At 45.4% G+C, this 70171-nt stretch overlaps 6 protein-coding genes and 2 pseudogenes across 11 annotated transcripts in view; all 8 read left to right on the top strand.

The window, feature by feature from the left end:
* Nucleotides 1-26941: 26941 nt before the first annotated feature.
* On the top strand, nt 26942-29258 carry LOC136504179 (actin-7-like). 2 transcript variants are annotated; one of them, XM_066499037.1, is made up of 5 exons: nt 26942-27113; nt 27511-27570; nt 27661-28054; nt 28151-28764; nt 28868-29258. In XM_066499037.1, the coding sequence occupies exons 2-5, from the start codon at nt 27511-27513 to the stop codon at nt 28931-28933; spliced, it is 1134 nt and encodes a 377-aa protein (XP_066355134.1). In that variant the 5' UTR covers nt 26942-27113; the 3' UTR covers nt 28934-29258. The 2 variants fall into 2 exon arrangements, with proteins under 2 accessions (XP_066355134.1, XP_066355133.1); XM_066499036.1 differs by having other exon boundaries at nt 26974-27113; nt 27498-27570.
* A 914-nt stretch (nt 29259-30172) lies between these two features.
* On the top strand, nt 30173-33726 carry LOC136505995 (pentatricopeptide repeat-containing protein At4g15720-like). Its single transcript, XM_066501118.1, has one exon. The coding sequence runs from the start codon at nt 31098-31100 to the stop codon at nt 32919-32921; it is 1824 nt and encodes a 607-aa protein (XP_066357215.1). The 5' UTR covers nt 30173-31097; the 3' UTR covers nt 32922-33726.
* An 879-nt stretch (nt 33727-34605) lies between these two features.
* LOC136504798 (uncharacterized) lies at nt 34606-37519 on the top strand. Of its 2 annotated transcripts, none has more exons than XM_066499803.1 (2): nt 34606-34958; nt 35298-37519. In XM_066499803.1, exon 2 carries the CDS (start codon nt 35468-35470, stop codon nt 36803-36805), a length of 1338 nt encoding a protein of 445 aa, XP_066355900.1. In that variant the 5' UTR covers nt 34606-34958; nt 35298-35467; the 3' UTR covers nt 36806-37519. The 2 variants fall into 2 exon arrangements, with proteins under 2 accessions (XP_066355900.1, XP_066355899.1); XM_066499802.1 differs by having other exon boundaries at nt 35258-37519.
* A 4680-nt stretch (nt 37520-42199) lies between these two features.
* LOC136504312 (actin-7-like) lies at nt 42200-44486 on the top strand. 2 transcript variants are annotated; one of them, XM_066499185.1, is made up of 5 exons: nt 42200-42341; nt 42726-42798; nt 42889-43282; nt 43379-43992; nt 44096-44486. In XM_066499185.1, exons 2-5 carry the CDS (start codon nt 42739-42741, stop codon nt 44159-44161), a joined length of 1134 nt encoding a protein of 377 aa, XP_066355282.1. In that variant the 5' UTR covers nt 42200-42341; nt 42726-42738; the 3' UTR covers nt 44162-44486. The 2 variants fall into 2 exon arrangements, with proteins under 2 accessions (XP_066355282.1, XP_066355283.1); XM_066499186.1 differs by having other exon boundaries at nt 42255-42341; nt 42739-42798.
* A 914-nt stretch (nt 44487-45400) lies between these two features.
* On the top strand, nt 45401-48167 carry LOC136505996 (pentatricopeptide repeat-containing protein At4g15720-like; annotated as a pseudogene).
* A 1993-nt stretch (nt 48168-50160) lies between these two features.
* On the top strand, nt 50161-54857 carry LOC136504583 (uncharacterized; annotated as a pseudogene).
* Nucleotides 54858-62371: 7514 nt separating this feature from the next.
* Nucleotides 62372-68348, top strand: LOC136504431 (tubby-like F-box protein 14). Of its 3 annotated transcripts, none has more exons than XM_066499362.1 (5): nt 62372-62565; nt 63728-64138; nt 64334-64421; nt 66971-67103; nt 67201-68348. In XM_066499362.1, exons 2-5 carry the CDS (start codon nt 63791-63793, stop codon nt 67940-67942), a joined length of 1311 nt encoding a protein of 436 aa, XP_066355459.1. In that variant the 5' UTR covers nt 62372-62565; nt 63728-63790; the 3' UTR covers nt 67943-68348. The 3 variants fall into 3 exon arrangements, with proteins under 3 accessions (XP_066355459.1, XP_066355458.1, XP_066355460.1); XM_066499361.1 differs by having other exon boundaries at nt 62373-62565; nt 63732-64138; XM_066499363.1 differs by lacking the exon at nt 62372-62565 and adding an exon at nt 62816-63202.
* Nucleotides 68349-70117: 1769 nt separating this feature from the next.
* LOC136504712 (uncharacterized) overlaps nt 70118-70171 on the top strand; it is a 5934-nt gene continuing 5880 nt past the window's right edge. The window contains exon 1 of the mRNA XM_066499685.1: nt 70118-70171. This exon is cut by the window's right edge and continues 381 nt beyond it. The gene's annotated coding sequence lies outside the window, so the exon portion shown is untranslated.

The following is a 70171-nucleotide window of genomic DNA, read 5'->3' as shown; positions in this document are numbered from 1 at the left end:
GGAGGCGCTCGGCGCGGCGATTCTCGCCGGCGGTGAGGTCACCACCGGAGCTTCCCCGTGGACAAGGCGGACCTAATGGTACATCTACCGTGGCAGTGGAGCTCGGGAGCAAGCTATCGGCATCAATGGCGTCGTGGTGCGCGGTCCGATGTCGGCTAGCCATCTCCAGCAGAGATGTGGCACGGGGGAATGGCTGGCGAGCCTCCACCGTGTTAGTGTGGGCTGGTGCGCGCGAAAGAGCGAGAAAGGAGGACGGAGGGGCGAGTCCCGGAGCGGAGAACTCGGCGAGCTCGACCATGACTCCAGCGAGGGTTCCCGGGGAAGGGGAGCTTCCCATGCTTACCGAGGCGAGCACGGTGCGCGAGGTGGAGGCGGAGCTTTGGGCGAGACAGCTCTGTCGACGGTGAGCTGGGGTGCCTGGGCGAGCAACTCGGTGAGGCGCTGGTGCGGTGGCGGAGCTGCCTGCGCGCGGGAGCTGCTACTGAGCTGTCCGAGCGAGAGGCAGGGGGGACAAGGCAGAAGTGAGAGGAGCGTGGGGTGGAGCGCGCGTCTGGTCGCTCTTGGCCGAGCGATGGTCGGAGCACCGCCCTCGCCACCGGTGTACGAAGACGCCGCGTGGCGGCCGGGCAGGTGGGGAAGGCTGGAGCAGCGCGGCGCGTCGCGTGGGAGCGTGAGCGTGGCGTGGGCCTGGGCAGCGAAGCGCGTGGTGCGGGAGCGGGGGCGGGAGCACGAGCGCGGGCGCTCGGGCCCTCATTGCGGAGGGGCCAGAAGCAGAGCGGCTGCCCAACTAAGGTAAAAACCGTTTTTCATTTTCTTTTCTTTTTATTTCTATTCCTATTACATTCAAATGCAAATTTTGAGCAATTTCAATTAGTTTCAAACTTGGCCCAAAGATAAAAGTTGCTCTAAAATTTATTATCTACAACTTTGTCAAAAGGAGCTAGGGCTAATCCCACTAGATTTTGAATTCAAATTAAGGTCAATTTATTTCAAAACCGTATTTTGGAAGATTATTTTCAAAGCAAAATTTGAGAAAACTTTGAGTATACATTTTGCTCCAAATTGCATTCAATTACTTCTATGGTCTAAGTGATCAAACCAAGGTAACACACATGGCAAAACAAACATAGCATCCAATCTATTAAAACAAAACTATGCACATACATGTTTCATTAGTATGTTTCAATTCTATATTTCATGTCATGCTTATGAATGCATATAATGATTATGCTATGATTTGTAAAATGTTAATGCATGCTCAACACTGAGGTTTACAGTAGCGACCTAAGAGGACAACATCCATGTTGAAGTTCTTGAGCTCTCCTAGGCCCCCGACACCTAGCAATGATAGTGTCTGCTCGGGGGGCCTAAGACGAGGTTGTGGCTCTGAGGACTCCGCCGAGGTCGACACGGTCAAGCACAGGTTTGTCCCGACTATGACCGCCTCCACCTTCACCTTCTCTGCCTCCACCTAGAGCTTGAAGTCCTCGAACTGCGCCTGGGTCCACCGACGATAGTCCTGCAAAACTAGGTGGTCACCAATGATTACAGCAGCATCAGCTCCAATAACACCGACTTACGCTCGTTTTTTTCGCCGCTCGATCGTTCGCTGCCTTCTTTTCCTCTTAGAGCTATGCAGTGGCGTCGGTGTGATAGGCCGAGCGCCTCCTCCAAGTCTGTGCATGGCTAAGAGTTATTGACATCATGATGACACATGTTTGAAACCAGGGCATATACGTTCTCTTCTGGTCGAAGACTGTCTTTAGCCGCTCGGCTAAGAAAGCTATCAGATCTCCAAATCCGCAACATTCGTCTCCCCAGATCTAGGTCATCTTGGGCCTTCTTGATCCGTTCTCTAGGTCGATAACAGTCGCCTTTAGCGCCTTGTTCTCCTTCAACAAGGGACTCATCCTATCGATGAGCCGATGGTGATGCTCCGACGTTCAGTATACTCTGCAGCAAAGACAACATAGGAAAACGCCACAAGGAGACACACAATCCTATTTACCTCAGCTCACCTCAATCTTTTTCATGGCATGTGAGGGTGAGCAAAGGCGTCTGACCTCCAGCGTGGTCTTCTCTTCTTCGACACCACACCTCCTTTCCCCCCCATGCGGAAGATGCGCACCGGTCTGCGACGGTGCTTCCTCGCGCTCGATGACCTCCATCCCCTCCTCGATAGCCAGCGCAAGGTGTCGTTGGTCCGGTTTGTCTTTTCGGTTCGCCGTCTCAATGGCGGGCACCAGAATGGTCGGCATAGGAGTGGCCACTGGGCTCATAGGCACAGGCTAGGAGCAGCCTCTCTCCGAGTTGGTGTCCAGTGTCTTTTCGGCCGACGCCTCTATGGTGGGCGCTTGGGGCAGCCGTGAAGGAGCGGTGGGAGCGCCATCGTCATCCGACCACTCATTATCACCGCCCTCCATGGCGGGAGGAAGCCCCCGTCTTCCTTTTGTTGGCAGGGTGGCTCCCCCTCGACCACCTTTTTTCCCCTTGGCCTTCATCATCGAGACCAAGGAGATCGTTTCCTCCGACCCTAGCCACATCACTCACTGGAGGTAGCCGAGCTACTTATCAAACTCCCCTGTGGCTGGGGACTGCCGGCCACATATCTACAGCGGCAGCCACTCCTCCATTGGGACGTCGGAGAAGTACATCGCCTGATCCTATCATGGATCTTAATGGCACACGTCAGATTGCCAAAACATACATTAATGGGAATTTCTGAAGATAAGTCACATCCTTACCACATGTGGAGGGTTTGCGTAGCTGTAAGCCTTCTGCTGTCCTAGGAATGAGTCGGCGATCTGGGTGAAGAGGTCTCCGGCACACCTAAAAGGTCTAATGGCTAGAGGGGGGGTGAATAGGCCTAATAAAAATTTCTACAACAACACTTAACCAAATGGTTAGACAATTATGAGGCGAAGCAAGTGTTGCGCTAGCCTACTCAAAATGCAAGCCACCTACCACAATTCTAGTTTAGGATAGTGTCAATTTCACACAAGAGCAATGACACTACCCTATGTTAGTGTGCTCCTCAAAGGCTAACTAAAGAGCCACACCAACCAAGCATGCAAGCTCTCACAACTAGCTACACTAAAGAGCTTGTAACTAGTTTGCGGTAAAGTAAAGAGAGTGATCAAGAGGGTTATACCGCCGTGTAGATGAAAGAACCAATCAATCACAAAGTGAATAACAATGAAGACCAATCGCCTTGAATCAATGATGAACACAATGATTTTTACCAAGGTTCACTTGCTTGCCGGCAAGCTAGTCCTCGTTGTGGCGATTCACTCACTTGGAGGTTCACGCACTAATTGGCTTCACACGCCAAACCCCTCAATAGGGTGCCACACAACCAACACAAGATGAGGATCACACAAGCCACGAGCAATCCACTAGAGTACCTTTAGCGCTCCCACCGGGGAAAAGGTCAAAACCCCTCACAATCACCATGATCGGGAGCCGGAGACAATCACCACCCTCCGCTCAACGATCCTCGCTGCTCCAAGCCATCTAGGTGGTGGCAACCACCAAGAGTAACAGCGAAATCCGTAGCGAAACACGAACACCAAGTGCCTCTAGATGCAATACTCAAGCAATGCACTTGGATCACTCCCAATCTCACTATGATGATGAATCAATGATGGAGATGAGTGGGAGGACTTTGGCTAGGCTCACAAGGTTGCTATGTCAATGAAATGGCCAAAGATGTAAGCCATAGCCGGCCATGGGGCTTAAATAGAAGCCCCCACAAATAGAGCCATTAACCCCTCACTGGGCACACTGCGCTCTACGACAGCTCCGGTCCAACTGACCTATCGTGGACCAGCGTCTGGTCCACTGATGGATGCCACATGTCAATGCTTCAAACGCATGTCGTCAGATTTCAAACGCTACGAAGCTGATCGGACGCTCCGAAAACATGACCGGACGAGGAGCGCTCCTCAAAACTGACCGGACGCTGGAGCCTCAGCGTCCGGTCGAGTACAGTAAGGGTCAAAAACCGTTTTCCTCGACCGGACGCGTCCGGTCCACCTCGACCGGACACAGCCCAGCGTCGGTGGTAAACCCTAGCCACTGTACCGCCAAGTCAGCACGACCGGACGCAGGCAGTCAGCGTCCGTGCTTTTGGATCCAGCGTCCGGTCACTTGACCGACGCTGGCATCTCCTCCGTTCTCTTCACCCTTGCTCAAGTGTGCTAACCATCAAGTGTATCACCTTGTGCACATGTGTTAGCATATTTTCACAAATGTTTCAAGGATGTTAGCACTCCACTAGATCCTAAATACATATGCAATGAGTTAGAGCATCTAGTGGCACTTTGATAACCGCATTCCGATACGAGTTTCACCCCTCTTAATAGTACGGCTATCAAACCTAAATGTGATCACACTCTCTAAGTGTCTTGATCACCAAAACAAAATAGCTCCTATGGATTATACCTTTGCCTTGAGCATTTTGTTTTTCTCTTTCTTCTTTTCAAGTTTAAGCCCTTGATCATCGCCATGTCATCACCATTGTCATGTTATGATCTTCATTGCTTCTCCACTTGAAGTGTGCTACCTATCTCATGATCACTTGATAAACTAGGTTAGCACTTAGGGTTTCATCAATTCACCAAAACCAAACTAGAGCTTTCAATCTCCCCCTTTTTGGTAATTGATGACAACCCTTATATAAAGATATGAATTGAAATTCAATTGAATCCATGTTGCTTGCCCAAGCATATTTACCATGTGTAAAAGAATATGGACAAGTTTCATGAACCCCAAATGGTAGCAATTGCTCCCCCTACATATGTGCTAAGAGTTTGGATTGAAGCTTGCACATATGCTTAGATAGGAAATATAGGAGTCAATGTCTACCAAATGATGCTAAGGTATAAAAGATGGACCTTTGAAGCGTGATACCAATCAGAGTGCACCAATATATCATCCTTAGCACCATTGTTAGCTTAATACCACTTGGAAACATACTTTAGAAAGATACCACTTGTAAAGACTTACTTGGAAATGAAAGTTATCTAGTGATTTCATTTCATCATTCAATCTTACAACTAGCATATATCACACAAGCATGGATATTTTGAATTTTAGAACTTGTGCCATGCAAGCAAACATATGAAATGCACATTCAAATGCATCATACAAGTTCATGAGCTTGCTCCCCCTACTTGTGTGCTCAAACTTTTAGTTGATCCCTTTCCTTTGTTCATTTCTCTCATATATCAAGATATCTTTATGTTTCTCTCCCTTTATGATATTTCTCCCCCTTTTTCACTATTTTTTACTACTATCTTTGTTCTCTCCCCCTTTGTCATCAATGACCACAAAGGTTCTTAATATAGATAGTATTACTTGTAGGGTCGAGATTATCAATGTCAATCAATGGGGTGAGGATCATTTTCCCAAATTTGGTCTAAGTCTAGAATCATTTACCTAAGATATTTAACTCGGTTGATCCAAGGACAAGCTTCTTCACACCTCCAAATAAGGGTTATCTTGTACCATGTTGAGTTAAATACTTATAGCTCATTTTATAGATTAAACACTAGGTTTACAAGCCCATAACATTGTCATATGCTATCACTAGATCATGTCAAGCATAGAAGCAATAGTGATACCATATAACATCAAAATTCATTTGATTTTCATGAATGAGCCTAATAAAATAGAACCACTTGAAAGGTCCTAATAAGATTGAAAATATGACTAGATGCACTAAACATGTCCTTAGCAAGGATGTATGCCATGCCAATCAACTTTTACCTTGGATTGCTCGAAGGAGAGGCATGTCATATGAGTGAGGGGTGCATCAACACATATTTGAGAAATCCAATATGTTCAACTCATTTCTTAGCTTGCAAAACCTTTTCTCATCCAATGGCTTGGTGAATATGTCGGCAAGTTGATCTTCGGTGCCTACACTCTCAATACAAATGTCCCCTTTTTGTTGGTGATCTCTTATGAAATGGTGGCGGAACATCAATGTGCTTTGTTCTTGCATGTTGCACCGGATTGTTGGTTAGCTTGATTGCACTCTCATTGTCACATAGCAATGCACTTTCTTGAACTTGATTCCAAATCACTCAAAGTGGCCTTCATCCAAAGTATTTGTGCACAACAACTACCGGCGGATATTATTCGGCTTCGGCGGTTGATAATGCAACACTATTTTGCTTCTTGATGACCATGAAACAAGTGATCTTCCCAATAATTGACATGTGCCCAATGTGCTTTTTCTTTCAACCTTGCATCCTGCATAATCTGAGTCGGAGTAACTAACTAGCTCAAACTTTGCTCCTTTGGGATACCACAAACTAACATTTGGTGTATGCTTTAAGTACCCTCAATATTCTCTTTGTAGCCTTCAAATGACTTTCTCTTGGTGAGGCTTAAAAATCTTGCACACATGCATACACTAAACATGACATCCGGCCTTGATGCGGTCACATAGAGTAGGCTTCCAATCATGGACCGATACAACTTTTGATCCACCATATTTCCACTTGCATCACTATCCAAGTTGCCATCGGTTCCCATTGGTGTGCTAATGACTTTGCTATTAATCAAGCCAAACTTCTTGATCATGTCCTTGATGTACTTTCCTTGACTCACAAATGTACCATTCTTTAATTGCTTAATTTGAAGACTAAGTAAGTAACTCAATTCTCCAATCATGGACATTTCAAACTCATTAGCCATCATCTTTTCCAAACTCATCACAAAATTCTTGATTTGTTGATCCAAATATGATGTCATCTACATAGATTTGCAAAAACAAATAGATCTTTTCCAATCTTTTTGATGAAAAGAGTGGTGTCAACCTTGCCCATTGTGAACCCTTTAGAGAGGAGGAAGTCCCTCAATCTCTCATACCATGCTCTAGGGGTGCTTGTTTCAAGTCATACAATGCCTTCTTCAACTTGTACACATGGTTGGGCTTCTTGTCATCTTCAAACCAGGAGGTTGCTCAACATATACTTCTTCATTGATATAACCATTGAGAAATGCACTCTTGACATCCATTTGATAGAGCTTGATGTTGTGGGCACAAGCATAGGCTAGCAAGATTCGTATTGCTTTCCAATCTAGCAATCGGGGCATATGTTTCTCCAAAGTCAAGACCTTCAACTTGTGTATAGCCTTGTGCTACCCATCTTGCTTTGTTCCTTACTACTATCCCTTCTTGATCTTGCTTGTTTCTAAAGACCCATTTGGTTCCAATCACATTATGTCCCTTTGGTCTTTCCACCAACTCCCATACTTGATTTCTTGTGAAGTTTGTTCAATTCTTCATGCATAGCATTTACCCAATCAACATCCCTCAAAGCTTCATCTATCTTTTTTGGTTCAATGGATGACACAAATGAGAAGTGTTCACAAAATGATGCCAATCTTGATCTTGTTTGTACACCTCTTGAAATATCACCAATGATTGTGTCCAAAGGATGATCTCTTGCAATACTTGTTGGTTGGAGCAATGGAACTTGATTGCTTGCACTTGCTAGATCATTGGGTTGAGATGATGTACTAGCCACTTGATCTTGATCAATGTCATGAGAGTCACTTGCACTAGCTTGATTTGTATCATCTTGCACATTTGAGTTGGAGAGCACTTGCACTTGATCATCTTCATCATCATTTACTTGCCTAGGTCTCAATTCACCAATATCCATGTTCTTCATGGCATTTGAAAGTTGAATGCCTCTAACATCTTCCAAGTTTTCATTCTCTACTTGTGAACCCTTGGTTTCATCAAATTCAACATCATGAACTTCCTCAAGAGTACCACTATCCAAATTCCAAACTCTATATGCTTTGCTTGTAGTGGAATAACCAAGTAAGAATCCTTCATCACATTTCTTATCAAACTTGCCCAATCTAGTGCCTTTCTTCAAGATATAGCATTTACAACCAAAGACCCGAAAATATGCAATGTTGGGCTTTCTACCATTCAAGAGCTCATATGGTGTCTTCTCTTTCAATGGGTGACAATAGAGGTGGTTGCTACAATAGTAAGCCATGTTGATAGCTTCGGCCCAAAAAGATTGACTCACATTGTACTCACTAAGCATAGACCTTGCCATATCAATGAGTGTTCTATTCTTTCTCTCGACAAGACCATTAGATTGAGGTGTGTACTTGGCCGAGAATTGATGTCTAATTCTAAATTCATCACACAACTCATCAATTCTAGTGTTCTTGAACTCACTACCATTGTCACTTCTAACTCTCTTGATGGTTGTTTCAAACTCATTGTGAATGCCTTTGACAAATGATTTGAATGTTGCAAATACGTCACTTTTGTCCACTAGAAAGAATACCCATGTGTATCTAGTGTAGTCATCCACTATCACAAATCCATATTTGTTACCACCGATACTAGTGTATTGTGTTGGCCCAAACAAATCCATGTGCAATAACTCAAATGCTTTACTAGTGCTCATCATGCTTTTCTTAGGATGGGTGTTTCCAACTTGTTTGCTAGCTTGATAAGAGCTACAAAGCTTATCCTTTTTAAACACAACATCTTTTAAGCCTTTAACTAAGTCATGCTTAATCAATCTATTCCAATTGTTTCATTCCAACATGACCAAGCCTTCTATGCCATAACCGACCCATGCTAGACTTAGTGAACAAGCATGTAGATAATTTAGCTTCACTAGCATTGAAATCAACCAAGTATAGATTCTCATATCTAAAGCCTTTGAAGATCAAGTTAGAGCCATCTACACTTATGATCTCTACATCATCTACCCCAAATATGCATTTGAATCCAAGATCACACAATTGAGCCATGGATAGCAAATTAAAGTTCAAGCTCTCTACTAGCAATACATTGGATATGCTCAAGTCATTGGATATTGCAATCTTACCAAGCCCTTTAACCTTGCCTTTGCCATTGTCACCAAATGTGATACTATCATAACCATCATTGCCATTGGTGTTGATTGAGTTGAACATTCTTGCATCACCGGTCATGTGTTGAGTGCACCCACTATCAAGAACCCAATGCCTTCCTCCGACTTTGTAATTAACCTACAAAAGAAGATCAATTCCTTTTAGGTACCCAAACTTGATTGGGTCCTTGAAGGTTAGTAACCAAGCTCTTTGGCACCCAAATGGCTTTCTTCTTTGAGCCCATCCATGGTTTGCCAATGAACTTAGCCTTCACACCATTTGTACCCTTAACAAGCATATAGGAAGAATTAAGCTCAATGGAGGATACATTAGTATTTTTGCTTTTGTTGGTGCATTCATGCTCTCCATGACCAACTTGCTTGCAACTAGTGCAAAACCGACCATTGTTCTTCACAAAAACTTGTCTTGTGAGGAGCAAAGGCCGCCTTGCCTTTCTTGGGGGTATAGCTCAATCCCTCTTTGTAGAGAGAAGCTCTTTGGCTACCTAAGGCCATAAGCAAGCGGTCCTCACCACCATAAGCCTTAGCCAAGGTGTGAGTGAGCTTAGTTACCTCCTTCTTGAGGTTCTTATTCTCAACCACTAGTGAGGTATCACAAGTGAGACCATCACTACTAGATGAGGTGGAAGTGGAAGTGCTAAAAGAAGGGTTAGTAGGAGTAACAATGATAGGCATAGATAGTGATGTATCAATTAGATCACAAGTTAAACCTACATTGCAAGTTTCAACATGCTTCTTTTTATTTTGCTCATCAAGTAGAGAGGAATGAGCCTTTTCAAGCTTTTTGTGAGCCTTGCAAAGCTTCTCATGGGCATCCTCTTGCCTCTCATGAGATGTATTAAGCTCGTCAAATGCTTGCTTAAGGGCTTTTAGTTCTTTTCGCAAGCTTTTGCATTCCCTTCTTGAGATATCAAAGTGTTCTCTAGCATCTTCTAGCATGTCAATTAATTCATCTTTAGTAGGTTCATCATCATTATCACTATCACTATCATGTTCATTTTCACTTCCATCATCACAAGTTTGTACCTTAGTGGCCTTAGCCATGAAGCATGATAGAGAGTCGAAGAGAGAAGGCTTCTCATTGATTGCTATACTTGCAAGAACCTTCTTCTTGGTGGTCTTGTGATCATCACTATCATCATCATCATCACTTGAGGAAGCATCACTATCCCAAGTGACCACATATGATCCACCCTTCTTCTTCTTGAAGAATGTCTTGTCCTTCTTCTCCTTCATTTCTTTCTTGTCCTTCTTCTTGTTCTTCTTGTCATCATCATTGTCGCTATTATATGGGCATTGAGCAACAAGATGATCTTTACTTCCACACTTGAAGCATCTTCTTGACTCATCTTTATTTTTGGATGAAGATTTCTTTCTTCTTACACGGTAGCCTTTCTTCACCATGAACTTGACAAAGAGAGCCATCTTCTCATCATCACTATCATCCCATGAATCATCATCCTCACTTGATGTTTCTTGCTTTGCTTTGCCCTTGGATGATGTGGCCTTGAATGCCACACTCTTCTTCTTGTCTTTCTTCTTCTCATCTTTCTTCTCCCTCTTTTCTTCCTTTTCATCATCATCTCTATAGGCATCATTGGTCATGATATCTCCCAAGACTTGGTTTGGTGTCATGGTATCCAAATCACTCCTTATTAGAATAGTGACCAATGTACCAAATCTTGAGGGTAGGCATCTCAAGAACTTGTTTGAGAACTCCTTGTCCTCTATCTTTTCACCAAGTGCCTTGAGATCATTTACAATCACTTCATTGCGATGGAACATGTCCGGCACACTCTCATCTTCCTTCATCTTGAAACTAGCAAATTTATCCTTGAGAATATATGCCTTTGCACCCTTGATTGCCTTGGTGCCCTCAAATGATTCTTCCAATTTCTTCCATGCCTCATGAGCTCTCTCAATGTTCTTGATTTGCTCAAATGTTCTCTCATCCAAAGCATCATGGATGGCACTAAGAGCAATGTCATTGTTTTGGAGTAGTAATTCTTCAGCGGCCGTGGGAGCCTCTTCATTTTCTATCTTAATTTTAGTTTCTACCACCTTCCAAATCTTCCTATTGATTGACTTGATATATGTTGTCATCTTAGCCTTCCAATAAGGATAGTTGGAGCCATCGAATTAGGGTGGCTTCTTGGTGTTGTTGATTTGAGCCATTTTAACACCGAAGGTTGTTAAGCCTCAAATAACGGTGACCTCGGCTCCGATACCACTTGAAAGGTCCTAATGGCTAGAGGGGGGTGAATAGCCTAATAAAAATTTCTACAACAATACTTAACCAAATGGTTAGACAATTATGAGGCGAAGCAAGTATTGCGCTAGCCTACTCAAAATGCAAGCCACCTACCATAATTCTAGTTTAGATAGTGTCAATTCACACAAGAGCAATGACACTACCCTATGTTAGTGTGCTCTCAAAGGCTAACTAAAGAGCCACACCAACCAAGAATGCAAGCTCTCACAACGAGCTACACTAAAGAGCTTGTCAACTAGTTTGTGGTAAAGTAAAGAGAGTGATCAAGAAGGTTATACCACCGTGTAGATGAAAGAACCAATCAATCACAAAGATGAATAACAATGAAGACCAATTGCCTCGAAATCAATGATGAACACAATGATTTTTACTGAGGTTCACTTGCTTACCGGTAAGCTAGTCCTCGTGGCGATTCACTCACTTGGAGGTTCACACGCTAATTGGCTTCACACGCCAAACCCTCAATAGGGTGCCGCACAACCAACACAAGATGAGGATCACATAAGCCACGAACAATCCACTAGAGTACCTTTTAGCGCTCCGCCGGGGAAAAGGTCAAGAACCCCTCACAATCACCACGATCGGAGCCGGAGATAATCACCCCCCTCCGCTCAATGATCATCGCTGCTCCAAGCCATCTAGGTGGCGGCAACGACTAAGAGTAACAAGCGAAATCCACAGCGAAACACGAACACCAAGTGCCTCTAGATGCAATCACTCAAGCAATGCACTTGGATCACTCCCAATCTCACTATGATGATGAATCAATGATGGAGATGAGTGGGAGGACTTTGGCTAAGCTCACAAGGTTGCTATGTCAATGAAAATGGCCAAAGATGTGAGCCATAGCCGGCCATGGGGCTTAAATAGAAGCCCCCACAAAATAGAGCCGTTATACCCCTTCACTGGGCACACTGCGCTCTGACCGGACGCACCAGTTCAACTGACCGGACCCTGGACTCAGCGTCCGGTCCACTGATGGATGCCACATGTCACTGGCTTCAAATGCTATTTGTCAGATTTCAACGGCTATGAAGCTGACCGGACGCTCTGGCAAAACTGACCGGACGCTGGAGCCTCAGCGTCCGATCGAGTACAGTAAGGGTCTAAAACCGGTTTTCTTCGATCGGACGCGTCCGGTCCACCTCGACCGGACACAGCCCAGTGTCCGGTGGTAAACTCTAGCCACTGTACTGCCAAGTCAGCGTGACCAGACGTAGGCAATCAGCGTCTGGTGCTTTTGGATCTAGTGCCCGATCACTTGACCGACGCTGGCATCTCCTCCGTTCTCTTCACCCTTGCTCAAGTGTGCTAACCATCAAGTGTATCACCTTGTGCACATGTGTTAGCATATTTTCACAAATGTTTTCAAGGATGTTAGCACTCCACTAGATCCTAAATACATATGCAATGAGTTGGAGCATCTAGTGGCACTTTGATAACCGCATTCTGATACGAGTTTCACCCCTCTTAATAGTACGGCTATCAAACCTAAATGTGATCACACTCTCTAAGTGTCTTGATCACCAAAACAAAATAGCTCCTATGGATTATACCTTTGCCTTGAGCATTTTGTTTTTCTCTTTCTTCTTCCATGTTTAAGCCCTTGATCATCACCATGTCATCACCATTGTCATGTTATGATCTTCATTGGCTTCTCCACTTGAAGTGTGCTACCCATCTCATGATCACTTGATAAACTAGGTTAGCACTTAGGGTTTCATCAATTCACCAAAACCAAACTAGAGCTTTCAGCACCGCACCACCTCATCTCTTGATAGTACTTCACTCCTCTCGCGAGTAAAGTCCGTCTAACCCTTGAAGTCATAGCTAGGGTGGGCCCTTTCCTTACAAGGGTGGGTGCGATGGAAAAGAAAGTTCATCGCCATAGCCACCCCATTGATTTTGACCCTCTTCATGAGGGCGACCAGCTCTCTCACCTGAACCATGTTGCTGCTCCCCAGCTTTGCCGACCAGTTTTTGTTGGTCACAGGGACCTGGTCGACGTCATAGCGGGCGAACAGCTCATCCTAACAGATGTAGAACCAATTGGCGTACCACCTCTTTAGCGAGGTGCTAAGGGGAACCGAGATGTACTCCTCGACCATCCCATCACGTAGTTGTAGACACACACTATCGACCACCTTCAAGCTAGCACCTCCCCTCTGTTTGAGCCAGAAGAAATGATGGAAGAGATTGAAATGGGGGAGGATGCCAAGGTAGCACTCACAGAAATTGATGAAAATTTAAAGGTGGAGGATGGAGTTCAGGTGCAGATTGCAAAGACTAATCCCATAATACACAAGGAGGTCCCTAACAAAGGGGTGGACTAGGATGCCAAATCCACACCAAAGAAAATCTTCGGAAATCACCAATTCGTTGGTGTGAGGCATAGGGAAGGGCTCACCGATGGCCGGGCGCCATCCGGCAGTCTCACGGTCTGGGAGAACTCCCGCCTCCACCAGGCGGTTGAGCTTGACCTAACCCATGGTGGAGGGCACCCATGCCTTGTCGTGGCTCGACTCCTCTAGCACCTTCTTGCTGACGGCGGCGCTCTTCCTCGGCGCCATGGCTTTTCTCCTCGGATCTACCTTTCGCTCGGGCGTGTGCGATTGGATCTAGGAGCATAACAGTTGCGAGGGTGACGGGCTCGAGAGAAAGGAGGAAAATGATGTGTCGCGGCGGATTGTGTTCAACAACTGACGGAGTGGCAAATTTATAGAAAGCCGAAACCGTCGCTTCATATCTCTAGGTTTTTGGAAAACCGCGCCCCCATCGCACTCGTGTCTCTCTGAATTCTCTGCTCCGGTTTCCTTATGCTGCGCCTGGGCCTAACACAATAGTATCACCTAGGCCCAGGTTGGACCATTTTTTATCTCCGTATTATCCTGCATTGGGCCTTACGGATCTCTTCTACATGGCCCAAGAGGTGGACTGTCAAGTGGATTAGTTATCAGCCTTTTTACTCTAGGAAATACAGCGTGCTCATGTCGCCACGCCCAGGGACTAGTCGCCTGCTCGGTTGGTCAGAATTTGTCTCCAGTTTTTTACCCTGGCACCACATGTCATCCCCACCTACTGCTAGGCTCAGGGACTAAGTGGGCACACTTCACCTAGCGGTGAATGTGCGTTCTTTGACTCTGGGCTACTCTAGGGGGCAGGCCGCTTGCTCGGCCTGGTTCTTTTCATCATACAGTATCTAAGTGGGCACACTTAGTCGAGTTTGAAGAATTTCAAAATTTTGAATTTGAGCTCCTTACATTCATCTGATAAACCTTACTTGAGTTAAGCCGAGCTCGGCTGATCGGATCATGGCCCGCAGTGCTCGGCGCCGCGACCAACAACTGCTTGGCTAGTCGAATCTTAGCTCTCAGCGCTCGGCTTCCCCGCCTTCGACTGCTCGGTCGCTAGAAGAACTGCTCGGCTCTGCTCAAGATGGTGTTGTTTAATGGATACAAGACGCTAGGGGACTAGCAGTGGGGGGTCTGACCCTGGATACCCATGGCAAGGTATATGGGCCGCGCCTCTAGGGACGGCCTAGCCCACAAGATGGTGCCTTGCGGGGCACAACGCTCTTCGGCAAAGATCCACGGGACTCCAGAAGCATATCCTGAAGATACGACGTGATCTATTAGATATGTAAGGATTCCGTGATCTTTATAATCTGTTATTACTTGTCGGTTATTTTCTAGATCTAACCAACCTATAACCCTACCCCAGCTATATAAAACAGGTAGGGGACCCCCTCAAAACACAACATCTTTATACGATAGTCAATACAGAACAACAGACCACAGCATTAGGGTATTACATCGCGCTAGTGGCCCGAACATGTCTAACTCTTGTATCTCTATTGCCATCTTATTCTTGGTCACACGCACCTCCTCCGAACAATCTACCATCATGGATAACCCCTCGGTGGACTGCTGAGCATCATCAGCATCTTTTGTCGACACTCGCCCTGCCCCATGCTTTGAGCTCCCACCCGAGCTGAAGCCGCTGCCGTTGAGGAGCACTGTCGCCGTCACCGCCCTGCATTTCCCTCCGGTCCGCCTCTTCCCTCTTCCTCTTCTTCTTTTTCCCTGCTTCTCTCTCTCTTCTCTCTATGCCACGCTAGATAGAGCACCGCCGACACCGCCGAGCAGCGCATCGCCCGGTGTTCTGCTCTGCGCCCCTACCTTTCTCACCTCCTCCGCCCCACTCTGCCTCTTCCTCGCTTGGCGCAGGACGTAACGCCGCCGCACAGCCAGCCACGCCGGAGCCTTGGACCGCCGTCGAGCCGTGTGGCCTATGCCCTCGCGCTCTCATCTCTCTTCTCTCTGCCTTGCCTTCCCTCTCCTCTCTCTCTCCCCCCCTCTCTTTCTTCCTCTCACTTTGTCTCTTTTCTCTCTTTACTGGTTGACCACCGAAGAGGGAAGATGAGGAGCGGACATACGCCCGCACCTGGCCTGATCCAGAAGCTACGGCATCCAATGAAGGGAACTAACCACGTAGATCGGTCCAATGGGAGCTGACCACCTCACCCCATGGACCCGCGCGTCAGCTGTAGAGGTAAAACACTAAGTACACACAGGAAAAATGTACATAGTAGATTAAAAGGAAAGCTTTTTGATTACATAAGAATTTCTAGAAAATTCTAAAATAAACTAGAATCACTTTAGAGCCTATATGAATAATTGCCACACCTTTTTCATTAGATAAAATTATAGAAATAATTTGCGTGTTCATTTCCATTCGTGTTTAGCCGATAAACTTTAGTAATTTATATTTTTCTCGTTTTAATTCTGAATTCTAAAATTCTTTAACCATAAATCATCTAAAATAAAACCCTAAATAATCATACCCTTAACCCTAATTAATGGTGTCCATTTAAATTCTAGATATGATTGCTTTTCTTTTTCCATATTTAGATAGTAATTCGTAAATGCATTTATTAATTAACACCCCGTAGCCGCATATGTCCATGTACATATATACACTATACTTTGTATATAAATACATGGGTAAATGCAACATATAACATAGTAATATATTTGCACCCCTGCAAATATATACGCGATAGGATATATATGTAGACCCGCATAGATAAATAATGTATACGCCGATAGTTACACCTACCCTCCCTCAGGTAGGTAATACAATACCCTTTGCCATAGTAGTAGCCACTAGTATATTTGTGTATGCACATGTACCATACTTGAGTATGCCCGCATCCGACCACATAAAATGATAGGATACATTTACATACATGGATATGCCCGATACCCGAGTATACGCCTATATATGACTAACTTTATCTTCCGCCTTCTCTTTAACCTAACTAACCCGAGGCACATAAATATGCATGTGTGTATGTGTCGCTAATCCGCTAGACCTATAGAGACTGGTTAGGTCATCTATGATGACTTGGTCAGACTTTCTCTTTCAGGTTCACATAATAGTGGAATATGATAATGTGGTCTGGTTCTCCGCCAAACCAACCACCCACTCTAACCTAACCCATAGAAGCCCTACCCTATGGATGGAATACCTCCATCCAAAGCTTACTTTAGATTGATGTAATAGTGATAACCTTAGATAACAACCCATCATCTGATAGGACCAACTCATGTAGGATCGTTGATTGCCTATGCTTGTTTGACATGCCTTTCTTATTATTTTCCTTGTTTGTGTTTCTTTTCTTGTTGACGTTGATCACATAGGATAGAAGATGGGAAAATGACCTGATGAACCCCAGGAGCACGGCTACACCAAGACACGGGAGCAAAAGACCTGAAGGATCAGAAGCCTTGGATATACTCATCAACAAACGGATGCAAGTCTTAATTCCCACCTATCCCCTACATTACTATTCCTACGACTACTCTTCCACCACCTCTACATTTTGCTAGCCTCCATCATAAATCCATCGTACCCCCTTCCCCATCAATTAATAACCTTAACCTATACTACTTAAATCCTCAATTGTGAATTAATATGAAATCATGAGATTGTTTATGGTTACTGTGTTATGGATATTATGAACCTGATGATAATGACTATGGAACTTAAACTGGTAAAACTGGACTAAACCCGACAGGGGGCGAGTGAGGGGTAATTCATGTGGTATGGATTAGGATTGCCTGGTGAGGGTTCCTATTGGGAGATACTCGCCTCGGTCACATAAGGACCGGTTCATAGTTCTTCTCGCCTAGTGCAATATTACATACAGCCACATGTCTATATGGGTAGACTTGATCTCACACCCCATTGGGTTGAAGTATAATTTCTACTAGGAGGCCGGTGTTGGCAGCGGAACATCAGGAGAAGGCACGGATGCTAGGTGATCTTCCGTGGCCCGGTTGGTGTGGTTGCTTTGTGATCTTCCATGTTAAGCCCCTTGGATTGTTTTGGCCGTGTTCGAGCCACTGACTATATTATTTTAGGCCGGGTATGAGCCTCTATTATTATTATCGATCATGTGATGATTGGGTATCATCGACGCCGTTATGTTGGGATGATTAGGTATCATCTGTTATTGTATGATGGGATGATGTGGTATCATCCAAGAGTATGAGATGGGACGATTAGGTATCCTCCTGAGATTAGTGTGGATGCTATGTGACCTTCCACGTTGTTCGATAGTGTGGATGCTATGTGATCTTCCACGTTGTTCGATAGTGTGGATTCTAAATGATCTTCCACGTTGTTCGATAGTGTGGATGCTAAGTGATCTTCCACGTTGTTGGTGTGGATGCTAAGTGATCTTCCACATCGTTTTCCAACCCCTGAGAAGCCGTAGTAGAGTTATATAGAAATCTAGTGTAGCACCCAAGCGGGTACGGGATCTTGTTAGGCCTGTTTCTGCCAACGGTACCTGGTAAGAGACTACGCCTATCATGTGGGGGAATATGTACAACCTCTGCAAAGTTCTGGAATCTATTCGAATAGCCATGTCCTTGGAATGGGCAGATGCTAGGATGGGATACTATGATTAGACTTCAACAACTGTGATACTCTGGTAAGACGTATTTATGAATTTAGTAACCTGTACTTAACTCGGGAACTGGTGAGGATGGTAATACCCTGCCAGGGCCCAACCTATAATTATGACTACTTCACTCTACTACATATACCTTCACCCTTACCACTAACCACCTCCACATATAGTCTCCATCCACCTTCCCTCCACCCAAAGTTAGGGCTTGCTGAGCACGTATGTACTCAACCCCCTCCTCTTTATGTTTTTAGGAATGAAGCTGTAGAAGTATATCCGAGGATGAAGCTACCAAGGACTATGCAAGGATCCGACATCAGGAGGAGATTCAAAGACACAGTCGTGCGACTGCATGAAGGAGCTACGCTAGGACTACAACACTGCGATATAGGAATACGCTATAGGAATAAGTCTAGGGTTACGTTCGCACTCCAAGTTGCCTATAGAAATGGAGCCACGTTGTCATAGGACCGCTGTCTTAGAACTCTGATATACGATATAAGGCTAGTGCCCAAGCTATGTAATCCGAACCATGTAATATGCTTTCCCCATTAGAAATAAAAGTATGGTTTTTTATATCAATCTTGTTCAAATTGTACGTATCAGTTACTGATCTAGAGACTGATACATGATGCATAGAGGACCCTAAATTAGGGGCCCGACAACTAACGCGTGAAGGCGTGCGTGAACGCCAAAGGAAAAATTTTCATGAGATTTGATCGCATTTTTCTATTCCTCCAAAAGTACAATTTACTTGTCTTTCCTCCGGAAAGTTTCTCTTCATTTCCTTTGTTTCAAACTCATCCCCAGCATTCCTTTCCTCTGGAAACCAAACCTCCATTTTTTCTATGTTTTTCCTATGTTCCAAACATGCCTTAAAGTTTGTTGCACCCAAATACTTCATGGCACTCTAAAACCAAAGTATTTCACAAAATCATGGTATTTTTTTAAAACTCCAAATATACTTTATATCCCAACAGGGCCTTATATGTTTTCCTCAGGAAACAGTTTTGATTTGGTAGGGATCTTTGTGTGCACCGACATTGAAAAACATAAAAATAGTGATTATGATCAATTTTCTCTAGAGATCTATTTATGTATCTTATAATGATAACTTATGTGTTCAAAAATACAAACGACTCCTCACGAATTTGCTCTGCTTCTCCCCTGATTTCATGTTCCTACCAGAGAGAAACGGTTTGCAAATCCCTGACATGTGTCATCGTCCATCGTGCAAAGGACTACCAAAGCATCAATGCAACAATTCATTGTAAACAGCTGTCCAACCTTATCCGAGTGGCCATCTTTATAAACAAAAATATGATTTGGCGAAACGATTCGGCCGGGCACAAGCTGGATTCTTTTTATTATTATTATTATTATTATTATTATTATTATTATTATTATTATTATTATTATTATTATTATTATTATTATTATTATTATTATTCTTATTATTATTATTCTTATTATTATTATTATTATTATTATTATTATTATTTATTCTTATTCTTCCTTCTTATTCTTCATTATTCTTATTCTTATTATTATTATTCTTATGATTATTCTTCTTATTATTCTGATTATTATTCTTATATATTCTTATTATCTTATTATTCTTCTTCTTATTCTTCTTACGTCTTCATTCTTATTCTTTCCTTTCTTATTCTTCTTATTCTTCTTCTTATTCTTATTATTTTCTTCTTCTTCTTCTTCTATTTCTTCCTTCTTTTTTTCTTCTTCTTCTCTTCTTCTTCTTCATTCTTCTGTCTTCTTATTCATTCTTCTTCTTCTTCGTTCTTCTTATTACTTTCTCTTCTTCTCTTCTTCTTCTTATCTATTCTTCTTCTTCTTCTCTTCTCTTCTTCTTCTCTCTTCATTCTTCTTCTTCTTCTTCTTCTTCTTCTTCTGCTTCTATCTTCTTCTTCTATTCTTCTTCTCTTCTCCTTCTGTCTTCTTCTATCTTCTTCTTTTCTTCTTCTTCTTTCGTCTTATTTCTTCTTCGCTTCTTCTTCTTATTCTTCTTTTCTTCTTCTTCTTCTTCTTCTTCTTCTTCTTCTTCTTCTTCTTCTTCTTCTTCTTCTTCTTCTTCTTCTTCTTCTTCTTCTTCTTCTTCTTCTTCTTCTTCTTCTTCTTCTTCTTCTTCTTCTTCTTCTTCTTCTTCTTCTTCTTCTTCTTCTTCTTCTTCTTCTTCTTCTCTTCTTCTTCTTCTTCTTCTTCTTCTTCTTCTTCTTCTTCTTCTTCTTCTTCTTCTTCTTCTTCTTCTTCTTCTTCTTCTTCTTCTTCTTCTTCTTCTTCTTCTTCTTCTTCTTCTTCTTCTTCTTCTTCTTCTTCTTCTTCTTCTTCTTCTTCTTCTTCTTCTTCTTCTTCTTCTTCTCCTTCTTCTTCTTCTTCTTCTTCTTCTTCTTCTTCTTCTTATCCTTCTTCTTCTTCTTCTTCTTCTTCTTCTTCTTCTTCTTCTTCTTCTTCTTCTTCTTCTTCTTCTTCTTCTTCTTCTTCTTCTTCTTCTTCTTCTTCTTCTTCTTCTTCTTCTTCTTCTTCTTCTTCTTCTCTTCTTCTTCTTCTTCTTCTTCCTTCTTCTTCTTCTGCTTCTTCTTCTTCATCTCTTCTTCTTCTTCCTTCTTCTTCTTCTTCTTCTTCTTCTTCTTCTTCCTTCTTCTTACTTCTTCTTCTTATTCTTCTTCTTCTTCTTCTTCTTCTTATTTCTTATTATTATTATTATTATTATCTGAGAAGACAGAAGACTCAGTGTACTAGCTGTGCCTGTACAGAGGACACACCTGGAATGGGCCAATGGGAGCGCAGGCCCAAAGCCGACCCGGATCCAGCGAAGAACCAACCAGTTTGTCTGGACCGAACGGGCGCGCACGTACTGTACTGTCTGCAGTCTTCTACTGCCGCGTGGGCTGGGCCCCACGTTGGATGATCGGACGACTTGAAGCCCCTCCGCGTCATCTATCGTGCGGTCCAGGTTGGCCGAGCATCTCCAGCGCATTCCAGCCTCTAGAACTCGCCCTTTTTTTTTCCAAAAAAAAGCATGATTAGATGTTTTCTCTGTTTCCCTTTTCTTTGGCTGTGGACCACTAGTTATTGTGCCTGTGGAAGGAATTATTTCTCACACCATATATATATATATATATACTCCCTCCGTATCGGAAAAAGTAGTCGTTCTACGCACCGGCGTCATTTGCGCAAAGGAAGTCGTTTTCCTTCGCTAACCTTGTTTTGGACGCGAATACCCCTGACCCTTCGTTAACGGGCTCATTTATTTAGTTACCAGAGTAAATCACGCCGTGGTCCCCTCCGCTTCTCTCCTTGCTTGCTCGCTCACACGCACGGCCGCGCAAAATCCAAAATTTGCGGCATGCAAGCATCAGCCGCAGCAGCGGCATGCATAGACGAAGATCCAAAATTGGCAGCATGCAAGCATCTGCACAAAAATCGCGCCGCTAGGGAGATGCGTCCGTGCAAAAATCTGCCGCCAGGAGCCCAAACGAGCAGAAATCTTGCTCCAGGGAGCCCAAACGAGCAGGCCATGATCCAAAATTCGCAGCAGAGCCCAAACGAGTAGGCCATGATCCAAAATTCGCAGCAAAACATCTGTGCAAAAATCTCGCCGCTAGTAGATGCATCCGTGCAAAAAAATGCGCACGCCAGGGCATCGAACCCAGGACCTCAGGACACTTGCCTCGCTGCGCTAGCCATTTGAACTGTGGTTGTTTTTCATATGGAATGCACCCGCAGCCGTATTTAATAGGGGTAGACAGGAGAAAATACCCCTTAATTAATGACTCCTTGGTAAGTACAATCATGTCCTAAACGACTTCTAAATCCGATATGGAGGGAGTATATATATATATATATATATATATATATATATATATATATATATATATATATATATATATATATATATATATATATATATATATATATATATATATATATATATATATATATATATAAGTGCATCCTTCCATGTCACGCTTTCTAGTTCTAGCCCATGACAACCGGAGTTCGGGAGATGCATAACTGTCTGTGAGATTTCTTTTTCATTATTTTTCGTTTACTATATAGTGTGTCCGTGCGTTGTTATGGAACAACTAAATTTTTATATTAAAAATACACAGATCGCACAATAAGATAACAATATTGTGAAATTAAATACCCACGTTAAAATAACATGAATCCAAAAAGCAAAGTTCGTAAAATTAACACGGTCACGAAGAGCACGGCGTCATAAGCTCACCGACTCTACTATATAGACCTTTCCAAATTTTTGTCGACTCAGATAATTAACAAATAAGCAATGCTCCACCATATTTTTGTTGACTATTCACTGTGTTTTTTTAAGAAAACATGTGACGGAGAGACATAGTTGGTTTTTACCTTTTTTTACATCATCACTAATCCAATTGAAGCTAGAGGACCATAATTTTTTTTAAGAAAACAATGTCTATGAATTGTCACATTCTCATAAAACTGAACGGGTTGTCATCTATCTATTTTTGTCAGTAAAATTATCTGAGCTTTATATGTATAACCTGAAAACTGAACTGCTTGTCATCTTTCTATTTTTACCAGTAAAATTATCTGAGCTTCATATTTATAACCTGAACTCAACATGGCCATGCCGAGACATAAAAAATTACCTTAGTTACAATATCATTATATTAAGCTCAATAACATGGCAGCTGATTGTGCTCTGCATCAAGCATCAGTGTATCAATGTCAACCATTGACTCATCCTCTAAAGTTTACAAATGTAAGCCATGGCAATAAATTACAATAATTCAGGGCAAGTTAAGTGAGAAATCTCTCTTTTTCAAGGTTTAACTTCAGTGAGAAATTATCATTCTTTTTCTTGCCTGCCTATATCAGATTGTTCAAAAATAAACAAAGATCAATCCACAGATATTTTGCAGTGCATAGATAACTTTGTGATCTGCCTTGGTGTTGCTGTTACGGGAACACCAATTCAGCGAGCGAGGTCTAGAGGTGCAAAGGCCTGATGCCAAACATCTGAATACCATCCAGTGTAATAAAAAAAATTAGCAAGCCAAAAATTCAGTGGCCATAAAAAAAGTTGACAAGAAAAAAGTATCTAATATATTTTATCAGTAAAGTATCTAACATTGGTACACCAAGCTCATGAATTGATACTATCAGTAAATAAATAAGGCTCAAGCTACTTGAAACGAGATTGGTACAGACAAAGAGCTAACTATGCTAAAAAAACAATGGCATCCAATGTGCAGGCACACAATATCGAAAAATAGATGATTAACTATATAACAAGAACGTCTGCAGCATCATGAACTATGGTTGTGTAACATCATGAACAGCGAGCGATGGAGGACGGGCGACGTCAATCGGTCTACATATGCGAAGACAACAGCTCGGGTGCATGGCTCAGGTGGCGTCGAGGTAGCGGCGCGGTAGCCGAGGATGACGACTCGGGTGCATGGCGGGGGCAAACGGCGAGGACTACGGCGCAGACGTCGTGGAGGCGGCGGTGTTTCCAAGTACACGATGCGGGCGAACGGCGAGGACAACGGCGCGACGTCGTGGAGGTGGCAGTGTGGCGCACGGGGAGGATGACAGCGCGGGCACACAGACTAGACGATGGAGCAGGTCGTGGAGGGGAGATCGCACGGGGAGGTGACCTTGCGGCGACCTTGTGGCGATCGATGATGTAGCCACAGGTGCATCCACCGGTAGGCAGACGGTGGATGATCCATTGCTGTTGCTTCTCCACTACACGACGAGGAAGAAGTAGGGGCGGCTCGATCGTGTAGGGGCTTAAGGAATGGGACGCACGACGATCGTCTCCGTGCAACGACCAGTGACGCGCTTGAGTCCTACCAAGAAGACGCGTTCGATCGTGCAGCGATGAGCGACGATGGTCTTCCGTGTTTGTAGCGCATACAAATCAAGGTCAAGAATTTCATATTTGTGGCACGAGGGCAATATAATCGAGTGTGAGACGTGGGTGATCGCTTTCCTTGTTTGAGGCAATTAGAGTCAAGACTTTCCATGTTTGTAGCGCATGCAAATTAGGGTCAAGACTTTTCGTATTTGTAGCGCATGCAAATCAGGGTCAAGACTTTCCGTGTTTGTCGCAAGAGAGCGGTGCAAAGGTGAGGCGAAACTTTTATCGCACCAAACGATTGTCTTACTTTTAGTCTTTTTATTAGTTGTAGGAGATTGCAAACTATTTCAGTTGGCAACGGTCTAGATGATTCTAGAGGTGTTGCATAAAACAATCAAGTGTCCTCCACGTCTTTATGGGAAAAACTAAACTGCAATGGAAAATATAATACGAGTATGTTTCTCCTACTTAAAAATGGAACACGAGTGGTGATATTTATAGTAATTTTTTTAACAAAGTGGTTCCTTACTTACAAACTTTGCTAAAAATATAATGATGACTCTGTCGTTCAGAAATTGTACCACTACTTTTCATGATGGTCTTGAAATGATAGATTTCATTCAAAATGGTAAAAAGGTGAAATGATGGATGAAGTCAGTCTGAGTAACCCTAAAGGTGTGTTTGGTAACTTCGGAATGGACACATGAAACAATTTCTAGCTGGAACGATGGTCTAATTTGTATACCATTAATCCGCAGGAATAATTTCTACCCTCATTTCGCACTAACCGAACAGGCCCTAAGTGTGGTTAGGCCACAAGTCTAGACGAAACAAAAATGAACTAGAAAACAACTAAGCAAGGTTAGGTCTAGTAAACGAAACAACCGCAACATTCTTTTGTCAACAAAACAAAGAACACAACTAAATAAGGCAAGCATCTGCCACATTGTTTTTGGCAGCAAAAGTGAACGTGAAAACAACTAAACATGATGGTGCCTAGCACACAAACACATCCACCACACTCTTTTGATAGCAAAATGAATTAGACAACAATGAAACCAGATGTGGCAGCCAAATATACGATCACGAAGCAAAAAAAGATCTAAGGTGGCGAACGCAAACTTCAACATGGATAAATGGCGCTTAGACCGAAAACCATGCAAGCGTTTACGGTTTTTGTTTGGTTCACTGCACGAGAAACCATGCAATCGTTTACTGCCTAAATCGGACGCAATCGATTTATTGAAGCTCAGGATCAATTGCAGTGCTATCGGATCTCATCGTAGATGAAACAAACGAAAACTAACGCTATCAGCTTAGTGATCAAACCACTCCGAAAAATGCACCAACCGAACAACATCTAAGCAAGTACAGCGCGCTGAACATATGACACTATTCATCTGAAAATCAAATCAACACAACTGAAAAAATAGCTACACTACACGTGCACTTAAAAAAGTTTCTACCTCGAAGAGAGGTTAAAAAACGATACTGAATATGAAAACATCATCATGTTTGAAGATCCTTGCTGCCTCTCCGAGTGGGCGATTTCACAGATCGACAAACGGTGACGTGCTTTTCCTTTGGGCGGGCACGGAGTCGGTGACGGGTCGGAAGAGCTACATTGCTTGGACAAGAGTGTGCAGGCCGACCAGCTTTGGGTGGGCTAGGGGTTGTGGATCTCCGTTTCTTCGGGTTTTGTCCTACGTCTACGATGCGAATGGCTCGCTCTCCACAAGCGCCTATGGACTGCCTCGAGGCGCAAGAGGCATGGTTTGCAAGATGACGACGATTGCGCCCTCTGCGGCCAGGCATTGCGTCATTGCGAGGCAGCTATGGTTGTCGCTTTTATCGCCAATCGGCCCGGCGATGCTAGTGCCGGAGCAAGAGGACGACACTGGTGAATGGTGGCTGCGGCAGCGAAAGCGCCTGGACTCGGCTGCGCGTCCTATCTTTGACTCCGTGTTCTTGCTCGTCGCCTGGAATCTATGGAAGCAACGGAACGCTGTCATCTTCCAAAGGATGCCAACATCTGATGTCACGGTACTACGGCAGGAAGTCGCACAGGAGGGTGAGGAATGGGTCGAGGCAGGGTTCACGACGCTAGCTGTACCGTCGGGACTGTGGTCGCCAAATTAAGTCATGTAGTATAGTACATTTTAGTATTTAAAATTTATCTTTAAATATAATGCATTCTAGAGGATAAAAACTAATTTTACAATAAATATTTTTTATTTATCAATCAATCACCATCAATCACGTTGATAATTTATCCTAAAATTCCTATAGAGCGTGATTGGTTGCTTTGGTGAGGGGAAGCTGGGATGGAGAGCTGGTCAAGGATGGTGAGATACATGCTCAAACCGTACACTCAGTCGTGTTTGGTTGTCTTTGTTGTTGGTCCAGTATGAGATGAGATTTTGTTTGGTTGCATATATGGATTAGAGTTTTGAGTGTATGATATATGAGTCCCTGCGTCATGCCTGAATCAAGCCATCCTGTATGGAGAGGGAAGTAGAAATTGAGAAGATGAAGTCGTACGGAATGGAAGAGAACAGATGAATGAAAGAATACAGACAAAAGGTACGAGAAGAACAACCAAACACAACACATAAATAAAGTCAGACATCAAAACGGTAGGGAGACGGCCGATTCCAATCACGCCAATAATGCACTATACAACGGGACAGAGGGACGACGGATGTATCCAGTAGTTAGGGTGTTCGTCTGCGATATTGGCTTCTCACCACTATCTAAACAGTTTTGTACGAGTTCACCATCGAGAAAAAATTATTTGAAACCGGTTTGGAGGGAGGAAAAAAAAAACTAAAATGTACTCCTCGTGTTTGGAACCGTATATCCCCGTGGGGTCACGGTCTCACGGACCACGCATCCCTCCCTTCCCTTCCCCCGGCTCCCTCGTATAAAACTCCACCACCCCAGTCCTGGGCGGCGAGCACGCCGCCATCCTGGTCCAGCCGACCTGCCTACCGCCGCCGCGACCCCACCCCGACGCCCTGTGCCGGCAGCCCCGTCCCGCGGATCGGTTGGCGCCTCCCCTTGCTGCTGGTAAGGAAGCCCTGCCTTCCTCTGCTTGTTTTTTTTTTTTTTCCTTTCGTGCTGTTCCGCGGTGGATCTCACCCTTCGCCGTGGGTGAGCGCTCGAACCCGACCAAATAAATCCTTGTTGCTGGTACGCGCGCTCCGATCCGTCTAGTTCGTCGCGGATTCATTCGCTGCGAGGGCGGAAGTAGTAGCTGGGAGCGGTTGATGTCGAGAACTTAATTTGTGTTAGGATTTGTAAAAAAAATGTTTAAGGGGAAACGGAAAGGTTGTGCGACAGCAAACTGCAGCAGGATTAGGGAATTTCCTGCGGAATCTGCTGGACACACAGATTCTGTTTTAGTGATTATTAGTAGTAGGAGTAGCCTTCTTATGCTTGAATCCGTGACAGAATCACTGACCAGATGGCTGACGGCGAGGACATCCAGCCCCTTGTCTGCGACAATGGCACCGGCATGGTCAAGGTTGGCGCTGCTCCGTCTCACCGGTCCATACAAATCTGTTGCCGGGCATTCACGGTACTGACCCTGGAATGTTGCTTGTGTTCTGTGCAGGCTGGTTTCGCTGGTGATGACGCCCCGAGGGCCGTCTTCCCGAGTATCGTTGGGCGTCCGCGCCACACGGGGGTGATGGTGGGGATGGGGCAGAAGGACGCCTACGTCGGCGACGAGGCCCAGTCCAAGAGGGGTATCCTCACCCTCAAGTACCCGATCGAGCACGGCATCGTCAGCAACTGGGACGACATGGAGAAGATTTGGCACCACACCTTCTACAACGAGCTCCGTGTCGCCCCCGAGGAGCACCCCGTGCTGCTCACCGAGGCGCCGCTGAACCCCAAGGCGAACAGGGAGAAGATGACTCAGATCATGTTTGAGACCTTCAATGTGCCGGCCATGTATGTCGCCATCCAGGCCGTGCTTTCCCTCTATGCCAGTGGACGCACGACAGGTGATTAACTGAACTGAACTATCTGTTTTCATGAATGTACATTCTGCAATGTAAGGTTCTTCCATTCCAGCTGGACTGACCTTTTTGTTCCTGCAGGTATCGTGTTGGACTCTGGTGATGGTGTGAGCCATACCGTGCCAATTTACGAAGGGTACGCGCTTCCACATGCCATTCTCCGTCTTGACCTCGCTGGTCGCGATCTCACAGACAGCCTGATGAAGATTCTCACTGAGAGGGGTTACTCCTTCACCACGACTGCTGAACGGGAAATTGTAAGGGACATCAAGGAGAAGCTCGCCTATGTGGCACTTGACTATGAGCAGGAGCTGGAGACTGCCAATACCAGTTCCTCTGTGGAGAAGAGCTATGAGTTGCCTGATGGGCAGGTGATCACCATCGGGGCAGAGAGGTTCAGATGCCCTGAGGTCCTCTTCCAGCCTTCGTTCATTGGTATGGAGTCGCCTGGAATCCATGAGACCACCTACAACTCCATCATGAAGTGTGATGTGGATATTAGGAAGGACCTCTATGGTAACATTGTGCTCAGTGGTGGCTCAACCATGTTCCCTGGTATCGCTGACCGCATGAGCAAGGAGATCACTGCCCTTGCACCAAGCAGTATGAAGATCAAGGTTGTGGCACCGCCTGAGAGGAAATACAGTGTCTGGATTGGAGGGTCCATCCTTGCCTCCCTTAGCACCTTCCAACAGGTCAATAGTACACTTCTTGCTCAAATACCAAGTTTTCCTATGTTGCGCTAGGCCTTTTTTATGTCGGTATACTAACAGTATGATTCGATGTTTATATTGGCAGATGTGGATCTCAAAGGGTGAGTATGATGAGTCAGGCCCAGCAATTGTTCACCGGAAATGCTTCTAAGCCCTGGATTCATTGTCTGTCTACTTTATTGGGGCTGTTCTTTTGTCGAGGCCTAGCATTTGAGATTGCTGGGGTTCCATTGAGCGATATTGTTGGATTTATTGGTTGCGTCAAAACCATGTACTTTTAAGACTCTTAATATGTTAAGTGGCTGCTATTGTCGACCAGTTATTGATTCATACATTGTGTTTTGGAGTTCGGCTGTGATGGCAAGTTGGTGCCAGTGTTAAAGAGTATTGAACTATCTACTAGCATGTTCTGTAATATAGTTTTCAGGTGAACCCATTATCTTTTCTATTGTACATTCATTCTGGGATGTGATCTATTGACATTGTCCAGTTAATTCATGATTTCTTCCGTAATCTTTATGTGAGTTTTGGAGTTGTAATCATAACAGCGCCCTTGTTGATCCTGTCACTCAAAGAATAGACCCATTAGTGGCGTCTTGTTACATCTGTTGAGCGTCTTGGACGGCTGGACGCATTGTAATGATTTCTATCATTGTCTGATCTGCCAGTTTGGCTATTTGCTGTCGTAACCAGTGTTGCCAGAAACAGCTAATGGTTTCTGATTCCACATTCTGCTGCTTTGGTTCTGGTACCCAGAAGGCCAGAACATGGCGTGTTGGCAGCAGTGATTCCTGAATGCGCATTCTGCTGGTTTGGTTCATCTGGTGGTACCGAAAACGTGTCATGTTGGCACCAGTGCTTTTTTCAATGCATCAAAGGCAGGAGCATGTTTCTGTACTTGCAGAACATGGGGTGTTGCTTTGTGAAGAGGAGGGGAGGAGGGGGTCATTGCTGGCTGTAACTTTTTCATGTGCAACCATTGATTGCTTCATGTGATGCCCTTTGGGTTTGTGACTTTGTTCAGATCTGTAGCAGTGTAGCCTTAGATCTTTGCTTATATATGTAGTTGTAGGAGTTGCCTCTCTTTTCTAGTTCATGTGAATTCTGAATTTGTGACGAGTCATTTTCAGCTCTTCTTTTCGTGTGTTCTTTTCCGACTGCTTTTTGTGGATGGTATATGTTCAAGTGGCAGTGTGGCACTGGTTGCTCTCGTGTTTGAGATTTGTGGTGCAGGTTTGCTCGAAGTTGCACACCACAAAGCGAGTGGGATGTGTGGATATGTGTGGAATGGTTCATGCTTGAACTTTATATAAATAGAGAGAGAATACGTAGCCAGCGAGTGGGATGTATGGATATCAGGATATGTCGTGCTTGAACTAAGAGAGAATACGTAGCCTGTCCTTGTTCATGTGATGCCTGTGTCTGTGTGGCTTGGCTCGCTATCTTTTGTCCAATCGGCGTTGTGTGGCTGATAAAGCGAACCGTATTTGCTTTCTCCTCCAATGGGAGACGTGAGGTCAGTCTGGATCAGAGGTAGGGATGTCAATGAGGAATTTCTCTTTGGGGGTAGCTCTTGTCCCCGTTCCTGTTGCTATTTATACAAGGTTATGTGTTGAGTATTTTGGTAGAATTTTAGTAGGTCAAGAGCCTAGTTTAGAGTAAGAGCGAGTTCGGTACATGGGGTAGGCCCCATCCCCCATTTCCGCAAACCCGATGGGACCTAACTTTTTCTTGTTTCAATCCCCGTGAAGATTAAGTTGAACGCATCCCCCTATTGCCATCTCTAATTGTAGGCAAACTCAAGGTTAAGTTAAGCTGAGGTGGCAGATCCAGCTGAAATACATAAACAATAACAAAAATAAAATCACAATATGTTTTTACCCTAATAAAAGTCCAATATACATTATCATATCAAATCAAAAGAAAAAGAAAGACCAACCTGCCGAAAGAAAAACAATGAGAAACAAAAGAAAGTTGGCGTCGGGCATGGCAGGGCCATCCAGAATTCCAGATCCAGAGCCACTGCGCCAGCGTACCAAACAGGCCAGGCCCAGTTGTTCTGGGCCAGCAGTTTTACTCGGCCCAATGACTAAAACAGGTGACGACGACGGCATCGCGCGCGCGCCCGGTGACCTCCGCTTGGGCGCGGCGCCGTGGACGCTTCTCTCTCCTTCGCACGGCACGTCCGCGTCGGCACCTGAACCCGAGGGCCGAGGGCCGGGCCGCCGGGGGCTAGGGGGGTCTAGCGCCGCGGGTTACCTGGCGCGGCCACCCCACCCAGCTCTAGTGGTGGTGGTGGGTCGGCCCCTGCGGCCATGACAACGCGTCCCCAGCTCCCCATGGCACCGCCCTCGTCCCCAGCAGCCACACTCAAGCCGGTGCTGATCCACCTCCTGCGCGGCGCCTCCGACCTCGCCTCCGTCTCCGCCACGCACGCCAAGCTCGTCAAGACCGGCATCGCGTCCCCCCTCGCCTCCTGCAACCATCTCCTCGCTGCCTACTGCCGCTGCGGCGCGATGGGCCGCGCCCGCGACATGTTCGACGGAATGCGGGACCGGAACGTCGTTTCCTGGACGACGCTCATGTCCGGGTACGCCGCCGCCGCCCGGCCCCGTGACGCCATGTCCCTCCTCCGCGCCATGGGGTCCAGTGGCGTGCGGCCTAACGCGGTCACCTTCTCGACGGCCGCGTGCGCGTGCGCGCGCCTCGCGGACGCGGGGCTCGGCAGGCAGGTGCACGCCCAGGCGGAGGTCGCCGGGTGCGCGCGCGACGCCGTCGTCGCCACCGCGCTCCTCGACATGTACGGCAAGGCCGGCGGCGTCGAGGACGCGCGCGCGGTGTTTGACGCCATGGCCGCGCCAGCGAGGAACGCCGTGTCGTGGGGCGCCATGCTGGCCGTGTACGCGCAGAACGCGCTCGGGAACGAGGCGATCCGGCTCTTCGCTGAGCTCAGGACGCGTGGCGGCGGCGGGGTGGCGCCCAACCACTTCATGCTGGCGACCGTCGTGAGCTCGTGTGCAGGCATGGCGCGTCTGGGCATCGGCAGGTGCGTCCATGGCGCTGTCCTTCGGCTTGGGTACGGAAACAATGATGTGATTTCAGTGGCTCTGGTTGACATGTACTCCAAGTGCGGGTGTTACGAGTATTCAAGAAAGGTGTTTGACAGGATCGAACAGCCATCCGTCGTCACTTACACCTCCATCATTGTCGCTGCAGCAAAGTATGGCCGCTGGAGATGCGCGCTTACTTTGTTCGACGAGATGGTAGATCAAGGTGTGCAGCCAAATGATGTCACTCTGCTTGGTGTCATGCATGCTTGCAGCCATTCTGGTCTTGTTGACACCGGCCTTCAGCTCCTCCGCTCTATGCAGAGCAAATACCGCGTTGCTCCATGCCCCAGCCACTACACATCTGCGGTTGACATGCTCGGCCGGGCAGGGCGGCTCGAGGCGGCATTTGAGCTGGCCAAGGAGGCACAGCTTGAAGGCTACGATGCCCTCTTGCTGTGGAATTCGCTGCTGTCAGCTTGCCGGACACATAAGAGCCTAGACCTAGCAACCATGGCTGGCCAGAGGGTGTCTGAGTTCAATAACCAGCAGGATGTAGCAGGTGGGCTGGTAGTGATGTCAAATGCATATGTTTCAGCCGGTCAGATCGATAACGCTGCTGCCGTGCGATCAAGCATGAGGCTGCGCGGCATACGGAAGGATCCCGGGTGCAGCTGGATTGAAGTAAAGGATACCCCCTATGTGTTCTACGCTGGCGCGATATCATGCGCTGGCGCGTGGGCAGGTGAAGTTCTGATGTTGCTAGATGAATTGGAGAGTAAGATGAGGGGGAGAGGTTACAGAGGGAGATTAGGGAGTGCTAGAGTATCTGATGCGCATGAAGATGATGAGGAGGAAGGGAAAGGTGTGATGGTTGGAGTGCATAGTGAGATTCTGGCTCTAGCGTTCGGTTTGCTAGTTGTCCCAAAGGGGATGACAATCAGGGTGATGAAGAACCTGAGGATGTGCAGTGATTGCCATGAGGTGTTCAAGCTCATCAGCGGCATTGTTGAGAGGGAGTTCGTGGTCAGGGATCTGAATAGGTTCCACCATTTCAAGACGGGGTCATGTTCTTGCAATGACTACTGGTGATCCGAAATTGTAATCTTAGCAGTCCTGCTGTTCATGGTAGAAAGAACAATGTTAACAGATTATCAGTTATAAAAAAAAGTTAACAGATTATCTTGCTGCAGATGTTCAGCTGACTTATTTTTGGGTACCACTACCAGAGCATTGGTGAGTGGTTGTAGCATAATCCAACTTTGCCCTGTGTAGTTAACCATGCAAAGGATGGCCAGACTGCACTGTTGGGTCTTGAGAGGGAATCGGTGATCAGAGGAGAGCAAAAGACATAATTAATTTGAGATGATGATATAGCCTCGAGTTTTTTTTTCTGGTATTCTGATGTATATATATAGACACAAGTCTATGCTCTTTATAGGACTGGCTTGAGTGCTTCACTTGAAAATGCAAACTTTATTTATTACTAATAAGAATAAAGAAAAGGATTACCGTAACATAGTCGACTCTAAGAGTTTTTATATCTATCTTATAATTTATAAAAATAGATATTTTGATGAAAAATATTTTCCAATAACTTTTCTAATTGGATCTCCAAATATAGATATTCTCTCTTTCCGGTTTCTCGATAGCCAAAGATAGAGAGCGATGATGGTTCTATAGAATAAGCACAAAGATATAGAAAAACTGCTAGAGGTTAAAAAAACATAAAAAGTGATTTTTACTCAAATGACATTTCAAATAATAATTTAGAGATTAATAAATTTTAGAAAAACTCTTAGAGATGCTCTTACGCTGCCAAGGCATTTGCCAATTCCATTCGAACTTTCAAGCGCTGGGGATGTTTGACAGTTCGTATGGTGAAGATATTCAATAGTAGATGAAAGGCTGAAATCAAAACAACGATCTGGCAAACGTACCTTAATTCAGTGTTAGGTTAGTTCATGTGGCGACACTTCAGTTGCCATTGCCTTTGAAAATTTCATTTATGTATCATCCTATCTGTTGTTGCGGCAAACGGGTTATGTGATTCACATTAGCCCTCTCGTCTCTAAATTTGTGTACAAGCTTCTCGCGGTATTTTTTTTTATAGAAATAAAGATTTTTTTGAGAGGGATTTAAAGCTTGTAGAGTTTTGTTGGTGACTAAAACCTGCCACGCCAAAGGTTTGCCGCGCCACAGTTGCTTCAGCAGCTGTTTGGTTCACTGCCATACTTATGGCACGCCACACTCTCTTAGCACTTTGCCTCACATGTTATAGATTCATTTTCGTACCAAACCTTGCCACAAGTGCGGCTTTGATTTTAGTCGCCACACTTTCTTTGGCAACCACAGTCCGACAAGTTTTGGTCACCAACCAGGCCCGCAGTGTTAAGAGTTGAGCCAATTACCATCCGAACCAAAAACAAGTGGTGGTATATGTAGCTTACCTGAAACAAGTGGCGTACTCTCTTCATCCTGTAGTATAGTGCATTCTAGCATTCAAAATTTGTCTTCAAATATAATGCATTCTAGAGGATAAAAACTAATTTTGCAATAAATACTTTCTGTTTATCAACCAATCACCATCAATTATGTTGATGATAACGTTTGATTAGAAAATAAAATAAAGATACATGTGTCTTTTATGTTCTCTCTTAATTCATCTTAAAATTCCTAGAATGCACTGCTATACTGCAGTACAGAGGGAGCATGTGTAGACAAAACTCGCCTGAAGATCCAATACAAACCAGCTAGTTTTATTTATGAAAAGCTTCTAAGTACAAACCAGCTAGCTGCACACTTGCGCGATTAAAAAATAAGATTACCCATTCCCCGCGAGTCCGTGACCTGGAGCTGGTGGCACGGTTGTTGGAATTGGGATACTGGGGTGGGGTGCGGACGAAGCGCGGCTGCGATTGGCCTGCCGGCCGCACACTCCCGTACGAGCACGCAACTACGCAAGCCCACCGCCGACCCAAAGCCGCCGGATCCTCCGCTCTTTCGCCCACAGCCGCCGCCGTCGCCGCCGCCGCCGTTCCTCCCTAGTTGTTGTACTGGAGTGGAGGTCCGGTCCGACGTTCGGGCGTGGACTCGAGCGGCGCCAAACCTAGCACCCCAAACCCTAATGTAAGCTATCTGCATTCGGATCTGATCTAATTACAAGTACATATATGTATTGTTATTGCGCCGCCGGTAGTATTTGACTGATTAGGAGTGAGCCCACGGTGTGTGTAGATTGACGTACTAGAGACGGGGTTGTGCTGCGAGTGCATTGCTTTTGCCTCTGATAGGGTACTAATTTAACGGCGATTCATTAGAGTCTCGAAGCATAATTGAATGATTTTGATCAGAATGATTCTCTGGATTCTTGAGAGTAATTTGTGATCTTGTTGGAGTGCTCACTTAGTCATATCTCATATGTGCAGTCTGCTCAACACTGTCTCAAGTCTCGACGATTTTCTTCAGGTGGGGCTGGAAAACAAATAAGGAGTGCTCGCACCAATCTCTGTTTGCTTGTACTACATGGTCGTATTAAAAGGGAGTATTAATGGCTGCATGACCCTTTTGAGGGAGTATTAATGACCGCATGATCTTTTCGAGGGAGTATTCATGACTGTGTTATCCTTTTTGGCACAATGGAAGGAAATAACACACCGTCTGGAAGCTTGATGCAAGGAACACCTTACGGTAATTTGGACTTGCATCATCACAGCCATATGCAAATGCCTGCGCCAAGCTCTGGAAACCAGGCTTTCAACCACTCTCAGATGCCCAGCAATTTCCCCATTTGTCTGAACCAGGTTACAGATTCGGATCAGCTGCCTGAGTTCCAATTTGGAGAGCACAGCAAGGTCAGTCACCACCATCACCATCACCAGCAGCACGCGAAGAATAACTTGAGTGATGATGAGGAGCATGGTGTGCATGAGGATGCCACTGATAGCCAGACGGGCAAGGGAAAGAAGGGTTCTGCATGGCATCGGATGAAGTGGACTGATTCGATGGTTAGGCTTTTAATTACTGCAGCATCCTACACCGGGGAGGATCCAGGAGCTGATTCAGGAGGTGGTAGGAGAAGCTGTGCGATGATGCAGAAGAAAGGGAAGTGGAAGGCCATATCGAAAGTCATGGGCGAGCGAGGCTGCCTCGTGTCGCCGCAGCAGTGTGAGGATAAGTTCAATGACCTCAATAAGAGGTATAAAAGGCTTACAGATATCCTTGGTCGGGGTACTACTTGCAGAGTTGTGGCGAATCCAGAACTTCTGGATGGCATGACTAATCTCTCAGATAAGATGAAAGATGATGCGAGGAAGATATTGAGCTCTAAGCACTTGTTCTATGAAGAGATGTGCTCCTATCACAACAATAATCGGATCAGTTTACCTGAAGATCCTGCACTTCAGCGTTCATTGCAGCTTGCTCTTAAGTGTAAAGATGAGCATGATGCAAGGAAGAGAGCAAGTGGCGGTGCTGATGAAGATGATCAAAGTGCAGATACTGATTATGAGGAAGAGAATGATGATGAGCATCCCATGGTGCATGTCAATAAGGGGACCCTACCCATGCATAAAAGAATGCGGTACATGGCTGCGGATATGGAGGATGCAGGTTTCGGCAACTCTTCCAGCTCACATGACTGTAGCAGGAGATCTGACCCCCATAGCATTACAGTGGACATCAACAAAGCTTTTCCAGATGGAACTAACTTGGCTTTGGTGCACAAAGACTTGGCTACACAGTCTGCGGAGATTGAGAAACAGCGCATGGAAATTGAAGTTGAGGCATTGGAGCTTGCAAAGCAACGTCTCAAGTGGGAGATATTTAGTAAGAAGAAGGACAGAGAGCTAGAGAAGATGAGGTTGGAAAATGAACAAATGAAGATTGAGAATAGATGTTTGGAGCTAGAGGTAAGAGACAAGGAGTTGGAGCTTGAACGCAAGCTACAAGGCCATGGCAGTCATGCAATGACATGATAACATCTTTGAAATTGTGAAGACTGAAATGCAGGATGGTAAGCTTAGTCTCCAGTTATCACTACCCATAGAAATAATTTTGAGTAACTCATTTCTAATTCCATCACAAAATCCTTGGTATTGAATATTGATGTGCTGCTAGAGTGCTAGGTGCTATTTGGCATCAAACACTTCACTCATGTAGATGTTTCAGAGAAACGAGAACTTGAAATATTTTGACTGATTTGCACTAAGAGTTCTACTAAACTTAGTGATCGATCTTTGTTAGACTTCTCAATAACCATGCAATCCTCTGTATACTCACATTTTCCATAGACCGGCTATGGATATTTTACATCCTCAAAATGGCAGAAAAGCACAGTAGAGTCTCATCGCGTGTCATGGGCAGTCGACTAACCCTAATGGGCCTCTCATACTACCGACCCGTCCCATGGGCAGCCAGATGACAAGGGCAGGGGCAGGGATAGAAGGGCAACTGCCCCTAATAGATTGATATTATTCTTGCTTGCCTTGATTGATACATCCCCTCTCCTTATATAGGGAGGCTTACTTGACTCCTAAGCAAGATGGCTAATCTTATCTCCAACCCTAACCCTGATAGGCCTCTCATACTACCGACCCGGGCCGTAAGGCCTAGCCTACTGTGCATGACATCATGCATTACAAGTACACTTTGGTGATCAATTATAGATGTTTGCTACCAAATTGGTTGGCTAAGGATTGTCAAAAGAACTTCACAATGCTTCTCTGCCTGCCTTGAAGAACTGTAGAGTCCTTCCATGGGGCAATATTATTTTTTTAAACAAAAGTTAGCGTAATTTAATATGCATTTTCTTTTTTCATAAGCTCACCGACTCTACTATATAGACCTTTCCAAATTTTTGTCGACTCAGATAATTAACAAATAAGCAATGCTCCACCATATTTTTGTTGACTATTCACTGTGTTTTTTTAAGAAAACATGTGACGGAGAGACATAGTTGGTTTTTACCTTTTTTTACATCATCACTAATCCAATTGAAGCTAGAGGACCATAATTTTTTTTAAGAAAACAATGTCTATGAATTGTCACATTCTCATAAAACTGAACGGGTTGTCATCTATCTATTTTTGTCAGTAAATTATCTGAGCTTTATATGTATAACCTGAAAACTGAACTGCTTGTCATCTTTCTATTTTTACCAGTAAAATTATCTGAGCTTCATATTTATAACCTGAACTCAACATGGCCATGCCGAGACATAAAAAATTACCTTAGTTACAATATCATTATATTAAGCTCAATAACATGGCAGCTGATTGTGCTCTGCATCAAGCATCAGTGTATCAATGTCAACCATTGACTCATCCTCTAAAGTTTACAAATGTAAGCCATGGCAATAAATTACAATAATTCAGGGCAAGTTAAGTGAGAAATCTCTCTTTTTCAAGGTTTAACTTCAGTGAGAAATTATCATTCTTTTTCTTGCCTGCCTATATCAGATTGTTCAAAAATAAACAAAGATCAATCCACAGATATTTTGCAGTGCATAGATAACTTTGTGATCTGCCTTGGTGTTGCTGTTACGGGAACACCAATTCAGCGAGCGAGGTCTAGAGGTGCAAAGGCCTGATGCCAAACATCTGAATACCATCCAGTGTAATAAAAAAAATTAGCAAGCCAAAAATTCAGTGGCCATAAAAAAAGTTGACAAGAAAAAAGTATCTAATATATTTTATCAGTAAAGTATCTAACATTGGTACACCAAGCTCATGAATTGATACTATCAGTAAATAAATAAGGCTCAAGCTACTTGAAACGAGATTGGTACAGACAAAGAGCTAACTATGCTAAAAAAACAATGGCATCCAATGTGCAGGCACACAATATCGAAAAATAGATGATTAACTATATAACAAGAACGTCTGCAGCATCATGAACTATGGTTGTGTAACATCATGAACAGCGAGCGATGGAGGACGGGCGACGTCAATCGGTCTACATATGCGAAGACAACAGCTCGGGTGCATGGCTCAGGTGGCGTCGAGGTAGCGGCGCGGTAGCCGAGGATGACGACTCGGGTGCATGGCGGGGGCAAACGGCGAGGACTACGGCGCAGACGTCGTGGAGGCGGCGGTGTTTCCAAGTACACGATGCGGGCGAACGGCGAGGACAACGGCGCGACGTCGTGGAGGGTGGCAGTGTGGCGCACGGGGAGGATGACAGCGCGGGCACACAGACTAGACGATGGAGCAGGTCGTGGAGGGGGAGATCGCACGGGGAGGTGACCTTGCGGCGACCTTGTGGCGATCGATGATGTAGCCACAGGTGCATCCACCGGTAGGCAGACGGTGGATGATCCATTGCTGTTGCTTCTCCACTACACGACGAGGAAGAAGTAGGGGCGGCTCGATCGTGTAGGGGCTTAAGGAATGGGACGCACGACGATCGTCTCCGTGCAACGACCAGTGACGCGCTTGAGTCCTACCAAGAAGACGCGTTCGATCGTGCAGCGATGAGCGACGATGGTCTTCCGTGTTGTAGCGCATACAAATCAAGGTCAAGAATTTCATATTTGTGGCACGAGGGCAATATAATCGAGTGTGAGACGTGGGTGATCGCTTTCCTTGTTTGAGGCAATTAGAGTCAAGACTTTCCATGTTTGTAGCGCATGCAAATTAGGGTCAAGACTTTTCGTATTTGTAGCGCATGCAAATCAGGGTCAAGACTTTCCGTGTTTGTCGCAAGAGAGCGGTGCAAAGGTGAGGCGAAACTTTTATCGCACCAAACGATTGTCTTACTTTTAGTCTTTTTATTAGTTGTAGGAGATTGCAAACTATTTCAGTTGGCAACGGTCTAGATGATTCTAGAGGTGTTGCATAAAACAATCAAGTGTCCTCCACGTCTTTATGGGAAAAACTAAACTGCAATGGAAAATATAATACGAGTATGTTTCTCCTACTTAAAAATGGAACACGAGTGGTGATATTTATAGTAATTTTTTTAACAAAGTGGTTCCTTACTTACAAACTTTGCTAAAAATATAATGATGACTCTGTCGTTCAGAAATTGTACCACTACTTTTCATGATGGTCTTGAAATGATAGATTTCATTCAAAATGGTAAAAAGGTGAAATGATGGATGAAGTCAGTCTGAGTAACCCTAAAGGTGTGTTTGGTAACTTCGGAATGGACACATGAAACAATTTCTAGCTGGAACGATGGTCTAATTTGTATACCATTAATCCGCAGGAATAATTTCTACCCTCATTTCGCACTAACCGAACAGGCCCTAAGTGTGGTTAGGCCACAAGTCTAGACGAAACAAAAATGAACTAGAAAACAACTAAGCAAGGTTAGGTCTAGTAAACGAAACAACCGCAACATTCTTTTGTCAACAAAACAAAGAACACAACTAAATAAGGCAAGCATCTGCCACATTGTTTTTGGCAGCAAAAGTGAACGTGAAAACAACTAAACATGATGGTGCCTAGCACACAAACACATCCACCACACTCTTTTGATAGCAAAATGAATTAGACAACAATGAAACCAGATGTGGCAGCCAAATATACGATCACGAAGCAAAAAAAGATCTAAGGTGGCGAACGCAAACTTCAACATGGATAAATGGCGCTTAGACCGAAAACCATGCAAGCGTTTACGGTTTTTGTTTGGTTCACTGCACGAGAAACCATGCAATCGTTTACTGCCTAAATCGGACGCAATCGATTTATTGAAGCTCAGGATCAATTGCAGTGCTATCGGATCTCATCGTAGATGAAACAAACGAAAACTAACGCTATCAGCTTAGTGATCAAACCACTCCGAAAAATGCACCAACCGAACAACATCTAAGCAAGTACAGCGCGCTGAACATATGACACTATTCATCTGAAATCAAATCAACACAACTGAAAAAATAGCTACACGTGCACTTAAAAAAGTTTCTACCTCGAAGAGAGGTTAAAAAACGATACTGAATATGAAAACATCATCATGTTTGAAGATCCTCGCTGCCTATACGAGTGGGCGATTTCACAGATCGACAAGCGGTGACGTGCTTTTCCTTTGGGCGGGCACGGAGTCGGTGACGGGTCGGAAGTGCTAGATTGCTTGGACAAGAGTGTGCAGGCCGACCAGCTTTGGGTGGGCTAGGGGTTGTGGATCTCCGTTTCTTCGGGTTTGTCCTACGTCTACGATGCGAATGGCTCGCTCTCCACAAGCGCCTATGGACTGCCTCGAGGCGCAAGAGGCATGGTTTGCAAGATGACGACGATTGCGCCCTCTGCGGCCAGGCATTGCGTCATTGCGAGGCAGCTATGGTTGTCGCTTTTATCGCCAATCGGCCCGGCGATGCTAGTGCCGGAGCAAGAGGACGACACTGGTGAATGGTGGCTGCGGCAGCGAAAGCGCCTGGACTCGGCTGCGCGTCCTATCTTTGACTCCGTGTTCTTGCTCGTCGCCTGGAATCTATGGAAGCAACGGAACGCTGTCATCTTCCAAAGGATGCCAACATCTGATGTCACGGTACTACGGCAGGAAGTCGCACAGGAGGGTGAGGAATGGGTCGAGGCAGGGTTCACGACGCTAGCTGTACCGTCGGGACTGTGGTCGCCAAATTAAGTCATGTAGTATAGTACATTTTAGTATTTAAAATTTATCTTTAAATATAATGCATTCTAGAGGATAAAAACTAATTTTACAATAAATATTTTTTATTTATCAATCAATCACCATCAATCACGTTGATAATTTATCCTAAAATTCCTATAGAGCGTGATTGGTTGCTTTGGTGAGGGGAAGCTGGGATGGAGAGCTGGTCAAGGATGGTGAGATACATGCTCAAACCGTACACTCAGTCGTGTTTGGTTGTCTTTGTTGTTGGTCCAGTATGAGATGAGATTTTGTTTGGTTGCATATATGGATTAGAGTTTTGAGTGTATGATATATGAGTCCCTGCGTCATGCCTGAATCAAGCCATCCTGTATGGAGAGGGAAGTAGAAATTGAGAAGATGAAGTCGTACGGAATGGAAGAGAACAGATGAATGAAAGAATACAGACAAAAGGTACGAGAAGAACAACCAAACACAACACATAAATAAAGTCAGACATCAAAACGGTAGGGAGACGGCCGATTCCAATCACGCCAATAATGCACTATACAACGGGACAGAGGGACGACGGATGTATCCAGTAGTTAGGGTGTTCGTCTGCGATATTGGCTTCTCACCACTATCTAAACAGTTTGTACGAGTTCACCATCGAGAAAAAATTATTTGAAACCGGTTTGGAGGGAGGAAAAAAAAAACTAAAATGTACTCCTCGTGTTTGGAACCGTATATCCCCGTGGGGTCACGGTCTCACGGACCACGCATCCCTCCCTTCCCTTCCCCCGGCTCCCTCGTATAAAACTCCACCACCCCAGTCCTGGGCGGCGAGCACGCCGCCATCCCTGGTCCAGCCGACCTGCCTACCGCCGCCGCGACCCCACCCCGACGCCCTGTGCCGGCAGCCCCGTCCCGCGGATCGGTTGGCGCCTCCCCTTGCTGCTGGTAAGGAAGCCCTGCCTTCCTCTGCTTGTTTTTTTTTTTTTTCCTTTCGTGCTGTTCCGCGGTGGATCTCACCCTTCGCCGTGGGTGAGCGCTCGAACCCGACCAAATAAATCCTTGTTGCTGGTACGCGCGCTCCGATCCGTCTAGTTCGTCGCGGATTCATTCGCTGCGAGGGCGGAAGTAGTAGCTGGGAGCGGTTGATGTCGAGAACTTAATTTGTGTTAGGATTTGTAAAAAAAATGTTTAGGGGGAAACGGAAAGGTTGTGCGACAGCAAACTGCAGCAGGATTAGGGAATTTCCTGCGGAATCTGCTGGACACACAGATTCTGTTTTAGTGATTATTAGTAGTAGGAGTAGCCTTCTTATGCTTGAATCCGTGACAGAATCACTGACCAGATGGCTGACGGCGAGGACATCCAGCCCCTTGTCTGCGACAATGGCACCGGCATGGTCAAGGTTGGCGCTGCTCCGTCTCACCGGTCCATACAAATCTGTTGCCGGGCATTCACGGTACTGACCCTGGAATGTTGCTTGTGTTCTGTGCAGGCTGGTTTCGCTGGTGATGACGCCCCGAGGGCCGTCTTCCCGAGTATCGTTGGGCGTCCGCGCCACACGGGGGTGATGGTGGGGATGGGGCAGAAGGACGCCTACGTCGGCGACGAGGCCCAGTCCAAGAGGGGTATCCTCACCCTCAAGTACCCGATCGAGCACGGCATCGTCAGCAACTGGGACGACATGGAGAAGATTTGGCACCACACCTTCTACAACGAGCTCCGTGTCGCCCCCGAGGAGCACCCCGTGCTGCTCACCGAGGCGCCGCTGAACCCCAAGGCGAACAGGGAGAAGATGACTCAGATCATGTTTGAGACCTTCAATGTGCCGGCCATGTATGTCGCCATCCAGGCCGTGCTTTCCCTCTATGCCAGTGGACGCACGACAGGTGATTAACTGAACTGAACTATCTGTTTTCATGAATGTACATTCTGCAATGTAAGGTTCTTCCATTCCAGCTGGACTGACCTTTTTGTTCCTGCAGGTATCGTGTTGGACTCTGGTGATGGTGTGAGCCATACCGTGCCAATTTACGAAGGGTACGCGCTTCCACATGCCATTCTCCGTCTTGACCTCGCTGGTCGCGATCTCACAGACAGCCTGATGAAGATTCTCACTGAGAGGGGTTACTCCTTCACCACGACTGCTGAACGGGAAATTGTAAGGGACATCAAGGAGAAGCTCGCCTATGTGGCACTTGACTATGAGCAGGAGCTGGAGACTGCCAATACCAGTTCCTCTGTGGAGAAGAGCTATGAGTTGCCTGATGGGCAGGTGATCACCATCGGGGCAGAGAGGTTCAGATGCCCTGAGGTCCTCTTCCAGCCTTCGTTCATTGGTATGGAGTCGCCTGGAATCCATGAGACCACCTACAACTCCATCATGAAGTGTGATGTGGATATTAGGAAGGACCTCTATGGTAACATTGTGCTCAGTGGTGGCTCAACCATGTTCCCTGGTATCGCTGACCGCATGAGCAAGGAGATCACTGCCCTTGCACCAAGCAGTATGAAGATCAAGGTTGTGGCACCGCCTGAGAGGAAATACAGTGTCTGGATTGGAGGGTCCATCCTTGCCTCCCTTAGCACCTTCCAACAGGTCAATAGTACACTTCTTGCTCAAATACCAAGTTTTCCTATGTTGCGCTAGGCCTTTTTTATGTCGGTATACTAACAGTATGATTCGATGTTTATATTGGCAGATGTGGATCTCAAAGGGTGAGTATGATGAGTCAGGCCCAGCAATTGTTCACCGGAAATGCTTCTAAGCCCTGGATTCATTGTCTGTCTACTTTATTGGGGCTGTTCTTTTGTCGAGGCCTAGCATTTGAGATTGCTGGGGTTCCATTGAGCGATATTGTTGGATTTATTGGTTGCGTCAAAACCATGTACTTTTAAGACTCTTAATATGTTAAGTGGCTGCTATTGTCGACCAGTTATTGATTCATACATTGTGTTTTGGAGTTCGGCTGTGATGGCAAGTTGGTGCCAGTGTTAAAGAGTATTGAACTATCTACTAGCATGTTCTGTAATATAGTTTTCAGGTGAACCCATTATCTTTTCTATTGTACATTCATTCTGGGATGTGATCTATTGACATTGTCCAGTTAATTCATGATTTCTTCCGTAATCTTTATGTGAGTTTTGGAGTTGTAATCATAACAGCGCCCTTGTTGATCCTGTCACTCAAAGAATAGACCCATTAGTGGCGTCTTGTTACATCTGTTGAGCGTCTTGGACGGCTGGACGCATTGTAATGATTTCTATCATTGTCTGATCTGCCAGTTTGGCTATTTGCTGTCGTAACCAGTGTTGCCAGAAACAGCTAATGGTTTCTGATTCCACATTCTGCTGCTTTGGTTCTGGTACCCAGAAGGCCAGAACATGGCGTGTTGGCAGCAGTGATTCCTGAATGCGCATTCTGCTGGTTTGGTTCATCTGGTGGTACCGAAAACGTGTCATGTTGGCACCAGTGCTTTTTTCAATGCATCAAAGGCAGGAGCATGTTTCTGTACTTGCAGAACATGGGGTGTTGCTTTGTGAAGAGGAGGGGAGGAGGGGGTCATTGCTGGCTGTAACTTTTTCATGTGCAACCATTGATTGCTTCATGTGATGCCCTTTGGGTTTGTGACTTTGTTCAGATCTGTAGCAGTGTAGCCTTAGATCTTTGCTTATATATGTAGTTGTAGGAGTTGCCTCTCTTTTCTAGTTCATGTGAATTCTGAATTTGTGACGAGTCATTTTCAGCTCTTCTTTTCGTGTGTTCTTTTCCGACTGCTTTTTGTGGATGGTATATGTTCAAGTGGCAGTGTGGCACTGGTTGCTCTCGTGTTTGAGATTTGTGGTGCAGGTTTGCTCGAAGTTGCACACCACAAAGCGAGTGGGATGTGTGGATATGTGTGGAATGGTTCATGCTTGAACTTTATATAAATAGAGAGAGAATACGTAGCCAGCGAGTGGGATGTATGGATATCAGGATATGTCGTGCTTGAACTAAGAGAGAATACGTAGCCTGTCCTTGTTCATGTGATGCCTGTGTCTGTGTGGCTTGGCTCGCTATCTTTTGTCCAATCGGCGTTGTGTGGCTGATAAAGCGAACCGTATTTGCTTTCTCCTCCAATGGGAGACGTGAGGTCAGTCTGGATCAGAGGTAGGGATGTCAATGAGGAATTTCTCTTTGGGGGTAGCTCTTGTCCCCGTTCCTGTTGCTATTTATACAAGGTTATGTGTTGAGTATTTTGGTAGAATTTTAGTAGGTCAAGAGCCTAGTTTAGAGTAAGAGCGAGTTCGGTACATGGGGTAGGCCCCATCCCCCATTTCCGCAAACCCGATGGGACCTAACTTTTTCTTGTTTCAATCCCCGTGAAGATTAAGTTGAACGCATCCCCCTATTGCCATCTCTAATTGTAGGCAAACTCAAGGTTAAGTTAAGCTGAGGTGGCAGATCCAGCTGAAATACATAAACAATAACAAAAATAAAATCACAATATGTTTTTACCCTAATAAAAGTCCAATATACATTATCATATCAAATCAAAAGAAAAAGAAAGACCAACCTGCCGAAAGAAAAACAATGAGAAACAAAAGAAAGTTGGCGTCGGGCATGGCAGGGCCATCCAGAATTCCAGATCCAGAGCCACTGCGCCAGCGTACCAAACAGGCCAGGCCCAGTTGTTCTGGGCCAGCAGTTTTACTCGGCCCAATGACTAAAACAGGTGACGACGACGGCATCGCGCGCGCGCCCGGTGACCTCCGCTTGGGCGCGGCGCCGTGGACGCTTCTCTCTCCTTCGCACGGCACGTCCGCGTCGGCACCTGAACCCGAGGGCCGAGGGCCGGGCCGCCGGGGGCTAGGGGGGTCTAGCGCCGCGGGTTACCTGGCGCGGCCACCCCACCCAGCTCTAGTGGTGGTGGTGGGTCGGCCCCTGCGGCCATGACAACGCGTCCCCAGCTCCCCATGGCACCGCCCTCGTCCCCAGCAGCCACACTCAAGCCGGTGCTGATCCACCTCCTGCGCGGCGCCTCCGACCTCGCCTCCGTCTCCGCCACGCACGCCAAGCTCGTCAAGACCGGCATCGCGTCCCCCCTCGCCTCCTGCAACCATCTCCTCGCTGCCTACTGCCGCTGCGGCGCGATGGGCCGCGCCCGCGACATGTTCGACGGAATGCGGGACCGGAACGTCGTTTCCTGGACGACGCTCATGTCCGGGTACGCCGCCGCCGCCCGGCCCCGTGACGCCATGTCCCTCCTCCGCGCCATGGGGTCCAGCTGGCGTGCGGCCTAACGCGGTCACCTTCTCGACGGCCGCCGTGCGCGTGCGCGCGCCTCGCGGACGCGGGGCTCGGCAGGCAGGTGCACGCCCAGGCGGAGGTCGCCGGGTGCGCGCGCGACGCCGTCGTCGCCACCGCGCTCCTCGACATGTACGGCAAGGCCGGCGGCGTCGAGGACGCGCGCGCGGTGTTTGACGCCATGGCCGCGCCAGCGAGGAACGCCGTGTCGTGGGGCGCCATGCTCGCCGTGTACGCGCAGAACGCGCTCGGGAACGAGGCGATCCGGCTCTTCGCCTGAGCTCAGGACGCGTGGCAGGCGGTGGGGTGGCGCCCAACCACTTCATGCTGGCGACCGTCGTGAGCTCGTGTGCAGGCATGGCGCGTCTGGGCATCGGCAGGTGCGTCCATGGCGCTGTCCTTCGGCTTGGGTACGGAAACAATGATGTGATTTCAGTGGCTCTGGTTGACATGTACTCCAAGTGCGGGTGTTACGAGTATTCAAGAAAGGTGTTTGACAGGATCGAACAGCCATCCGTCGTCACTTACACCTCCATCATTGTCGCTGCAGCAAAGTATGGCCGCTGGAGATGCGCGCTTACTTTGTTCGACGAGATGGTAGATCAAGGTGTGCAGCCAAATGATGTCACTCTGCTTGGTGTCATGCATGCTTGCAGCCATTCTGGTCTTGTTGACACCGGCCTTCAGCTCCTCCGCTCTATGCAGAGCAAATACCGCGTTGCTCCATGCCCCAGCCACTACACATCTGCGGTTGACATGCTCGGCCGGGCAGGGCGGCTCGAGGCGGCATTTGAGCTGGCCAAGGAGGCACAGCTTGAAGGCTACGATGCCCTCTTGCTGTGGAATTCGCTGCTGTCAGCTTGCCGGACACATAAGAGCCTAGACCTAGCAACCATGGCTGGCCAGAGGGTGTCTGAGTTCAATAACCAGCAGGATGTAGCAGGTGGGCTGGTAGTGATGTCAAATGCATATGTTTCAGCCGGTCAGATCGATAACGCTGCTGCCGTGCGATCAAGCATGAGGCTGCGCGGCATACGGAAGGATCCCGGGTGCAGCTGGATTGAAGTAAAGGATACCCCCTATGTGTTCTACGCTGGCGCGATATCATGCGCTGGCGCGTGGGCAGGTGAAGTTCTGATGTTGCTAGATGAATTGGAGAGTAAGATGAGGGGGAGAGGTTACAGAGGGAGATTAGGGAGTGCTAGAGTATCTGATGCGCATGAAGATGATGAGGAGGAAGGGAAAGGTGTGATGGTTGGAGTGCATAGTGAGATTCTGGCTCTAGCGTTCGGTTTGCTAGTTGTCCCAAAGGGGATGACAATCAGGGTGATGAAGAACCTGAGGATGTGCAGTGATTGCCATGAGGTGTTCAAGCTCATCAGCGGCATTGTTGAGAGGGAGTTCGTGGTCAGGGATCTGAATAGGTTCCACCATTTCAAGACGGGGTCATGTTCTTGCAATGACTACTGGTGATCCGAAATTGTAATCTTAGCAGGTCCTGCTGTTCATGGTAGAAAGAACAATGTTAACAGATTATCAGTTATAAAAAAAAGTTAACAGATTATCTTGCTGCAGATGTTCAGCTGACTTATTTTTGGGTACCACTACCAGAGCATTGGTGAGTGGTTGTAGCATAATCCAACTTTGCCCTGTGTAGTTAACCATGCAAAGGATGGCCAGACTGCACTGTTGGGTCTTGAGAGGGAATCGGTGATCAGAGGAGAGCAAAAGACATAATTAATTTGAGATGATGATATAGCCTCGAGTTTTTTTTTCTGGTATTCTGATGTATATATATAGACACAAGTCTATGCTCTTTATAGGACTGGCTTGAGTGCTTCACTTGAAAATGCAAACTTTATTTATTACTAATAAGAATAAAGAAAAGGATTACCGTAACATAGTCGACTCTAAGAGTTTTATATCTATCTTATAATTTATAAAAATAGATATTTTGATGAAAAATATTTTCCAATAACTTTTCTAATTGGATCTCCAAATATAGATATTCTCTCTTCCCGGTTTCTCGATAGCTAAAGATAGAGAGCGATGATGGTTCTATAGAATAAGCACAAAGATATAGAAAAACTGCTAGAGGTTACAAAAACATAAAAAGTGATTTTTACTCAAATGACATTTCAAATAATAATTTAGAGATTAATAAATTTTAGAAAAACTCTTAGAGATGCTCTTACGCTGCCAAGGCATTTGCCAATTCCATTCGAACTTTCAAGCGCTGGGGATGTTTGACAGTTCGTATGGTGAAGATATTCAATAGTAGATGAAAGGCTGAAATCAAAACAACGATCTGGCAAACGTACCTTAATTCAGTGTTAGGTTAGTTCATGTGGCGACACTTCAGTTGCCATTGCCTTTGAAAATTTCATTTATGTATCATCCTATCTGTTGTTGCGGCAAACGGGTTATGTGATTCACATTAGCCCTCTCGTCTCTAAATTTGTGTACAAGCTTCTCGCGGTATTTTTTTTTATAGAAATAAAGATTTTTTTGAGAGGGATTTAAAGCTTGTAGAGTTTTGTTGGTGACTAAAACCTGCCACGCCAAAGGTTTGCCGCGCCACAGTTGCTTCAGCAGCTGTTTGGTTCACCTGCCATACTTATGGCACGCCACACTCTCTTAGCACTTTGCCTCACATGTTATAGATTCATTTTCGTACCAAACCTTGCCACAAGTGCGGCTTTGATTTTAGTCGCCACACTTTCTTTGGCAACCACATGTCCGACAAGTTTTGGTCACCAACCAGGCCCGCAGTGTTAAGAGTTGAGCCAATTACCATCCGAACCAAAAACAAGTGGTGGTATATGTAGCTCACCTGAAACAAGTGGTGTACTCTCTCCGTCCTGTAGTACAGTACATTCTAGCATTCAAAATTTGTCTTCAAATATAATGCATTCTAGAGGATAAAAACTAATTTTGCAATAAATACTTTCTATTTATCAACCAATCACCATCAATTATGTCGATGATAATGTTTGATTAGAAAATAAAATAAAGATACATGTGTCTTTTATGTTCTCTCTTAATTCATCTTAAAATTCCTGGAATGCACTGCTATACTGTAGTACAGAGGGAGCATGTGTAGACAAAACTCGCCTGAAGATCCAATACAAACCAGGGCCTTGTTTAGATCACTCCAAAATTCCAAGTTTTTTCACTCTCTCTCCGTCACATCAATTTTTGGACGCATGCATGGAGCATTAAATGTAGGTAAAAAAAATAACTAATTGCACAGTTTAGTTGGAAATCACGAGATGAATCTTTTGAGCTTAGTTGGTCCACGATTGGACAATATTTACCAAATAAGACGAAAGTGCTACTATTCATCGGGTTGAAAAAATCTTCGATCTAAACAAGGCCCAGCTAGTTTTATTTATGAAAAGCTTCTAAGTACAAACCAGCTAGCGATTAAAAAATAAGATTACCCATTCCCCGCGAGTCCGTGACCTGGAGCTGGTGGCACGGTTGTTGGAATTGGGATACTGGGGTGGGGTGCGGACGAAGCGCGGCTGCGATTGGCCGGCCGGCCGCACACTCCCGTACGAGCACGCAACTACGGCAAGCCCACCGCCGACCCAAAGCCGCCGGATCCTCCGCTCTTTCGCCCACAGCCGCCGCCGTCGCCGCCGCCGCCGTTCCTCCCTAGTTGTTGTACTGGAGTGGAGGTCCGGTCCGACGTTCGGGCGTGGACTCGAGCGGCGCCAAACCGAGCACCCCAAACCCTAATGTAAGCTATCTGCATTCGGATCTGATCTAATTACAAGTACATATATGTATTGTTATTGCGCCGCCGGTAGTATTTGACTGATTAGGAGTGAGCCCACGGTGTGTATAGATTGACGTACTAGAGACGGGGTTGTGCTGCGAGTGCATTGCTTTTGCCTCTGATAGGGTACTAATTTAACGGCGATTCATTAGAGTCTCGAAGCATAATTGAATGATTTTGATCAGAATGATTCTCTGGATTCATGAGAGTAATTTGTGATCTTGTTGGAGTGCTCACTTAGTCATATCTCATATGTGCAGTCTGCTCAACACTGTCTCAAGTCTCGACGATTTTCTTCAGGTGGGGCTGGAAAACAAATAAGGAGTGCTCGCACCAATCTCTGTTTGCTTGTACTACATGGTCGTATTAAAAGGGAGTATTAATGGCTGCATGACCCTTTTGAGGGAGTATTAATGACCGCATGATCTTTTCGAGGGAGTATTCATGACTGTGTTATCCTTTTTGGCACAATGGAAGGAAATAACACACCGTCTGGAAGCTTGATGCAAGGAACACCTTACGGTAATTTGGACTTGCATCATCACAGCCATATGCAAATGCCTGCGCCAAGCTCTGGAAACCAGGCTTTCAACCACTCTCAGATGCCCAGCAATTTCCCCATTTGTCTGAACCAGGTTACAGATTCGGATCAGCTGCCTGAGTTCCAATTTGGAGAGCACAGGCAAGGTCAGTCACCACCATCACCATCACCAAGCAGCACGCGAAGAATAACTTGAGTGATGATGAGGAGCATGGTGTGCATGAGGATGCCACTGATAGCCAGACGGGCAAGGGAAAGAAGGGTTCTGCATGGCATCGGATGAAGTGGACTGATTCGATGGTTAGGCTTTTAATTACTGCAGCATCCTACACCGGGGAGGATCCAGGAGCTGATTCAGGAGGTGGTAGGAGAAGCTGTGCGATGATGCAGAAGAAAGGGAAGTGGAAGGCCATATCGAAAGTCATGGGCGAGCGAGGCTGCCTCGTGTCGCCGCAGCAGTGTGAGGATAAGTTCAATGACCTCAATAAGAGGTATAAAAGGCTTACAGATATCCTTGGTCGGGGTACTACTTGCAGAGTTGTGGCGAATCCAGAACTTCTGGATGGCATGACTAATCTCTCAGATAAGATGAAAGATGATGCGAGGAAGATATTGAGCTCTAAGCACTTGTTCTATGAAGAGATGTGCTCCTATCACAACAATAATCGGATCAGTTTACCTGAAGATCCTGCACTTCAGCGTTCATTGCAGCTTGCTCTTAAGTGTAAAGATGAGCATGATGCAAGGAAGAGAGCAAGTGGCGGTGCTGATGAAGATGATCAAAGTGCAGATACTGATTATGAGGAAGAGAATGATGATGAGCATCCCATGGTGCATGTCAATAAGGGGACCCTACCCATGCATAAAAGAATGCGGTACATGGCTGCGGATATGGAGGATGCAGGTTTCGGCAACTCTTCCAGCTCACATGACTGTAGCAGGAGATCTGACCCCCATAGCATTACAGTGGACATCAACAAAGCTTTTCCAGATGGAACTAACTTGGCTTTGGTGCACAAAGACTTGGCTACACAGTCTGCGGAGATTGAGAAACAGCGCATGGAAATTGAAGTTGAGGCATTGGAGCTTGCAAAGCAACGTCTCAAGTGGGAGATATTTAGTAAGAAGAAGGACAGAGAGCTAGAGAAGATGAGGTTGGAAAATGAACAAATGAAGATTGAGAATAGATGTTTGGAGCTAGAGGTAAGAGACAAGGAGTTGGAGCTTGAACGCAAGCTACAAGGCCATGGCAGTCATGCAATGACATGATAACATCTTTGAAATTGTGAAGACTGAAATGCAGGATGGTAAGCTTAGTCTCCAGTTATCACTACCCATAGAAATAATTTTGAGTAACTCATTTCTAATTCCATCACAAAATCCTTGGTATTGAATATTGATGTGCTGCTAGAGTGCTAGGTGCTATTTGGCATCAAACACTTCACTCATGTAGATGTTTCAGAGAAACGAGAACTTGAAATATTTTGACTGATTTGCACTAAGAGTTCTACTAAACTTAGTGATCGATCTTTGTTAGACTTCTCAATAACCATGCAATCCTCTGTATACTCACATTTTCCATAGACCGGCTATGGATATTTTACATCCTCAAAATGGCAGAAAAGCACAGTAGAGTCTCATCGCGTGTCATGGGCAGTCGACTAACCCTAATGGGCCTCTCATACTACCGACCCGTCCCATGGGCAGCCAGATGACAAGGGCAGGGGCAGGGATAGAAGGGCAACTGCCCCTAATAGATTGATATTATTCTTGCTTGCCTTGATTGATACATCCCCTCTCCTTATATAGGGAGGCTTACTTGACTCCTAAGCAAGATGGCTAATCTTATCTCCAACCCTAACCCTGATAGGCCTCTCATACTACCGACCCGGGCCGTAAGGCCTAGCCTACTGTGCATGACATCATGCATTACAAGTACACTTTGGTGATCAATTATAGATGTTTGCTACCAAATTGGTTGGCTAAGGATTGTCAAAAGAACTTCACAATGCTTCTCTGCCTGCCTTGAAGAACTGTAGAGTCCTTCCATGGGGCAATATTATTTTTTTAAACAAAAGTTAGCGTAATTTAATATGCATTTCTTTTTTTTCTTGTTTCAACAATCAACATCCTATAGCTTGACGAACTAACAGTAGTCTGAATTGCTGGAATGTTTGATGGAGTATATAGCACTAAACAGTCATATCATATGTACATTGCCTAATATCCAGTGCTGTGTACATTGCAGACTTTCTACATAACGTAATTCCACAACCAATCGATCAGGAGTTAGGGATTCTGAACTATTCTTGCCAACCATTTGTCAATCTATGTGCTGCCTATAATTTGCATGAAGATAAAAGAAAAGTTTACTCAAGTAACTAAGAATGAAGTCTTAGTACTGCCTATAATTTGCATGAAGATAAAAGAAGAGCTTACTCAAGTAACTAAGAATAAAGTCTTAGTACCCAACTGACAATGATATACATACTACATAAGGAGATTATATTGGCAACCTGAAAAATGACCTATATTCTTTTGTTGTTGTATTTGAAACCTATACTGAAGCACCGTGGTGTATAATGTGAATATGCAGAGTGTGTCCATGGCATATGTCGATATACTGTAGTCGACCACTTCACCTATTAGCTATGTTCTTTTGCTTAGTATAATTTGTGTGGTGGGGAACAAAATTGCTGGCTAAATTTAGCACAGGAACTTCCTCATTATAGTAATAGTGCTGTAGAGTGTGTCCATGGCATATGTCGATATACTGTAGTCGACCACTTCACCTATTAGCTATGTTCTTTTGCTTAGTATAATTTGTGTGGTGGGGAACAAAATTGCTGGCTAAATTTAGCACAGGAACTTCCTCATTATAGTAATAGTGCTGTCCATGGCATATGTCTCATGAGTAATCATCCTTACTTTTTTGGTGGCAGGTGTAGACATTTTTTTAGTACATATAGGAGTTGTTGCAGAAGTAACACCAGGAGTCATAAACATTTCACATGTAGTTTGCTATCTTTGCTCCATTTCCTTGAGGCAGCCAGGTTGCTCCATGTGCTGATACTTGATAGTGGTGTTAAATACCTTGCTTCCACATTTTGGATTACTGAAACGAAGTCTGAAGACCGCAAAGAATATGCTATGGTGCATGCAGACCTTACCTGTCAATTGTCTTGAACCTACACTGTTGTCTGATACCATATGATTTGTGAAAAATGCCAGCATCGCATCATTTTTGCCCCATATTCGGCTTGTTCGGCTTCTTTTTTTAGCCGGAACAGTGTTTTTCTCTCACAACAATTCAGCCAGAACAGTGTCTTTTAGCCAGTTTCAGCCAAAATCTGCCAGCCGAACGGGGCCTTTGTTTTTTTCCCAGCTATTCTACAGTGTTAAGTTTTCCCCAGATTTTCTTACCCTTTTGGTCCTTTCAGGTTGCTGTTGGCATTGATGTTAATTGTCAGAGCAGAGCACTGCAATAAGATTGACTAGCACAACGTCAACCATGCATCTCTTCATGGATTGCAGCCGAGAAGAAATGGTTTTATGATGTCAAGGATGATGATTCTCTTCATGGATTGCGATATTCTTTGTATACTGGAGGGGCAGGATTTTACTGCAACTCCGAAGTCTAAATGGGCGCTAGGCTCTAACCAGTAACCACAAATTATCCAAGTCAATTAACAACAACATGCCACGTACTGTTATTTTTGTTGTAAATTTTCGCGTACAGCTGTAACAAGGCCAGATTGTTCGTCCAGAATTTCAGATGCAATTGAGTCTTAGCTTTGTTTCCTTGTATCATTGTGCCATTTTTTGAAAGAAAGCAAACAAGCACAGGTACAGTGTGCATTTAATTCCATCATATTCCATACCTGTACAAATGGGTCTATCAAGGGCAAACCAGCTGATTAATAAATAAACAAAGAGCATCTGAAGTTCAGATTAGACTAGCTGGTGCCAAGCAAGGAGGCTCACCCAAGATTCCAAGAACTTGTGCTGCTGGCTGCTGCTGCGCTGCTGCCTCCCAAGTCCCAAGTACTAATACGTAGTCAATGTAGGGAACAACTAGAGAGCAGTAAGATGACAAACAACTGCACCAAATAATCCCGATTTCATCAGGAAAACAAAAACCGAGGTCTTCTGAATAACAACAAATCGACCCAAAAAAACCATCCTAGCACGGGGGAAAAGAAGAAAACGGCTCCAATTCCATGAATGATGGGAAAAGATGCCCACCACCGCCCCTTTCTTACGGTAGTCCTTAAAATGTCGACAGATTCGAGCGAAAAACACCCGCAAACTCGTTTTTGTTCTCCCCGCTGCCGCTAAAAATTTCGTTTTCACCGACGGAGCTTCGCGGAAAATTCCCGTCACCTCACATGCGGGGCCCGGGGGCCGCTAGCGTTGTCTGTTGTGTAAACATTCTGTGGATCAACTAGAGTAGATCTAGGCCGGTGAACTCATAGAACCATGAAACACATGCATATTTAGACCTAGAACACTACACCGAGAGGGAGATAGGGGAGAGAGGGCTGGTGATGAACCTGAGCCTCCAGATGATGTCGCGGTTGTGCTAGCCATCGCGGGTTCGGTGATGGAGGCAGCACACGGGCAGCGACGGATGGAGTAGAGGTTGCACGGACGTCGATGCAGTGCGGTCGGGCGTAGCAGTGGCGACGGCGAGGATCAGCGGAGCTTCCCGTCGCTGGCTGCGCGCCCTCTCGAGATCGGTCTAGGGTTTGTCGGTGGGGTTTGCGGCTCACGGCTAACCTCGTACTTTGAGCCGCCGGCCCCCACCTCTCTATATAGCGCAGTGCGACGGGGGCCCACCAACCATGTAGGGTTGGGCGCCCCCGATCAGGGCGCGAGACCAAGGCCCAATAGGCCGTTGGGCCTACTGGTCAGGAGATCAATCTAACATTCTCCCCCTTGATCTCACTATTACTTTTATCTTTAAACTTTAAACTTCAATCCTTTAAACCTTACTCATTTCTTCACAGATGATGCATAGAGCATGTTTCATCGTCTCGGTCAATCGCCGATAGATTTAACAGCTACAATGCACGTCTCTGATCTGAAATAGTTACTTTAACTTTTGGGCTCTTTATAGTCCAGGAATCATAGGCTTTCCCTTAAACCCATGCCGGCTACATGTTCTCTGAACACGTTGGGTGGTAAGCCTTTTGTAAGCGGATCCGCGAGCATCTTTTCGGTACTTATATGCTCAAGACTTATCATCTGATCCCGGACTTTATCCTTCACAACATAATACTTTATGTCAATGTGTTTGGCAGCACCACTTGACCTATTGTTGTGAGCATACTGTACTGCTGGATTATTATCGCAGTATAATTTCAGTGGTCTATTGATGTCGTCAACCACCTTCAAACCGGGTATGAACTTCTTTAGCCAGTTCACCTGCCCCGTTGCCTCATAACATGCTACAAACTCGGCATACATTGTGGACGATGTAGTGACGGTTTGCTTTGAGCTTTTCCATGAAATAGCTCCCCCTGCGAGAGTAAATACATATCCAGACGTGGATTTTCTATTATCTCCCGCATAATCAGAATCTGAATATCCCACTATATGGAGTGAATCAGATCTTCTATACGTCATCATGAGGCCTTTCGTTCCTTGCAAATAACGCAAGACTTTCTTTACCAATTTCTAATGTTCTATTCCAGGATTGCTCTGGAATCTGCCAAGTAACCCGGTAACAAATGCTAAGTCAGGGCGTGTACACACTTGAGCATATTGCAAGCTTCCGACAGCTGAAGCATATGGAACCACTTTCATTTGATCGATCTCATATTGGTTCCTGGGGCATTGAAAATCCCCATATCTGTCGCCCTTGACTATAGGAGCAGGTGAGGGACTACATTTGTGCATACTAAATTTCTTTAAGACTTTTTCTATGTATGCCTTTTGTGACAGTCCTAATACCCCTTTACTTCTATCTCGGTGAATCTCGATCCCTAGAACGAACGAAGCTTCACCAAGATCTTTCATATCAAACTTTGAGGACAAAAACTTCTTTGTTTCCAGTAGTAGACTGACATCACTACTAGCAAGTAAGATATCATCCACATACAGGACAAGGAAGATAAACTTCCCATTCTTAAACTTTGCGTAGACACAATTGTCCTCAACATTATCTTTAAACCCAAAATTCTTTATTGTCTGATCAAACTTCAAGTACCACTGTCTTGAAGCTTGTTTTAATCCATAAATAGATTTCTTTAGGCGGCATCCCAAACGTTCTTTTCCTTCCATGACAAAACCTTTCGGTTGTGCCATGTAAACATTTTCCTCTAAGTCTCCGTTGAGAAATGCCGTCTTTACATCCATCTGATGTAATTCCAAATCGTAATGTGCCACTAATGCCATTATGATTCTGAAGGAATCCTTACATGAGACTGGAGAAAAGGTCTCATTGTAATCAATCCCTTCTCTTTGTGTAAAGCCTTTTGCCACAAGTCGGGCTTTATATCTCTTTATATTCCCTTGAGAGTCAAGTTTTGTTTTGTAGACCCATTTACAGCCTACTGTTTTGGCTCCTTTAGGAATTATCTCCAAATCCCAAACTTTATTTGCATTCATTGATCTCATCTCATCTTCCATGGCCTCAAGCCACTTTGATGAATGGTCACTTTTCATGGCTTCTTCAAATGAGGTGGGATCATCCTCCATTTGAAATTCTTCAGTGTTGTACACTTCATAATCAGCAGGAATAGCTGATTTTCTAACTCTTTGAGACCTTCTAGGGGCCTCCTCAATTGGCACATTTTCTGTGTTGAGGCTGTTGTTGCTCCCCCTCATGTGTGGCAATAGGTTCTATAGGATCTTGAGCCACAGGTTCCTCATCATCATTCATTATTGCCACAGGCGGGATAACAACAGGTGCTGGCACCACAGTGTCTTGTCCTGTTGGTGCAGCAACAGCAGGTAGTGAGAAAAATGGCTCATGAATGATCGAAGTGGGTGCAAACACCCGCTTCTCTTCAAGGTCAATTTCTCGAGCTACCATGCTCCCCCTTATCATTTCATCCTCTAGGAAGACAGCGTGTCTCGTTTCCACAAACTTTGTATGTCTGTTAGGACAGTAGAAACGAAAACCTTTTGACTTTTCTGGGTAGCCAATGAAATGGCAACTCACTGTTTTGGGATCTAGCTTCCCAATGTTTGGGTTAAAAACTTTAGCCTCAGCAGGGCTCCCCCACACACGCAAGTGGTTAAGCGAGGGTACTCTTCCTGTCCACAACTCATACGGTGTTTTGGGCACCGACTTACTTGGTACTCTATTGAGAATATGAATGGCGGTTTTTAACGCCTCCATCCACAGACTCGAGGGTAAAGTGGAGTAACTTATCATACTACGCACCATATCCATCAGGGTACGGTTACGCCTTTCAGCTACTCCATTCTGCTGAGGTTCGCCCGGTGTTGAATACTGGGCGACTATACCATTCTCCTGTAAGAACCTTGCAAAAGGTCCAGGAACTTGTCCATATGGGGTATGCCGACCGTAGTACTCTCCTCCACGGTCAGACCTGACTATCTTAATCTTTAAATCATGCTGATTTTCAACTTCTACTTTAAATATTTTAAATTTATCCAACGCTTCTGTTCTTTCTTTAATTGGATAAATGTAACCAAACTGAGAGTAATCGTCTGTGAATGTTATGAATGAATCATAACCATCCACACTTTTCACAGGAAAAGGACCACATATGTCTGTGTGAATAATCTGTAGGATTCCTGTGCTTCGTTTGGCATCTTTCTTAATTTTCTTTACATACTTTCCTTTTATGCAATCTCTACATTGTTCTAACTCTGAGAGCTCTAATGGAGGAAGAATATCATTCTTAACTAGTCTTTCTATTCTCCCCCTCGAAATATGGCCTAAACGACAGTGCCATAATTTCGACAACGCATCTTGAGCTCTCTTTCGTTTTCTGTTTCCATTGTTCGATGATGATACATTTTCATTCACATCACATACGGAATTAACATTTTCACGAAGTGATAACAAATAAAGCTCGTCTTGTCGGAAGGCAAGACCAATACATTTATTATTAAACAATATCTGACATTTGCCATTTCCAAAGTGGCAATCATAACCATCATGGTCCAACTTTGAAACACTAATCAAATTTCTTTGCAAAGAAGGTACATAAAGAACATCTCTAAGAATAATTATGAAGCCATCAGCAAGCTCTAACGGAAGATCACCAACGGCCTCAACATCTGCTTGTTCTCCATTTGCGACTTTAATGAAACTTTCGCTTCTTTGCAAAGTTCTCATCGAACGGAATCCCTGTAATGAATTAGCAACATGAATAGTTGCACCTGAATCAATCCACCAAGTAGATTTTGAAAACTTTACATATAAGGATTCATTTACGAACGTAATAATGTTCTCACCTTTATTCTTCATTATCATCTTTAAGAAATCAGGACAATTCTTTTTATAATGCCCTGTCTTCTTGCAATGGAGACACTGGTCTTTAGCCACTGGGAATTGCTGGTTCTGAAACTGTTGCATGGGACCTTTTCCAGATGATTTGGAGGAAGAACTGTTATTATAGTTCTTTTTCTTATCTTTTAGGTAGTTCACAGAACCACCTTGTGAAACTTTTATTCTTTCCTCCTCCTGCACACACATGGCTATGAGCTTTTCCAAATCCCATTTTTCAGGCTGTATGTTGTAATTAACAACAAATGTGTCAAATTCTTTGGGCAAAGAAGCAAAAATCAAATGAATAAGAAACTCATCCTTGAGTGCCAAATCCATTGGTTTGAGCTTAGATGCCAGATTGCTTATTCTCAGTATGTGCTCTCTAATGCCACTGCCGCCACCAGAGTACCTTTCTGTGACCAGCTGCTTGATCAGCTGGGTAGCATATGTCTTTGAAGAGCCAGTGAACTGACTCTTTATTCTGTCTAGGTTCTCTGTGACCGTGTCACAGTCTGGAATTGAGCCCACAATAGCAGGCTCAATTGTGTTCTTTATCACTGCCAGACACTTCTTGTTGGCAGTGACCCATTTCCTATACTCAAGGTCATAGGACATCTTTACGGGAGCAAAATCCCGCTCTCTGTTCTGCCATGCAGCATCAGTCTCATCTGTCTCCCTCACCGGTGCCTCAGGTTCTTTAGGGCACGGTGTGGTGACAACCCAGTCCACCTCAGCGAGGATAAAGGCCAGGTCTATCTTTTTCTTCCACTCAATATAGTTATCACCTTTTAGAGTGGGAATTTCTTTGATACAACTCATTAAGTTGTATCCTCCTGAAAACACAATTCAAATAGGGTGAGAACAGAAATAACAACAATAATTGCATGCCTTAGTTTAACGTTGGTCAAAATTAAAACATACAATTATTGTCTACACTAATTCTACATCACCGTTGGGCAGAAATAGAATTAATGTATAACAAAAAACATTATAATATTGTCATTAATCAACGTTGGTCAGAATAACAACAACATTATAATCAATTTAAAACATATTCTTTTTCAAAATTAAATTCTCCCGTTGGTTCGAATTTAATAATGAAAATTGCAACTTTAAATACGCAGCGGAAACTTTAACATTTAATACTCTTTTTCCTATTTTCCAGAAGCTAATTTACTATTTACTGTACAAAAAAATATCATTGGATAAATTTTGTACAGAAAATCATCATAAAATCAATTCAAATTGATCAAACTTTTCCTGGAAAATAAGAAAAAAAAACAGAATTGTGATTTTTCTATTTCTTTGGCCATTTCGGCCCAGCCAGCACATGCGCGGCCCACGGCCTGCCCACGCGCACGCGCGCAGCCAGCGAAAACGGCCCAGCAGCTGCGGCCCATCCGCGCGCTCAGCGCGCCCCCGCGCCCAGCCGCGCGCGCTCTCTCCCCCGCGCCCAGGCCGCAACCTGGGCCTGGGCCGGGATTTCGGCCTGGTGCCCTCATCCCGCCTGGGCTGCGGCGCTGGCCCAGTCGCCCGTGGCCGTCCATCTCCATCCGACGGCTGCCCGGCCGTTTCGCCCGAACAAAACCCCCGGCCGGCGCTTCTCCTTGAACCCTAGGTTCATTCTCTTCCTCTCCTTCTCTCTCACCCAGCAGCGCAGCTCGGAGGAAAAACCCGCAGCAGCGGCCGTCCTCAGTGGCCGAGGGAGAAGAAGGACGGCACCGTCCAGCGCCCTCTCGCCGGCGTGCGTGCTCGCCCGAGGCTGAGCACGCCGCTGTCGAGGGGCCGCATGGTGGTGCCCTGTTGCCGGGACCGCTTGGCGGGGAGCAGCGCGGATCTCGGTCCTGTCCCGCGCGCCGTTCGGGAGCGACGCCGCGGTCTCCTATCCGCGCGGTGGCGATGCCGCCGGCGGTGGGTAAGAGCCCAGGTAGGCTTCTTTTAGGGTTTTTGTTTTGCTTTTCCGATTTGAAATCGGTTCTTCTCCTTTCTCAGTCAGTCACCGAGCGGGCGCCGGATCCCGTCGTGACTGCAGTACCGCGCAAACGCGAGGTATGCTCCCCTCTTTCCCTTTCGATTTCTTTGATTCGTATTTTTTGCACTATTTTCCCGATTAGGGTTAGGGTTAGGGTTAGTCACGACGCTGTTTTCTTTTTCCCGAATCATCTTCGGGTTTTAGGGTTCGTTCTTTGCATGAAAATCGAGCCCTTCTTCTTTTCTCAGATCCGACGGATTGAGTTAGGGTTCAATCGAAAGTCGGGTGACCCCTTTTCTGCTTAGATCCACACTGGATCTAAACAACTTTTCTTTTTCTAATCGGTACCCGTTCTAGATCTACATGCTAGTATGGCTCCGATACCATTGTAAACATTCTGTGGATCAACTAGAGTAGATCTAGGCCGGTGAACTCATAGAACCATGAAACACATGCACATTTAGACCTAGAACACTACACCGAGAGGGAGATAGGGGAGAGAGGGCTAGTGATGAACCTGAGCCTCCAGATGATGTCGCGGTTGTGCTAGCCATCGCGGGTTCGGTGATGGAGGCAGCACACGGGCAGCGACGGATGGAGTAGAGGTTGCACGGACGTCGATGCAGTGCGGTCGGGCGTAGCAGTGGCGACGGCGAGGATCAGCGGAGCTTCCCGTCGCTGGCTGCGCGCCCTCTCGAGATCGGTCTAGGGTTTGTCGGTGGGGTTTGCGGCTCACGGCTAACCTCGTACTTTGAGCCGCCGGCCCCCACCTCTCTATATAGCGCAGTGCGACGGGGGCCCACCAACCATGTAGGGTTGGGCGCCCCCGATCAGGGCGCGAGACCAAGGCCCAATAGACCGTTGGGCCTACTGGTCAGGAGATCAATCTAACATGTTGTGGTCGCTCCGCACGTGACGTACACTTGTCCTGCGGCCAGCCACCACCACCACACCCTTGCCTCGTTCTTCCCCTTCCTCCTCCTCCCGTCGGGTCGCCTCCTCTTCCTCCTCCCCCTCCTTTCCTCTCCCCGGGATCCGCATGGCGCCTCCGCAGTCCGCGGCGCTCGGCCGCCCGTAGCCGCGGCTCGGCCCGTCCCACCGCCCGCCGCCCGTCCCAGGTGCGTGTCGCGCGGATCCGTGCCGCCCCCCCTTCCCCTTCCCCTTTCCTTCCTCTTGGATACGGATTCGTGCTGTCGGAGCGGGGGCCGGGCTCGCCGGAGGCGGGAATGAGGGTTGTTCAGCTGGGTAGACGCGTTTCGGCTCGTATCGTAGCGGGATTTGGTAGACAGGACGCGGCTTTTGCTGCCGATTTGGCGTCGAAATTACTAGCTGTCGATTTGGCATCGAAATTACTGGGGTTTGGGTGGGTGTCGAGAGGATGCTCTTGCCCGAGCATCCTACGGGGCTAGCCGTAGCTGCATCCGCTGAATGCCGTGCATTGCGCTCGGTAATAATCGATTATGTGTGGTGTGGGTAGGCGCATGCAAATCTTGCGTTGTGCGTGATTTTATACGTGGTCAATTCGATGCAGGCGTGGTTGGGGGAACCGAGGCGTACCATACCATGTGTGCTGTTTTGTGCTCCGGCGACATGCCTGGAATTAGTATTGTGGCGTTATTTTCCGCAGACTCTGCTATGGTGTTAAATTTGTATTGGATCTTCAGTGACGCCACTATAGTTTCAATCGAAATAGATGAACTAATGCGTGCACTGCTCGTTCTGGTGTGTTCTTTCCTATTCCATCGGTTCCAAATTGTTACTCGTTCCGGCTCATAGCTTTTGTTATGTACCCATTATGTCTAGATACATAGTTAAAGCTACGTACCCTGAAAAGATAGAACAACTTACAATTTAGAATTGAGGGAGTAATTTATTCTCTCCTCTCTTTCTTAGAAAAATTGTTACACAACCTGCTTTGAGCTACACACCATTTCTAGCTAGGTGTGCTTATTTGATGCATATGGTGGCATGGTCACAAGTCAACTCACAACACACAGCAGTTAGCCGAGTGACCCATACATTATTGTTTTTTTTGTGTGTGGTTGCGATGATTGCTGTACTGTGTTGGCACAAAAGAAATGCAAGAGGATAGGTTCTGCCCCGTTTACATTGACTGATTGTACTAATGTATTTGAGAAATTATATGATGAGCTTCAAATATTGAACAAGGCATGTTTTCAGGGTTGTTGCTTCTCTGTTATTTTGAATTAAGCAGCATTTCTCTAGTCTTACCAGAGAGAAATTACAGAGGATAACACGAGCTTTCTTTTCCATTGTTAGGCAGGCTCATCTTTCCAGTCATTGGAGGACTTTTGATGTTTCAGCGCTTGTGACCTTTAGTAGATGTCTTTCCGCAGCATTGTGCGTGATGTAAGGGATGGCTTTGGAAGCTTGTCTCGAAGAGGGTTTGAGGTGAAGCTTCTGGGCCACCTCAGAGGGAGATCTCATGGCGCTGTCCATGAGCTGCATGATCCAGCCCCGGTGATCCAGAGCAGTTGTTGGGCTAATTTGCCCCCAGAATTGCTTCGGGATGTGATTGAGAGGTTGGAGGCCAGTGAAGCCACTTGGCCTAACAGGAAGAATGTAGTCTCTTGTGCAGCTGTTTGCCGAACCTGGAGAGAGATCTGCAAAGAGATTGTTAAGAATCCAGAGTTTTCTGGAAAAATCACTTTTCCTGTGTCCTTAAAGCAGGTGACGGTGCTCTCTTTGATCCTTACAGTTTCATTTCCATTTTTGTAAATAATTTTATGTAAGTTATATATACTTTTCTATCCTTGCCGTAACTTGTATTTGGGAAGTGGCATTATTAAAACAAAGAAAACCAAGAATACATGTAAACCACTTTATCTATACATTAATTAATACTGTTTTGTTGGCCATATTCAGCCTGGGCCTCGAGATGTAACCATCCAGTGCTTCATCAAAAGGGATAAATCTACTCAAACTTACTACTTGTATCTGTGCCTTAGCACAGGTAAGCCTTTTTCAAAGCATTATTATACTTCCTTTCTACTTGTTTTAATTTCTTACGAAGCATTACAGCCATCAGTTCTGGTATGATGTTTGTAGACATTTCAAATATTGTAAGATGAATACATGACCATATTTCTAGTTGTGTAAACCTAGACATGTAGCATTGTTCTTGCGGTATAAAGAGCCATGCTCGAATTACTGTATGCATTGAAGGTACCATTTTACCCCACTATCCTCTAGATTCATGTATGCCTAAGCCTTTGGTACCAGCATAATAGTTGTGCTGTTAGATTATTATTACTTACTAAGTTAATATACACCAATGTACTATACATATAAATCATTTGTGCATGCTTCATGACTGGCACTCTTGACTGCCTATCTAACAAATCTAGAGAGAGAGTCCCCTCATTTTTGCTCTTCCAGAGTATGCACTCTGTTGGCTTTCCAGTAGTTATGACAACTGATATTTTAAAGAGTTAAATGCACCACAGGCCCCTGAACTTGTAAGCGTGTGTCACATAGGTCCCTGAACTTGGAAAATGCATTTCTGGCCCCCTAAACTTGTTAAGTGGTACACATAGGCCCCTGAACTTTGAAAATACATTTCTGGACCCCTAAACTTGTCAAGTGGTACACCACAGGCTCCTGAACAGTAACTTTTGCTATTTTTCCAAAACTTTTTTAGAAATCCATTTGCAACGCTCCGTATACACAGTCATATATATATATATATATATATATATATATACACGGTACAGAGCAGCAGGGCATCCATCAGGCGATATGATGCAGCAGGGTGAGGCCGGCCGGGTCGGCGGAGCTGCTGCTGCGTTGGCATGAGTGGTCGGTCACTGGTACGTACAATGCATGCATGCATGTGCTGATGTGTGTGCGGTGTACTACGTGCTACGACGACATATATGTATAAGGCTGGACGAAAAACTCGAAGCTCGTTAGCTCGCTCGGCTCGTGGCTAGCTCGACTCGGCTCGGCTCGGCTCGTTATGATAATGAGCCGAGCCGAGCCAAGATTTTAGCTCGTTAGCTATAACGAGCCAACTCGAGCCAGCTCGCGAGCTAAACGAGCCAAGGTTACAGGAAAAAAGTATCATTTAAGGTTGTTAGATGCATGAATACTATAGTATTTTATTATACTGGTATATATATTAGCACATATTAATTATTTTATTCAATTTAAAGTTGTTAGATGCATTTGTTTTGTATTATTATTATTCTTAAACTTTAGATAAATGCAAATATTATATTTTATGTATTTTTTTATACCTGGCTCGCGAGCTTAACGAGCCAGCTCGAGCTTTTAACGAGCCGAGCCGAGGTGGCTTTCTGGCTCGTTAGAATAACGAGCCGAGCCGAGCTAGCTCGTTATCTTAACGAGCCAGAACGAGCCGAGCCGAAACGAGCCGAGCCGGCTCGTTATCCAGCCTTATATATGTAGGTGTGCGCATGGCGACTTATATGGACATGCATGCATGTGCGTGGTTGACCTGACCCGGTCACCCGGCCGGCCGGCCTCAGCCTGGGTCGCATGCGCCATGCCATGCGCGCACTACAGCAGCACCGGTTCTCTTCTTCCTCACGCCAACAACACCAGCAGCACCAGCCAGACGCCGGCAGCAGCAGCGGCACAGCCGCGCAGGTCTCTCTCTCTCTCTCTCTCTCTCTCTCTCCCTGTGTCTCTCCATCCATGGAGGGAGGCAGCAGCAGGCAGGGGCAGTCAGGCACAAGAGAGCGAGCGAGTCAGGCGCCGCTGTACCAAGGCATGCACGCCGAGCATGCAGTTACACGTTCAATGCCAAACCTACTGGCTACTGCATTCCTGTCTCACCCTGCTGCATCATATCGTCTGATGGATGCCCTGCTGCTCTGAACCGTATATATATATGACTGTATACGGAGCGTTGCAAATGGATTTCTAAAAAAGTTTTGGAAAAATAGCAAAAGTTACTGTTCAGGGTCCGTGGTGTACCACTTGACAAGTTTAGGGGTCCAGAAATGCATTTTCAAAGTTCAGGGGCCTATGTGTACCACTTAACAAGTTTAGGGGGCCAGAAATGCATTTTCCAAGTTCAGGGACCTATGTGACACACGCTTACAAGTTCAGGGGCCTGTGGTGCATTTAACTCTATTTTAAAATAAGAATATCAGCTGTTTCTATACTGTCTGCTAAATCTGCATTTCCCACTACAATTTAACCTTAATGAAGTGCCCACCTGCGGGGATTGGGGAACTCTAGAATGCATGGACATAGTCAATCTATCATCTTCATAGCGGTTTGGTTGCTGGAATCCAATAAATTTAGACATTTACACTAGCCCTGTTGGTATTCTATCACTCTGAGGCTAAAACATAATAGCACTTACCAATACTTAAGGACCTAGGACTGGCATTCTGCTATCAGATGTCAGCCATTTTGTCTGTTTCCGTTTCATTCCTTAATCTTTCGATATTCCACTTGCAGGTCTGCTTGGTACTCCTTTTTTTGTTTTGTCTCTGATGCTATTAACATAGTCTAACCTATTTTCTACAGCTGTGCTTGTTGAAAGTGGCAAGTTCCTCCTATGCGCGAAACGAACCTCCCGTCCAACTTGTACAGAATATACAATATTTATGAATTCTGAAAATTTATCTAGGTCAAGCAAAATGTACATTGGAAAGCTGAGGTACTAACTCATACACTGGCCAAGTTCTTTTAGGAACTACATAACCATTTTCTAGTATGTATGTGTCACTAACATATCTATGGTACTGAACATCTAGGTCAAATCTCCTCGGCACAAAGTTTGCAATATATGATACCCAGCCTCCATGCAATACATCACAACCAGGGAAAACAAGCCGTAGGTTCTACTCCAGGAAGGTGTCGCCAAAGGTCTCTTCCAGGACCTACAACATAGCACAGGTTTCATATGAGCTGAATGTCTTGGGTACTCGGGGCCCTAGGCGGATGAACTGTGTTATGCACTCTATCCCTGCCTCATGCCTTGAGGCTGGTGGCACTGTTCCATGCCAGCCTGACAGCATCCTTGCTCGCTCCATTGATGAGTCATTTGGCAGCATTTCCTTCTCCAAGGCATCTGTTGTGGACCATTCTATGCGTTTCAGCAGCACAAGATTCTCTGAAATCTCAATGAGCAGCCACACGATCAGAGACACGGCATTGGGAGACAATGACGAGTGCAAGGAGAGGCCATTGATTCTCCGTAACAAGGCCCCAAGGTGGCATGAGCAGCTGCAGTGCTGGTGCCTCAATTTTAGGGGCAGAGTGACAGTTGCATCTGTCAAGAACTTCCAGCTTGTTGCCGCTACGCAGCCCGCTGCTGGAGCCCCAACCCCATCACAGGCTACCCTGGTGCCGCCGCCTGAGCACGAAAAGGTGATCCTGCAATTCGGGAAGGTGGCCAAGGATATGTTCACAATGGACTACCGTTACCCACTGTCAGCCTTCCAGGCCTTTGCAATCTGCTTGAGCAGCTTTGACACCAAGCTGGCCTGCGAATAAAGCTGTCATCATGGCTGAAGGACGATGATCTGTTTCATGAAGACGGCGGCCCCAAATTTTGTTGGGCCGTCATTCTGTTGTATGTTGTTGATGCCTTCTTAACTTACCTAGAAAGCTGTGTTTAGTCATTTCCACCTGATCTACAGCTGCTGCTGTGCTGTCTGTCCTGATCGCATTGTTTTCAATAGCTTTGTTCTGTGGAGTAGCGTCTTGGCCTGCCCTTAACTAGCCGGCAGATTTAAATTGTTTTTTTCATACCATGGTTGTATTAACTGATAAGAGAATCTGACATTTTCGCTTGTGCCTAGCCGTCGTCTGCCTGTGGGATATGCAAATGTGCATCTTGTAAAATTCTGAATTGCTTTGTTGTAAGTCATAGCAATAAAAGAATTAGCTTTCATTTGATTGCCTGCCTGTCTGGGTACGTGTTTCTTCAAGAGAAGTTGTGCAGCGGCGCCGGCGTGGTGAACTGAAGACCACCGCCAGCGGCGACGCCGGCGAGGCGTATAATCTACTTTTTACTTTTCCTTGTTTAAAGTGCTTTTTTTTTCTAAATTATTATGTGATGCTTGTGTCCGAAAAGACTGGTGCTTTCCACAAAAGAAAATTCAAAATTTTAAGAGGTCAGATCCACTTTACACCCTTAAATAAACTGTACAGAAATTCTAAATTTTGACATTCAACCAGATATTTTACGTCCTCTAACGGTTAAAACCAGATCAAAATATCTGCTACCATTGTTGTAGGTTGGAAATCATAATTTGACGATAGCTTAACTACGTTAGACTCCACCCAAAACTAAAAAGAATTATGAGCAATGAACATGTATGGGAATGGGCGTACCTTACTGCCATGGTAATTTCAGACTATTACTCAAAAAGTAGTAAAGTTAATAATACTTTCTTCATATGCAATGATACAAACATACAACGGGCGGGTGAGTTGAAAAGGTAGCATTTTATCCCTATTGATCCTACAGCAGGGTGCTAGGGCCCGTAGGATTTATTTTGGCTCCAACTAATTTATTGTGAGAGAAAAATATTATTTTCTAGCTAACTCATTCTGGCTGATAATTTCAAGCGAACAGAGCCCTTCAAACACTAGAGGAGAGTTGGATGCCTCCCCCACTGGGGTGAGTTGAAAAAGGTAGATGAAGGAGCATTTTATCCCTATTGATCCTACAGCAGGATGCTATATCACACTTGCCCGTTCGGCTTGCTGAATCTTGGCTGATACTGGCTGAAAAACAATATTCTGGCTGAATTGTTGTGAGAGAAAAACATTATTCCGGCTGAAAAAAAAAGCCGAACAAGCCGAATATGGAGTAAGCCGAACGGAGCCTTGGATGTCTCCGCCACTCAGGGTGAGTTGAAAAGGTAGATGGAAGAGCATTTTAAGCCAGAGTGAGTTGAAAAGACAGATGGAGGAGCGTTTTATCCCTATTGATCCTACAGTAGGATGCTAGATCACCCCAAAAACTAGAGCAGAGTTGGATAAATTGGGCACTCTTTGATGTGTCAGAATATAGCTCATCTTCTTGGATTATATGCTCCACCGGCTCTAATATTATTATTCGGTTATGTAATTACGTTATTGGACTCTGAGATATTAGGATCTTTTAGGCTGTCAGCTGGTGAACTTTAGAACACCAAATGCTACTAACTCCGTTTATTAAAAAAAATACATGAGTCGAGCGGAGCCAGCACAAACTGAGCGAACCAGCAAGCCAGCTAGAACACAAGTCACAACTCACAAGTACTCCCTCGGTCTCTATTTAAATGTTGCTATGGGGTGAGTGTTGGTCAAACTTTCTTAAATTTAATTATGTTTAGCAACATTTATATTTCAAATGAGTTTATTATAAAAATAAATCTAATAGTCTATCTCTAATAATACTAATTATGTACATATATATTTAGTTCAAGTTGAATTCTTCTGAAGCTAGAACGACAGTTTGAAACGCGAGTAAAAACAACAGTCGAAATTTGAGAATGTCGGGGTGAGGCCCCGTCTGGCGTCTGTCACAGGGCCCATCTTACCTTAGGCCTGGGCCCATCTTACCTTAGGCCTCGGGCCTCGGCCCATCAGGCCTCAAGGCGGTTTCGCCCTTCCAGTCTAGTAGTACAGCAAGATCATTCATTTCGTGCCCTCCTCGTGCGTGGCAAAAGCGGAAAGCCGGAGAGGGTTTCTCCAAAACCCTCCAACAAAATCGTAACCGCCGGCGGAGGA

The sequence above is a fragment of the Miscanthus floridulus genome, chromosome 14 (assembly GCF_019320115.1).
Source record: "Miscanthus floridulus cultivar M001 chromosome 14, ASM1932011v1, whole genome shotgun sequence".
NCBI lineage: Eukaryota > Viridiplantae > Streptophyta > Magnoliopsida > Poales > Poaceae > Miscanthus > Miscanthus floridulus.
This window is presented reverse-complemented; position numbering and strand designations above follow the sequence as displayed.

Coding starts and splice junctions, on each gene's coding strand:
- LOC136504798 (XM_066499803.1), top strand. CDS start 35,468: ATGGAAGGAAATAACACACCGTCTGGAAGCTTGATGCAAGGAACACCT.
- LOC136504431 (XM_066499362.1), top strand. CDS start 63,791: ATGTCTTTCCGCAGCATTGTGCGTGATGTAAGGGATGGCTTTGGAAGC. Junction 64,422..66,970: donor GTATCTGTGCCTTAGCACAG/GTAAGCCTTTTT, acceptor TATTTTCTACAG/CTGTGCTTGTTGAAAGTGGC. Junction 67,104..67,200: donor ATGTACATTGGAAAGCTGAG/GTACTAACTCAT, acceptor CTGAACATCTAG/GTCAAATCTCCTCGGCACAA.
- LOC136504179 (XM_066499037.1), top strand. CDS start 27,511: ATGGCTGACGGCGAGGACATCCAGCCCCTTGTCTGCGACAATGGCACC. Junction 27,571..27,660: donor ATGGCACCGGCATGGTCAAG/GTTGGCGCTGCT, acceptor TGTTCTGTGCAG/GCTGGTTTCGCTGGTGATGA. Junction 28,055..28,150: donor TGCCAGTGGACGCACGACAG/GTGATTAACTGA, acceptor TTGTTCCTGCAG/GTATCGTGTTGGACTCTGGT.
- LOC136505995 (XM_066501118.1), top strand. CDS start 31,098: ATGACAACGCGTCCCCAGCTCCCCATGGCACCGCCCTCGTCCCCAGCA.
- LOC136504312 (XM_066499185.1), top strand. CDS start 42,739: ATGGCTGACGGCGAGGACATCCAGCCCCTTGTCTGCGACAATGGCACC. Junction 42,799..42,888: donor ATGGCACCGGCATGGTCAAG/GTTGGCGCTGCT, acceptor TGTTCTGTGCAG/GCTGGTTTCGCTGGTGATGA. Junction 43,993..44,095: donor CCCTTAGCACCTTCCAACAG/GTCAATAGTACA, acceptor TTATATTGGCAG/ATGTGGATCTCAAAGGGTGA.